Source organism: Manis pentadactyla, chromosome 6 (assembly GCF_030020395.1).
Source record: "Manis pentadactyla isolate mManPen7 chromosome 6, mManPen7.hap1, whole genome shotgun sequence".
Classification (NCBI taxonomy): Eukaryota; Metazoa; Chordata; class Mammalia; order Pholidota; family Manidae; genus Manis; species Manis pentadactyla.
The window spans coordinates 105,131,360-105,203,448 of record NC_080024.1 but is presented as its reverse complement, the minus strand read 5'-3'; the positions used below and the strand labels follow the sequence as shown (position 1 = coordinate 105,203,448).

General features: G+C 39.7%; 1 protein-coding gene across 2 annotated transcripts; it reads left to right on the top strand.

Moving 5' to 3' along the window:
- Positions 1–37,960: 37,960 nt before the first annotated feature.
- On the top strand, positions 37,961–62,511 carry IMPACT (impact RWD domain protein). Of its 2 annotated transcripts, XM_036897248.2 has the most exons (11): positions 37,967–38,088; positions 39,123–39,251; positions 40,219–40,271; positions 41,461–41,523; positions 46,797–46,882; positions 50,869–50,991; positions 52,673–52,770; positions 54,853–54,926; positions 56,845–56,935; positions 58,241–58,375; positions 61,083–62,511. In XM_036897248.2, the coding sequence occupies exons 1-11, from the start codon at positions 38,053–38,055 to the stop codon at positions 61,149–61,151; spliced, it is 957 nt and encodes a 318-aa protein (XP_036753143.2). In that variant the 5' UTR covers positions 37,967–38,052; the 3' UTR covers positions 61,152–62,511. The 2 variants fall into 2 exon arrangements, with proteins under 2 accessions (XP_057359973.1, XP_036753143.2); XM_057503990.1 differs by lacking the exon at positions 40,219–40,271 and having other exon boundaries at positions 37,961–38,088.
- The last annotated feature ends 9,578 nt before the right edge of the window (positions 62,512–72,089 follow it).

The window sequence follows — 72,089 nt, the reverse complement described above, 5'->3', positions numbered from 1 at the left end:
CACTCTTAAGAGAAATTAAAGAGGAAACTAACAAATGGAAACTCATCCCATGCTCTTGGCTAGAAAGAATTAATATTGTCAAAATGGCCATTCTGCCCAAAGCAATCTACATATTTAATCCAATCCCTATCAAATTACCAACAGCATTCTTCAACAAACTGGAACAAATAGTTCAAAAATTCATATGGAACCACCAAAGACCCTGAATAGCCAAAGCAATCCTGAGAAGGAAGAATAAAGTGGGGGGATCTCGCTCCCCAACTTCAAGCTCTACTACAAAGCCACAGTAATCGAGACAATTTGGTACTGGCACAAGAATAGAGCCACAGACCAGTTGAACACAATAGAGTCTCCAGACTTTAACCCAAACATATATGGTCAATTAATATATGATAAAGGAGCCATGGACATACAATGGGGAAATAACAGCCTCTTCAACAGCTGGTGCTGGCAAAACTGGACAGCTACATGTAAGAGAATGAAACTGAATCACTGTCTAACCCCATACAAAAAAGTAAATTCGAAATGGATCAAAGACCTGAATGTAAGCCATGAAACCATAAAACTCTTAGAAAAAAACATAGGCAAAAATCTCCTGGACATTAACATGAGTGACTTCTTCATGAACATATCTCCCCAGGCAAGGGAAACAAAAGCAAAAATGCACAAGTGGGACTATATCAAGCTGAAAAGCATCTGTACAGCAAAGGACACCATCAATAGAACAAAAAGGTATCCTACAGTATGGGAGAATATATTCATAAATGGCAGATCTGATAAAGGGTTGACATTCAAAATATATAAAGAGCTCACGCACCTCAACAAAGAAAAAGTGAACAATCCAATTAAAAAATGGGCAGAGGAGCTGAACAGTTCTCCAAAGTAGAAATTCAGATGGCCAAAGGACACATGAAAAGTTGCTCCACATTGCTAGTCATCAGAGAAATGCAAATTAAAATCACAATGAGATATCACCTCACACCAGTAAGGATCACCACCATCCAAAAGTCAAACAAGAACAAATGTTGGCGAGGTTGTGGAGAAAGGGAAACCTCCTACACTGCTGGTGGGAATGTAAATTAGTTCAACCATTGAGAAAGCAGTATGGAGGTTCCTCAAAAAGCTCAAAATAGAAATACCATTTAAACCAGGAATTCCACTCCTAGGAATTTACCCTAAGAATGCAGCAGCCCAATGTGAAAAAGACAGATGCACCCCTATGTTTATTGCTGCTCTGTTTACAATAGCCAAGATATGGAAGCAACCTAAATGTCCATCAGTAGATGAATGGATAAAGAAGATGTGGTACATATACACAATGGAATATTATTCAGCCATAAGAAGAAAAGAAATCCTACCATTTGCAACAACATGGATAGAGCTAGAGGGTATTATGCTCGGTGATGTAAGCCAGGCAGAGAGAGACAAGTACCAAATTATTTCACTCATATGTTGAAGATAAGAACAAAGAAAAATCTGAAGCAACAAAACAGCAGCAGAATCACAGAACAGAAGAATGGACTAATAGTTACGAAAGGGAAAGGGACTGGGGAGGATGGGTGGGAAGGTAGGTTTAAGGGGGGGGAAGGGGGCCTTACGATTAGCATGTATAATGTGGGGGGAGGCACTGGGAGGGCTGTGCAACACAGAGAAGACAAGTAGTGACTCTACAGCATCTTGCTACACTGATGGACAGTGACTGTAATAGGGTTTGTGGCGACTTGGTGAAGGGGGGAGCCTCGTAAACATAATGTTCCTCATGTAATTGTAGATTAATGATACCGAAAAATATATATATATATGTAGATGTATCTCTAAATAAAAGAAAGATATAAGGAAAAAATTCAATGAACACTGCACCATGTTATCATTCAAAAGTGACTGTATTCTTCTACCTACTTGTCCCGTCTAAACAAGTATCATATCACTTTGTTTCAGGGGAAGAGTGAGGGACCAATGTTTTATAGAAATAACATCTAGATGCTCTGAATTATAGGTGTAAATATTGCTCAAATAATACTTGCAAGAGGAGAAGCCTCTGGAGACATGGATTAATCACCAGAAATTTCAAACAGTGAGATATTTACCAAACGTCATCTGATAAAAAGGCCCTGGCAAAAGTCTACCCTGCGATACAACTGCTTCAGATAAGCTACTCAAATTGAAGACAGCAGTTATCTCCTTTTTTGAATACCATTTGCTGGAAGCTTTGGCAGAGTAGCTCTGCCTGGGAGAACAGAAAAAGATGACAAAAAAAAAGTTACTGACAGTTTTCTCCCTCCCCACCCCTCACTGGTTGTTGGTACAGCTTCTAGTTTAGAACTAGGGATGAAGGTGGATTTTCTAACTCTTCTGTAATGAGTACGGAGATCTTAAAAATTACAGGAATTACAGCTACCACACTGTCTGCAAAAAATTCATTATCAGGGTTAGAACACAAACATTGCTAGCCCTCGAACCAAAAAGTATTTTCCAAATGCTGAATGAAAGGGTTAGGATATTCTGAACTCTATATCCTCAATCTATCAACTACAATGCTAGAGCAGAAATTTGCAGGGAAAACACATCACTGATTTTAAAGCTGATTTTATTATGCTATTCACTATCCACAAAAGCCTAATAGCTAAATTTGCAGCACTTGAGCGGACTCATTTAATTATCACACTGCCAACAGTTCAACTTCACAATAAGGTCTAGGGAAAGGAACGCCTTCGACGACTTATAATATTAACTAAACCAGGATAACTCTTCGACACCTCCCGGCTATCAACAGGGCTACCGGGTAAATGAATCGTTGTTTCGACCGTGCAGCTGCAGTCTCTCACACTGTTTCTCAATCCCTTTAACAGTCTTTCACGCTTGTCGAACTGACCACGCGGTAACTTGTGGGATGGTCACGTGGACAGCTCGTGACTTCCACGGGGAATCGATCCTCCCCATATTAGGAAATGAGTAATGAGGCGCGCAGTAAAGTATTGAGAAAGCATGCAGCTGACGATCTGATAGGGAATGAGTGTGACACATGCACCAAGTCGGAGCACCGCAAGTGCTGGTGTAACAAATGCCAACATCTTACTACTTTTAACAACTAGCTTCCTCACAGCTCTGGAGCAGCCAGGCGCCGCCAGGATGCAGCGCCCGGGCTCGGAGCCCTGGGTCGCCCGGCCACCGCTCCGACCTTCCTCGGAGCCGCGCGGGATGGGCGCGCGCACCCCACCAGGCGCGGACAGACCGCCCCGACTCCGGCTCTTACCGCCGGAGGACTCGCAGCCCCGCGCGGGGACTAGGTTCGGGGTCCCGACGGCGGGAACACTGCGGAATGCGAGGGAAGCGGGCACAGCTCTGAGTGGTGGCACCGCCCCTCCGCGCCGCCAGCCCTACGAGCGCGCGCGCCCGCTTTGTGCACGCCAGGCTCTGCGGCACGTGACCGGCGCGCGGCGCCGGCTCCGCCCCCTGCTCGCTCCGGGCCCGCCCGGACCCCTGACAGGCGCTCCAGTCTTTGCCAACAACTGCCAGGTAGGGCACAGCCTCCGCGACCCGCCCCCCCCGTCACACCCGAGCCGGAGAAGGGGTGGCCCGGGCTCTGAGGACACCGAGGAGCTGTGGCGGGCAGAGGAAGCCTCCCCAGTCGAAGCAAATATAAATACTGTGTTAGTGCTCTGCAAATTTGTTATTAAGCAAATACATCACCCAGCTGTCCAGATTTTTTTCTTTTCTGCTTTGGTTGCGACTTTACCCATGGAAACTTCGCTGGCAGTGTAAATTAGCTACGTCCCTTTTACTTTTCACGGGTCAAAGGATGATCGCAAAATGCCATCCATACAGGTGTAACGGTTACAAGCTAATCATGAGAAATGCTTAGAGATGAGGATTACAAAATTTCCTTCACTTCCTCCCCCCATCAAATCTTTCATAAAGGGTCCACTGTTCAGACTCGATTCACAACAGGTCTAGGAATTAATGCAGTCTGCAATGTGAAGGTTCAAACTCTAGTATTATTACAACCTTAAAAAATATATGCACAACTAAAAAAGACAAAAAAATGAGCACTTGAAAATGTTTTCAACTTTCCTGTATTTTCCAATGTATTTAATGAACATGTTCTTTTGTAATGAAAAATTAATATTTTTAAGGGACCATAGTTTTTCAGTCAATTGACGTCTAGAAAAGTGTATTGAGAACCCACTGTAGAAGGATTGGTCATTGAACCACATCTGACACATCATGTGGCACATGTCTCAGAATGTCTTTGGAGAACATAGAGGGCATTGTTTGTATATCCCAGTCTAGAATCATCTTTTAGTAATAAAAAAGGCTTGATTAGCACATTTCAACTGCAAAATGTGTGGTAACTAAGGCAGTCACATTTGCCTTGCAGAGAAGATATCTCAGGGTTTATTTTCTAAGGATACTAAATTATCTTCAGAGCCAAAATAAAAATTGAAGATTGAAGTAATTTTTCACATGATTCCACAAAAGCCTTCATTCTTACCATGCTGATGTAATTGCCTAAATTCACTACTCTCATTTTTTCAACTCAATGTACTCTCTCCTTGAGTTAGTAAATGAAAATAGATCCTCAAGACTAGGAAAATGAAGGTGATAGCAGGTAATTATTACAATCACCCATAAAAGAAGTTCCAGTCTTGCTAAGATCACTAATTGTACTTCATTTTTACAGGAGTCTCTTTGGTATTTACTTTAAAAATCTTTAGGAAAAGACATCTCTCACATTTTTATTGCCAACTAGTTCAGACAAAAACACAAGGGTGTGATAATTATTGTAGAACACTGCAGTCCACTGGAACTTTCTGCAATGATGGAAATGCTCTATAACTCTATCTTGTCCAATACAGTAGTCACTAGCCACAAGTGACTACCGAGCTCATGAAATTTGACTAGAATGACTAAATAGTTGAATTTTTTATTTTAATTTAAATAGCCACATATGGCTAGCAGCTACCATCTTGAATAGTGTCGTTCTAGAACAACAAAGCAACTACAGTTGATCTTTGAACAACTCTTGAAGATTTGAATTGTATGGGTCCACTGACGTGCAGATTTTTTTCAGTAAATGCAGTGCAGTAAATGTATTTTCTCTGACGATTTCTTTTCTCTAGCTTTATTGTAACAATACAGTATATAATACATACACAAAATATGTGTTAATCAACTGTTTATGTTATTAGTAAGGATTCTGGTCAACAGTAGTCTATTAGTAGATAAGTTTTGGGGGAGTCATAAGTTGTAACTGGATTTTTGACTGTGTGAGGTCAGCACCTCTAACTCCCATGTTGTTCAAGGGTCAGTTGTACCATATTGTCATTAGTCATGTCATACTCTATTTGTTTGACAGTTATAGGACCTCTGGAAACAATATTTTCTCCAAACTTCATGAGCAGCTAGGTATTGTAACTTTGCAGATGGAGCACGTTAAAGCAGCTATGTCATCCCTATATACACTGTAAGTAGGAATAGAAATGGAAGCTCTGGATAGATGGAAAAGGGACTTGTGAGTAACTAACCCTTTGCCCTGCCATTCCTGTGGCAGCCTGACTCAACTGAAAAATTAACTAGGTAATCTAGGACCACAGTGCACTTCATCAGAATTGCCCATTGCCTCATTCAGACTGGATCCACCTAGCATGCTTCTATTTACTTGTTTCAGGAAACTTAGGAGCGCGCAGCCCTCTAACTACAGTTGCCCTCCCCACATCCCAAGGATACCTTCCAGAACATGATTCCCTCCAGATTACAGTACCTGCTGTTTGTATCTGTGCAGTTTCATCTCAGGCCTGAAACATTCCAGAATGCACTTTGTGCATTGCATGTTTTAAAAACACTCCCCTGGTGCCAGTGTGACTTTGAAGTGCTACAGGAGCACACTAAAGGCTTGTTAAATCTTATTAAAAGGAGGGTTTTATGGACTGAGACTTTGGGGAGGCCTTTGGGTAATTACTGCCTGGAATGCTGAAAAGTAGGTCAGATGTCATCAGGCAAATCCAGATAAATTGTTGAGTTGGGGAAAATTAACTATCCCCTACACCTACATATTAATCACTTTGTAGTTATTATTAACTCCAGAGCATAAAGGCTATGAGGTCATTGGGGGTGTTTTCTCTCTTAAAAGCTGTCTAAATTTTGTTTGCCATTTGTGCCATTACACTCAGTTTATTTAATAACTGAAGTAAGTGAGTTGGTATATTTCCAGATATTAACTGATTTTTATCTAGCCTTAATTCTGTGCCTGTCCCTCTTTTGCTAGGGATACGACACACAGACATCTAAGCAACTGCCTTCCACCAATGACTGCTTTTGCTGGATCCCTACACAGAAAAAGTTTAGAAAGGTCTCCTATATCTGTAGTTTCTTGGTTGCAAGCAACAAGCACAGCACTGGCTGACCTAGGCAAGTATGGAATGTATTGCACAGTATCAAAGAAACAGCTGAAAATCTAGCCTGGCAAGGGCAGGACAAAGGCATTTCCAGGGATCTGGGTAGGAAGAGCTAGTCTATAGTTTTTCCAGGGCACTACCACTAGGAAGGAGTAATTTCCAATTATTTTAGTTTCCTGTCCTTTTGGCATTCTTCACAAGAGGCAAAATTGAGAAAGACAGAGAGACAGGCTGACTTTTGGCTTATAGGGCAGGGCACCTTGGCTGACAATCCCACAAGACTACCTTCCATAGGAGAGGTAGCTACCCACCTACCTACAGGCACACACAATATCCTGGTGCAAAGCTATTACCAAAAGAAGAGGCCATGGATAATGGGCACCCACAATCACAAAAATACCCATTAGAGCCTGTTTTTCAATCAAGCCCTTCACTTTCATAGCTTTTCCCTTAAGACATGGGCTTGTTAGGCAACATTTCCAGTTCTCCCTCTAGCCCTTAACTCTGTTTATCATGAATATATATCCTGCTTTTCCATCCATAACTGGCCAAGCAGTGTGCCTAACAATTACACCACCCCTTCTTGGAAGCCTCAGCCCTGCCCAGAGCCCCCTTTTGAGAGCTTCCTCATACGACCTACTATTCTTGGCTCCACAGTGGTCACCTTTCTATTAGGCTCACCAAAGCCCTGTCAGATAGTGTCTGGCCAGCAGAAAAGCTCTCTACTGAGTAGTATTAAAGAACATAGACTCTCTCGGGGCCTATTTGACTGGGAAGTATACAAAGTACAGTCTTTCACCAGGCTTACGGAGGGGAAGTGAAGGCAGAGGAAAACAGAAACCATGAGACAACAAGAAGGAGAGTTGAAAAAAGGTGATGAGGAATAGCAGAATCAAGAGCAGAAAGACTGACTGAGACCCCCGAGGGGGAAAACACTGGAGTAGGGAACAAAGGGTAAGGCTCCCCAGAGGGCGCTAACTGGGAGCTACAGTTTATCTTCACAACCGCGCAGCAGCTCAGGTGTTCCTGCTTGTATCTCTCTGTATTGTTGCAACAAACTCCTACTCTTAACCTGATGTAACCTCAGTGTTTCTCTACTCCTTGAACCCAGAAAGAGCCTGACACACTACTGCCACCCTTTCTTGCTCTCAGCCCTTTTGTTCTTAATCTCCAACAAACAGCCCTGTCCATACTGCCTTTCTGTTCAGTAGCTGCCTGTTCCTGCAGGGTCTCCACTGCTCTTCGCTCTTCTGAGCCTTCTAAAACACATCTGTTTTCCAAAGCCCCAGTAATCTCCACTGTCTGTTCCCAAGTCACCTGTCAACACCTGATACAGCAGATCAAGGCCTGTCTCTTGATGAGTTACCATAGCAAGCGGTATTAGTTCATTTATTGAAGATCTAAGCAAAGGCATTTGATGGACCAGTATTTGGGCCTGAATTGGAAGTAGATCAAATCACAGACTCCTAGATCTTAGATTTGGAAGGGTCATCAGAAGTGTGCATAAAATGAAGGTTTCTGTGGCTAGGATTCTCACCTGGCCCTGGTTGACCAGCTCACTGCACACCTGTGGGCACTGCATGGCTGTTGACTCTATAAAAAGAGCTCTTCCCAGTGGTCTGGGCTTGACACAGTGGCAGGGCTGCAAGGCTGCAGGAGAGCAGAGCAAAGGCTGGAGTGGTGGCAGCGCTGAGGACAGCTGTGCAGGACGACTATGCAGAGAGGCCCGGAGGACAGCTGGGCAGAACGGCTGTGCAGAGAAGCCCAGAGGACAGCTGTGTGGACAGAGGGGCCCAGAGGCAGAGACTGGCTTACTGCATGTAGACTCACTCTGAGTGAATGGGATTCTAGTGACTGACCTGCCACCTGGAAATAAAGTTAGGTATAAACCTTTTACCCCAAGAATGTTTTGCTGTCATTTTCTTTGGTCACACCGAATCCATAGCGAACTTGCTTGGGGCTGAAACCCATTGGCAAGACAATTGGTGAAAGTCAGCAGGGTTCATTGTTGACCAAGGAAAAAGACAGGCTGCCCTTATGGGAGGGGTGCTTCAGCAGGCTGCCCCTGTGAATGGGGAAACAATGGATCATCCCCCAATGGGTATGTGGTCTGAGGTGGCTTGCCTGGGCCCCACCTCAGGACTGGAGGCAAGTGGAGGTGACACCTGAGGCAGTAGGGGTGGCCCTTGGCATAGTAAGCAGATCCTTTGAGAAGCAGAGTGCCCGTGAGGCAGTGGGGATTGTGGGTTGGCTGCTTCTCACAGTATTAAAAAGGTCTACAGAGGAGACCCAAGAAATGGAGGCACGAGAACGCGAGCTGCAATCCTCTGTGAATTCCCTGAGGAAGGAGATGGCCTTCATGCGGGAGGAGGCAGCAAGAGAGCGCTGGCAGCAAGGTGCCATTGGAGACGAGATGGCAGTGCTGCCAGGTGTTCTGAAGGAGGAAGAGGCCATCAAGGAAAAAGATGAACTCCTGAGGGAAGCACAGGCAGAGGTGGCACAAGAACGTCAGCTGCGGAGCGTTGAGCTGAAGGTAAGAGAGCTTCTGAAGACTGAGCTGGCATTGCTGCAAGGCACTGTAGCAGAGGAGGCACTCGGGGGAGTGGAGAGAGGTGCCATCCGCCCCAGAAATGAGAGGAGCTGGAGAAGGATGAAGGGGTGGTGCTGGAGGCACCGGCCCCTCCTGTATTGAAATCATGCCCAGTGGATGCAAAGAAAATAAAGACCCAGCAGCTGAAAGTTCCCCAAAGAGAGGAGCAGCTCCCTCCCCAGGTCATGGAGCACTCTATGGTCCGCCCCTATACTCAGGCTGAGCCGGTGGCTGTGGGACTTAGGGGTGGATGGAATTGTTCTGTCGGGATCAGAGACGGGAAAGCTGTCTTCTCTGACAGTGCAGCCCGCCTTGAGGCAGCAATTACAAAATGCGAGGTGACACATATAGTAGCTGAAGCAACGAGAACCTGGAAAGAAATAAGACCTGTTACTCATAGGAGGAATTTGAGGGGCCCAGCGAGGGTCACGAGGACCCAGATGTGGGTTAACTTGATACGGGCAGGAGTAGATGGAAGGGAATTAGACGGGAAGCCAAATAGGATCTTATTGGAGCTATGGCAACAACTGAAACCAGAGCAGCAGTTCCAGCCATTAGGACCAAAGAGCAGAGGTCAGAGACAGAGCCACAAGTCTGGCCTGTGTGTCTGCAAGACTTTGCTGGAGAGGCTGGAGAACAATGTTCGAGCTTCCTTGCACAGGGACCACTGCAGAGGAGTAAAGGCACCTAGATTAAGAGGAGAGAATCCTGGAGGGGTGGAGTGTGGATAAAATCAGAGTTCCTGGCCCTGGTTGTCTGGCTCACTGTACACCTGTGGGCACTGCATGGCTGTTGACTCTATAAAAAGAGCTCTGCCCAATGCTCTGGGTGTGACATGGTGGCAGGGCTGCAAGGCTGCGGGGGAGCAGAGCAGAGGCTAGAGTGGTGGCAGCACCAAGGACAGAGGCCCACAGGACAGCTGTGCAGAACGACTATGCAGAGAGGCCCAGAGGACGGCTGTGCAGAGGGGCCCAGAGGCAGAGACTGGCTTGCTGCACGCAGACTCGCTTTGAGTGAACGGGATTTTAGTGACTGACCTGCCACTGTGGAAATAAAGTTGGGTGTAACCCTTTCATCCCAAGAACTTTCTACTGTCACTTCTTTGGACACATTGACTCCATAGCGAACTTGCCCAGGGCTGAAAACCATTGGCAAGATACCACCCTACCGCCACCCTCACCATTGTTCCTGTTAAAAGTTTTCTCAGGGAGGCAAGTGCCAGCTCAAACAGAGCTCTCACCTGCTAGTTCTCAACAGAAAGCTGTAAGAGTAAGTTTAATTCCCCTTTCACAGGCCACTTTTGTACCAAGTCAAAGAGAACTAGCTAAACTGCCTTGATTTTTCTTTTCTACGCTTACATTCCCAGTACTCCAACTGGTCACACATTCTGATACACAGTTTCTACTTTTCTCTCTTAAAATGTAGCACCCAGAATTAAGCAAATCACGTCTGTTTCTATGAAGCTAAGGAGAGTAATGTAAGTCCTCCTATATCCGCTTTACTAAACCTGTAGCCTTTTTTCCATCCTTATTCTGTCGAACCTCTCTACTGTCCTCTGGTGGTAGCTAATTTTTTTCTCAACAGAATCAGGAAATAGATTAGAGGAGACTGGGGAGTACAGCTAAAAAGTGATACATTTATATACAAATTCCTGGCCTCAAGAAGTTTTTTATCTAATTTGGGAAGCAAAGTATACAATGAAAACTAAGGAAAAAGGCAAGCCATAATAACAACAGCAATGTGATAAAGTAAATTCTAGAGGATTTGGGAAGACAAGATCAGTGAGTACTAGAGTAGAGGAGACATTTAGAAGTGGTAATATTTACATTGAGCCTCAGCTTTAAATAGGAAACACCAGGAAATGGGAAATGAGTACATTCAACATAGTGAATTTGAGAGATCAGCAGGAAAATGGAAATTTGGGAGTATGTTTTAGGCAAGAGCTGAGGGCTAGAAAAAGATTTACAAGTCACCCATAAACATCCATGACATTGTATAGGCTTACCAGTGGAATGAAGACTAGAATGACAGGTAGACTTACCAGAGCAGAGAATTTGTCCTTCATGCTTGACTGACTCATATATGCTTTAGTCAGTAAATATATATTAACTTAGTAAATGACATGGGTTTGTGAGTGGATACATGTGCAAGGCACTCTTTAAGGTTAAAATGACTCTGATAACAGCCTGGTCTTCAAGAATTTAACAACCTGGCAATGCAGGTGAGGCAACATAAGACTTCTAAAAAAGCAAGTACATTTAAAGGTAGAGAATAATAACCATTAAGAAAGGTTCAGGTTCAACAATTGTGGAAAGCAGTATGGAGGTTCCTCAAAATCTAAAAATAGAAATACCATTTTCCCCAGGAATTCCACTCCTAGAAATTTACCCTGAGAATGCAGCAGCCCAGTTAAAAGACAGATGCACCTCTATGTTTATCGCAGCACTATTTACAATAGCCAAGAAATGGAAGCAACCTAAGTGTCCATCAGTAGATGAATGGATAAAGAGGTGGTACATATACACAATGGAATATTTTTCAGCCATAAGAAGAAAACAAATCCTACCATTTGCAACAACATGGATGGAGCTAGAGGATATTATGCTCAGTGAAATAAGCCAGGTGGAAAAAGACAAATACCAAATGATTTCACTCATCTGTGGAATATAAGAACAAAGAAAAAAACTGAAGGAATAAAAGAGCAGCAGACTCACAGAACCCAAGAATGAACTAATAGTTACCAAAGGGAAAGGGACTGGGGAGAATGGGTGGGAAGGGAGGGATAAGGGGGAAAAGAGGGCATTACTATTAGCACACATAATGTGGGGGGGCACGGGGAGGGCTGTACAACACAGAAGACAAGTAGTGACTCTATAGCATCTTAGTATGCTGATGTACAGTGACTATAATGGGGTATGTGGGGGGGACTTGGTGATGGGGAGAGTCTAGTAAACATAATGTTGCCCATGTAATTGTAGATTACTGATACCAAAATCTGATAAATAAATAAATAAGATATGGTACATATACACAATGGAATAGTTTTCACCCATAAAAATAAAAATCCTGCCATTTGCAAAAAAAATAATAATAAGAGTAAGAAAGAAAAAAAGGTTCAGGTAAGAGGAATAAGGGTGTCTTGCCAATGGGTTTCAGCCATGAGCAAGTTCACTATGGATTCAGTGTAACCAAAGAAATGACAGTACAACGTTCTTGGGGTGAAAGGGTTATTTATACCCAACTTTATTTCCATGGTGGCAGGTCAATCACTAAAATCTCGTTCACTCAGAGTGAGAGTACATGCAGCAAGCTGGTTTCTGCCTCTGGGCCTCTCTGCCCACACAGCTGTCCTCTGGGCCTCTGTCCTCTGTTCTGCTACCACTCCAGCCTCTGCTCTGCTCTCCTGCAGCCTTGCAGCTGTGCCACTGTGTCGCTAGAGCACTGGGCAGAGCTCTTTATAAAGAGTCAATAACAAGGTATTGTCCACACAATAGTGAGCTAGCCAACTAGGGCCAGGTGAGAATCCTGGTCACAGTGATGCCAGGGTTCTTGTTTGCTGAGTCAAAGAATGAACTTAGCAAACAGTCAAGGTAGGGGAGCAAGGGCAGAGGCTTTTATTGAGAGAGACAGTGAGAGGACAGAGCTCCTGGCTCACACCAGGAGGGGACAAGAGAGCCCGGGGTGGTGCATTGTCTAGGGGATTTATAGGCAGTTGAGGATTTTTGGGAACTGAGGGCTTAGGGTGTGGACTTGTACCCTAAGGTGGGCTGGGTTGTTGTCTGTTTGCCAGGGCTGTTTGCAGTGAAGTCACAGGTTATGCTGAGATACCCTTGCAGAACACTCAAAACATTCCAGGCCAAGTTGCCCCTGGCCTTTTGACCTTTAACTGATCTCACTGATGATGTCTATATTCCTAGTCTAGTATCTTTATCCTAGAAAATTAGTGTGACCTTGACTTTGCATAATGCTCAACACAGAGTTTCGATAGGGACCTTACACTGTTACATTGCTCTGACTGTAAATATCTTGCCTTGCTTTTTCTGGAGGCCCTCACCCTACTCTGTCTAAGCCCATGGTCCCTGTCTCAACAGGAACCTTCATTTTATCCACAAAGGGGAAGAAAGTTTTGTTTTCCAGTGGGGGCTATCAGTGAATGCTTTGTAGAAAGGATGGCTTTGTAGAAGTTAAGTCATGAAGAGGGACAGGATTTGAACACCTGGAAGTGTTTGGGGACATGACATGCTAAGCAAACTGCGTGCATAGTGTAGAACACACTGCAAATGCATGAAACTGAGCGCTGGCTGGATTCTCAGCACTGGCCAACGAGCTGCTGTCTAGTTCTGAGCTGAAGCTAGAGGGGTAGGTAGTTGAAAGAGCCTTTGAGATACTCCAGTGTAGGTGACAGGTAGATGATTGAAAGCTCAGAAGTGATGTCTAGACTAATGATACTAATCTGTGATCCTCTGTGTAGAGAGCACTTGAAGCTATGAGTCCTGCAGGAAATGGCCTAGGGAGGAAGAATAGAGGGAGGGTACAAGGGGCTAGACTGAGGGTGGGCTTGTCTTCACTTTCCTCAAAGCCCTCACCCCACCAGCTCCTCTGCACACTCCCAACAGATTACTTTGTTAGGAATGTTAGGTAGAAAGATAGACATGAGTAGCTGGAAAAAGGGAAGATAAGGTAGAAGCCGTGTAGATAAGGTTCAAAGAAAAAGCTGCCCGAACACTGCCCAGGTAGGGGTCCCCTGGGAGACAACAAAGGCTTTTAAGGGAGAAAACTTCCCCTCCAACCAGATACCAATGGACAGAACTAAGAACTGCCCAGAACACACCTCAACGTGGGGAAAGGACATGCGCACTGAGAAGGATGGCTATGTAGAAAGACCTGTAAGTCACATAACCCCACCTTGTCAGTCAAAGAGGTGCCTCCTAAGCAGAATGCAATATGTAAGCCTCCCACCTAACAGATCAAGGCGTTTGTCTACCTTGACTCTGGCCAGCTCCTCCCTTGGAGCGTATTCAAATGAACCGTCACTGCTTTGCTGTTGTGTCCCGACCTTTCAGTTCTTTGTTGCGGAGGAGGCAAGAACCCAGGAGAACGAACTCAACCCCTAACAACTTCACCTCCAACTTTAGCAAGAAAACAAAAGCCAATAGGTGAGAATCCCCCAACTTCTTGCCACAAAACCAGCATGCACTTACCTGCTCCCATACCGTTTCTTACTTTTCTTTTTCTGTGAAAATGAAAGAGGCAGCTTCCTATCCCAGGCCCAGCCTCTGCCGGCGTTCAGGGCAGAGTCCTCCTGCTCGCCTCCTCAGTGCCCCACTGCATCAGCTCTGTCCTAGGTATTCCAGTGCTCCACAAGGCACCTGCTGCACAGTGTCCTCTCATCTCTACCACCTTGCAAGTAAAACCCTCCTGCCAGAGTAGCACTCTTTCCTCCTTCAGAGTTAAACTACTTGAAAGTGGCCTACCCTGGCTTTCTCCATTTCCTCTCCACTCTCCAGTGTCTGCACCTGGGCTTCTGCTTCCCCTGTTTTGCTGGCCTGCTCCTGCTGAGGACACCAAACGCCTCATGATTGCAAAACCCAGTCGACCTGTACAAGTCCTAATTCTATACACGAGCAACCCCGTCCTCCTCCTGGGAATGCTCTCTTCCCTTGGTTTCCCTGAACTCCTTGTCCTTAGCCCTTCCTTGAATGTTTCAGGTTCTGCCTTAAACTCCACGTCTCCTCATACCCCCTGGGGGAGGTCATGAGCTGCCACGGCTTACTACCCCTCCGAGTGCTCAGGCCTCACGCATCTGTGACCCCGGTCCCAACATCACTCCAGAGCTGACTCACACCAATTAGTCAAGCCCAACCCAGTGGAAAGGGCAACCTCTCCTCTCCCCACCCACCCTGCAACCAGCCTCCCTCCTTACAGTCTTTCTCGTGGCAAGCACTCATGTCTGTTTTCCTCCATTCTCTCCATCCTTTCCCCCTGCCTTCCCCCACACACCCAACCCTAATCTAATCTTTACTTTATAGTCAGAGGATGTTTCCAAATTGTTTAAGTCTGATCAGAAAATTCTCTTGCTTAGAATTTTACTCTGCCTTTTAATTGCTTTGGGATGTAATTGCAACTCCTTAGCGTCATAAAACCCTGAAATGTCCAGATTCATCTCTCATCCTTATCACCACGGTATTTCCACTTCAGCAATTACGAACAACTTTCAGTTCCCTGTACTGACAGTCTCTGACACATTAGGACCTCTGCCTGTGTTGTTCTTTTGTGCCTTGAACCCTCTTCCCCAGCTTCCTCGTCCTGCTGAGGCTTGTACTTCATACAGTCTGAGCCTGGACGTCCCTTCTCTCCAAAAGCCTCCCTTTGATGGGTCATGTGCCCCTCCTACAGGCTATCCAATTTGCCTGGGACTCACTCCTATGATAACATTTATCACACTGTGCTACAAAGGCCTCTTTACTTACCAATGTCTTTCATCAGACTAGAAGTGTACTGAAGGTAGGGAATTGTGTGTGCACCAGTTTACTCCCTCTAATACTGTGCATAACACATATTAGAAAATTAATAAATAGTTGTTGAGTTAATGAGTGAACTGGGATCTTAAAGTATGTTTAAGATATTTTATCCAAGGTGGGGGGCAATACAATGAAATGGAATATCCACAAAATTTAGGATCAGAAAGCCAGACTGAATTCCAGCTCTCTGCTATGTAACCGGCCATCTGACCATAAACAATTCACATAACTTGTCTGAAAAGAGAGTCCACCAGATGCCAGGCACTGCATTGGGTGTTGGCAATGCCAAGATAAAGAAGACATGGTAACTGCCATCAAGGAAGCTGAGTCTAAAACACTGTGTAGAGGGAGGGAGGTGAGAGGAAAGAGCATTCTATGCAGAGGGAGTAAAAAAGGAGAAGGACCACAGGTGAGCAGCCCTGTGCCTTGATAAGAAAAGTGAATGTAGTTCAGTGAAGCGAAGACATAAGAGCAAGACAAGCAGCTGGAGAGAGTTGGGATAAAGAGATGAGACTAGAGAGGTCAGTAGGAACCACATCATGAAGGGTCCTCTGCATTGTGTCATAGAGTTTGAGATTCATCCTCAAAGCCATGGAATTAATACCCAAAAGAGTCTTCAGCAGGAGAATCACAGTATTAGATTTCTGTCATAGAAAGAGATAAACCTGGTCGCTAGGTGGAGAATGGTTGAGAGAGAGTGATGTCAGAGGCAAGAGAACCAGTTGGGAGCCTGTGGCATAGGCCAGTCAACAGACAGTGGCTTGAACTTGTCAAGAACTTTGAGGATGGAGAAAAGTAGTAGTAAACTGATTCAAGAAATATTTAGGTGGCAGAACAGAAAGAACTTGGTAACCGATTGTGTAAGAGGGGTGAGGGACAAGGAAGAGTACAGATGGCCCCCAAGGTTCTGGTCCAGGCGCTGGCATATAGGGGTACCTTTACTGAGACAGGGAAGGCAGAAGATGGAAAGGCTTTTAAACAGAAGACTGACATCATCGAAGCAATGCCTTAATAAGACAGTTCTGTTGGCAGGAAGCAGGATGGCTGAAAGGGAAACGTCGAGAGTCAGGAAGATGAGCAGAGAAGGTTCTGCAGTAGTCTAGGGCTGAGAGGAGAGGCCTGAACTGAGGTGAGCAGTGGGGAGAGAAGGGATGGCAGAGGAACAGCAGACAGGGATGGGCAATTACAGTGCGGAGTCCAGGAGGACTGGACACAGAGCCGAGGAGAAAGGGGCAGAGAATGGATTCAGAAGGCAAATGTACACTCCAAAACAACAATCAATCTGGCATCTGAAGCCAAGGAGAGAACTAAAATGGGTGGACAGAGTGGTATAAACCACATCCAGTCCCATCCATAAGATCTCCAGTACAATGCTCTACACTCTGTGCCCTTCTGCAATAACTGTGGAGTCTGTGCATTGATGATGGTGATGTTGACAGTGAAAGGAACCTGGATCTCTGCTTGTTTCTTTACCCTTCTCTGCTCTGTGTCCTGGGAGAACAGCAGTAGTTGGAAGGAGAGAGAAAGTGGGCATATGTACATGAGTAGCTGACACAGAGATTTGCTTGGCATTGTACAAAGATTGTGGTTAATAGAGCTACACAGTGGTGGTGGCAAGAATCACTTCACATAACCAACACAGGTCACAGGAGATGGGAAAGGGAAAAAGTTGGTTTCACATACACATTTACAAGAAGTAGATAAAAGGTCTAGAGTTTTGTTTCTACCACAGCGCAGTTGCTGAAATTTTAGATGGGAGTTCCTCAATGGTAGAAACTGCATCTTACTGATATTCATAAACTTCCACATAGCAAGCAGCAAAAAATACTAAGTTGGATAATGAAACTTCATACCTTTTCTGTATGAAACATTATACAGCTGTTTACTGTAAAATGTTTATTATACTGCTCTGTAAACTCCATGGTAAAAATACAATAACATAATAGCAATATAATATATTGTAATGTAACCTATAATAAAAATATTTATTGAATGTTTACTGTGTGTCAGGCAATATACCAAGCCCTTTAAGTAGATTAGATCATTTAATTTTTGCAATAATCTTATGCAATACCCACTATCATTATCATACCCATTTACAGACAAGAAAACTGAGGCACAGAACTTTAAGTCACACAGCTAGTCATTGGCAAAGTCAGAATTTTTACCTAAGTATCCTGGCTCTGGAGCCCTTCCAAAGTATGTGAAGAAACTATGTGCCAATTGCAGCTTAAATGTGTACCATTTCAACCTCACAAGATGGTGCTAAGCTGTGACATATTAATGTTAATGATTTTGAATCTCATAAGCACAAATTAGGATAATTCAGTATGTTACATGTAGTCGAAAATAAGTCTTATTGAAAGAGACACAGTTATTCCTTTTCCTTTATAGTTTATTAACCTTCTTGAAAATGAATTGCATAGTGCCTTGGACAATATTAAGAAATCTTTATTGAATTCAACTAAACTAGTAACTTTTCAGTAGCTTTGTAAGTATCAAAAGGTATTTAAAAACAAACAATGGTAGTAAAATATGCAAATAGTAGACATAAACATAAATCATCATTATTGCCTATTAGATACAAATTTTTGCCAGCTTTTGGAAAATGGTTCAATGAATATTTTCAAGACTAATGGTCACTAATATTGTTTAAGTCTTTTTTATTATCATAATTCTACAATTACATGAAGAATATTATGTTTACTAGGCACCCCCCTTCACCAAGTCCCCCACACAAACCCCATTACAGTCTCTGTCCATCAGCGTAGTAAGATGCTGTAGAATCACTACTTGTCTTCTCTGTGTTGTACAGCCCTCCCCATGCCCCACCCCCACACTATACATGCCAATCGTAATGCCCCCTTTCTTTTTCCCCGTCTTTATCCCTCTCTTCCCACCCATCCTCCCCAATCCCTTTCCCTTTGGTAACTGTTAATCCATTCTTGGGTTCTGTGAGTCTGCTGCTGTTTTGTTCCTTCAGTTTTTCTTTGTTCTTATACTCCACATATGAGTGAAATCATTTGGTACTTGTCTTTCTTTGCCTGGATTATTTCACTGAGCATAATACCCTCTAGCTCCATTCATGTTGTTGCAAATGGTAGGATTTGTTTTCTTCTTATGGCTGAATAATATTCCATTGTGTGTATGTACCACATCTTCTTTATCCATTTATCTACTGATGGACACTTAGGTTGCTTCCATTTCTTGGCTATTGTAAATAGTGCTGCAATAAACATAGGGGTGCATCTGTCTTTTTCAAATGGGGCTGCTGCATTCTTAGGGTAAATTCCTAGAAGTGTAATAACTGGGTCAAATGGTATTTTTATTTTGAGATTTTTGAGGAACCTCCACACTGCTTTCCACAATGGTTGAACTAATTTACATTCCCATTCGCGGTGTAGGAGGGCTCCCCTTTCTCCACAACCTCGCCAACATTTGTCGATGTTTGTCTTATGGATGGTGGCCATCCTAACTGGTGTGAGGTGATATCTCATTGTGGTTTTAATTTGCATTTCTCTGATGACTAACGATGTGGAGCATCTTTCATTGTGTCCTTTGGCCATCTGAATTTCTTCTTTGGAGAATTGTCTGTTCAGCTCCTGTGCCTATTTTTTAATTGGATTCTTTGCTTTGTGTTTGTTGAGGTGTGAGAGCTCTTTATATGTTTTGGATGTCAACCCCTTATCGGATCTGTCATTTATGAATATATTCTCCCATACTGTAGGGTACTTTTTTGTTCTATTGATGGTGTCCTTTTCTCTACAGAAGCTTTTCAGGTTGGTATAGTCCCAGTTGTTCATTCTTGCTTTTGTTTCTCTTTCCAAGGGAGATATGTTCATGAAGAAGTCACTCATGTTTATGTCCTGGAGATTTTTGCCTATTTTTTTCTAAGAGTTTTATGGTTTCATGACTTATATTCAGGTCTTTGATCCGTTTTGAATTTACTTTTGTGTATGGGGTTAGACAGTGATCCAGTTTCATTCTCTTATATGTAGCTGTCCAGTTTTGCCAGCACCATCTGTTGAAGAGACTGTCATTTCCCCATTGTATGTCCATGGCTCCTTTATCATATATTAATTGACCATATATGTTCGGGTTAATGTCTGGAGTCTCTATTCTGTTCCACTGGTCTGTGGGTCTGTTCTTGTGCCAGTACCAAATTGTCTTGATTACTGTGGCTTTGTAGTAGAGCTTGAAGTTGGGAGCGAGATCCCCCCCACTTTATTCTTCCTTCTCATGATTCCTTTGCCTATTCGGGGTCTTTGGTGGTTCCATATGAATTTTTGAACTATTTGTTCCAGTTCATTGAAGTATGTTGTTGGTAATTTGATAGGGATTGCACCAAATCTGTATATTGCTTTGGGCAGGATGGCCATTTTGACGATATAAATTATTCCTAGCGGTGAGCATGGGATGAGATTCCATTTGTTAGTTTCCTCTTTAATTTCTCTTAAGAGTGTCCTATAGTTTTCAGGGTATAGGTCTTTCACTTCCTTGGTTAGGTTTATTCCTAGGTATTTCATTCTTTTTGATGCAATTGTGAATGGAATCGTTTTCCTGATTTCCCTTTCTATTAGTTCATTGTTAGTGTATAGGAAAGCCATGGATTTCTGTGGTTTAATTTTGTATCCTGCAACTTTGCTGTATTCCGATATCAGTTCTAGTAGTTTTGGAGTGGAGTCTTTAGGGTTTTTTATGTACAATATCATGTCATCTGCAAATAGTGACAGTTTAACTTCTTCTTTACCAATATGACTTCCTTGTATTTCTTAGTTTTGTCCAATTGCCATGGCTAGGACCTCCAGTACTATGTTGAATAACAGTGGGGAGAGTGGGCATCCCTGTCTTGTACCCGATCTCAGAGGAAAAGCTTTCAGCTTCTCGCTGTTCAGTATGATGTTGGCTGTGGGTTTATCATAGATGGCCTTTATTATGTTGAGGTACTTGCCCTCTATACCCATTTTGTGGAGAGCTTTTATCATGAATGGATGTTGAATTTTGTCGAGTGCTTTTTCAGCATCTATGGAGATGATCATGTGGTTTTGTCTTTCTTTTTGTTTATATGGTGGATGATATTTATGGATTTTTGAATGTTGTACCATCCTTGCATCCCTGGGATTAATCCCACTTGGTCTTGGTGTATGATCCTTTTGATGTATTTTTTAATTCGGTTTGCTAATATTTTGTTGAGTATTTTCTCATCTATGTTCATCAGGGATATTGGTCTGTAATTTTCTTTTTTGGTGGAGTCTTTGCCTGGTTTTGATAGTAGGGTGATGTTGGCTTCATAGAATGAGTTTGGGAGTATTCCCTCGTCTTCTATTTTTTGGAAAACTTTAAGGAGAATGGGTATTATATCTTCTCTGTAGGTCTGATAAAATTCCGAGGTAAATCCATTCATCCCGGGAGTTTTGTCCTTGGGTAGTTTTTTGATTACCGCTTCAATGTCTTTGCTGGTAATTGGTTTGTTTGGATTTTCTGTTCTTCCTAAGTCAGTCTTGGAAGGTTGTATTTTTCTAGGAAGTTGTCCATTTCTTCTAGGTTTTCCAGCTTGTTAGCATATAGGTTTTCATAGTATTCTTTAATAATTCTTTGTATTTCTGTGGGGTCTGTCGTGATTTTTCCTTTCTCATTTCTGATTCTGTTGGTGTGTGTTGATTCTCTTTTTCTCTTAATAAGTTTGGCTAGAGGCTTATCTATTTTATTTATTTTCTCAAAGAACCAGCTCTTGGTTTCATTGTTTTTTTCTGTTGTTTTATTCTCAATTTTATTTGTTTATTCTCTGATTTTTATTATGTCCCTCCTTCTGCTGACTTTAGACTTCATTTGTTCTTCTTTTTCCAATTTCAATAATTGTGACTTTAGACTATTCATTTGGGATTGTTCTTCCTTGTTTAAATAGGCCTGGATTGCTATATACTTTCCTCTTAAGACTACTTTCGCTGTGTCCCACAGAAGTTGGGGTTTGTGTTGTTGTTATTTGTTTCCATATATTGCTTGATCTCTATTTTAATTTGGTTGTTGATCCATTGATTATTTAGGAGCATGTTGTTAAGCCTCCATGTGTTTGTGAGCCTTTTTGCTTTCTTTGTACAATTTATTTCTAGTTTTATACCTTTGTGGTCTGAAAAGTTGGTTGGTAGAATTTCAATCTTTTTGAATTTTCTGAGGCTCTTTTTGTGGCCTAGTATGTGGTATATTTTGGAGAATGTTCCATGTGCACTTGAGAAGAATGTGTATCCTGTTGCTTTTGGATGTAGAGTTCTGTATATGTCTGTTAGGTCCATCTGTTCTAGTGTGTTGTTCAGTGCCTCTGTGTCCTTACTTATTTTCTGTCTGGTGGATCTGTCCTTTGGAGTGAGTGGTGTGTTGAAGTCTCCTAAAATGAATGCATTGCATTCTATTTCCTCCTTTAATTCTGTTAGTATTTGTTTCACATATGCTGGTGCTCCTGTATTGGGTGCATACGTATTTATAATGGTTCTATCCTCTTGTGGGACTGAGCCCTTTATCATTATGTAATGTCCTTTTTTATCTCTTGTTACTTTCTTTGTTTTGAAGTCTATTTTGTCTGATACTAGTACTGCAACAGCTGGTTTTTTCTCCTTGTTGTTTGCATGAAATATCTTTTTCCATTCCTTGACTTTTAATCTGTATATGTCTTTGGGTTTGAGGTGAGTCTCTTGTAAGCAGCATATAGATGGGTCTTGCTTTTTTATCCATTCTATTACTCTGTGTCTTTTGATTGGTGCATTCATTCCATTTACATTTAGGGTGACTATTGAAAGATATGTACTTATTGCCATTGCAGGCTTTAGATTCATGGTTACCAAAGGTTCAAGGATAGCTTCTTTAGTATCTTACCATCTAACTTAACTTGCTTATTCAGCTATTATGAACATTGGCTGATGATTCTTTATTTCTCTCCCTTCTTGTTCCTCCTCCTCCATTTTTTATATGTTGGGTGTTTTATTCTGTGCTCTTTTGTGTTTCCTTTGACTGCTTTTGTGGGTAGTTGATTTTATTTTTTGCCTTTAGTTAGTATTTGGTTGCTCTGCTTTCTTTGCTGTGATTTTGTTTTCTCTAGTGACATCTATTTAGCCTTAGGATTGCTCCCATCTAGAGCAGTCCCTCTAAAATACCCTGTAGAGGTTATTTGTGGGAGGCAAATTCCCTCAACTTTTGTTTGTCTGGGAATTATTTAATCCCTCCTTCATATTTAAATGATAATCATGCTGGATATAGTATTCTTGGTTCAAGACCCTTCTGTTTCATTGCATTAAATATATCATGCCATTCTCTTCTGGCCTGTAAGGTTTCTATTGAGAAGTCTGATGATAACCTGATGGGTTTTCCTCTGTAGGTGACCATTTTTCTCTCTCTGGCTGCCTTTAAAACTCTGTTCTTGTCCTTGATCTTTGCCATTTTAATTATTATGTGTGTTAGTGTTGTCCTCCTTGGGTCCCTTCTGTTGGGAGTTCTGTGTACTTCTGTTGTCTGAGCAACTGTTTCCTCCCCTAGTTTTGGGAAGTTTATAGCAATTATTTCTTCAAATACACTTTCTATCCCATTTTCTCTCTCTTCTTCTTCTGGTATCTCTATAATACAGATATTGTTACTTTTGGATTGGTCACACAGTTCTCTTAATATTGTTTCTTTCCTGGAAAAAATAGTTAAAAAATTCATATGGAACCACCAAGGACCCCGAATGGCCAAGGCAATCATAAGAAGGAAGAATAAAGTGGGGGGGATCTCGCTCCCAACTTCAAGCTCTACTACAAAGCCACAGTAATCAAGACAATTTGGTACTGGCACAAGAACAGACCCACAGACCAGTGGAACAGAATAGAGACTCCAGACATTAACCCGAACATATATGGTCAATTAATATATGATAAAGGAGCCATGGACATACAATGGGGGAAATGACAGTCTCTTCAACAGATGGTGCTGGCAAAACTGGACAGCTACATATAAGAGAATGAAACTGGATCACTGTCTAACCCCATACACAAAAGTAAATTCAAAACGGATCAAAGACCTGAATATAAGTCATGAAACCATAAAACTCTTAGAAAAAAACATAGGCAAAAATCTCTTGGACATAAACATGAGTGACTTCTTCATGAACATATCTCCCTGGCAAGGAAAACAAAAGCAAAAATGAACATGTGGGACTATATCAAGCCGAAAAGCTTCTGTTCAGCAAACGACACCATCAATAGAACAAAAAGGTACCCTACAGTATGGGAGAATATATTCATAAATGACAGATCTGATAAAGGTTTGGCATTCAAAATATATAAAGAGCTCATGTACCTCAGCAAACATAAAGCAAATATTGCAATTAAAAGATGGGCACAGGAACTGACCAGACAATTCTCCAAAAAAGAAATTCAGATGGTCAGCAGACACATGAAAAGATGCTCCACATCACTAGTCATCAGAGAAATGCAAATTAAAACCACAGTGAGAGATCACCTCACACCAGTAAGTATGGCTACCATCCAAAAGACAATCAACAACAAATTTTGGCGAGGTTGTGGAGAAAGGGGAACCCTCCTACACTGCTGGTGGGAATGTAAGTTACTTCAACCATTGTGGAAAGCAGTATGGAGGTTCCTCAAAATACTCAAAATAGACTTACCATTTGACCCAGGTATTCCACTTCTAGGAAGTTACCCTAAGAATGCAGCAGCCCAATGATGCACCTCTATGTTTATCACAGCACTATTTACAATAGCCAAGAAATGGAAGCAACCTACATGTCCATCAGTAGACGAATGGATAAGGAAAATGTGGTACATATACACAATGGAATGTTATTCAGCCATAAGAACAAAGAAATCCTACAATTTGCAACAACATGGATGGAGCTAGAGGGTATTATGCTTAGTGAATAAAAGCGAAGTGGAGAAAGACAAATACCACATGATTTCACTCATCTGTGGAGTATAAGAACAAAGGAAAAACTGAAGGAACAAAACAGCAGCAGAATCACAGAGCCGAAGAATGGACTAACATTTACCAAAGGAAAGAGATTGGGGAGAATGGGAGGGTAGAGAGGGATTAGGGTGGGGAAGAAGAAAGGGGGTATTATGATTAGGTTGTATAATGTGGGGGATGGGGGAAAGGGGAGGGCTGAGCAACACAGAGAAGACAAGTAGTGATTCTACAACATCTTGCTATGCTGAAGGACAGTGACTGTAATGGGGTTTGTGGGGATGACTTGGTGTAGGGGAGAGCCTAGTAAACATAATGTTCTTCATGTAATTGTAGATTAATGATAACAAAAAAAGGGGAGGATTACTTCCTGATAGGATAAAATTAACTGCAAATCAACGATTAATGCATGCTTTGCATATCCTTAATTTTGATCTTTTAAAGGGTGTCGGATGATCAGCTGTGGAAGTACATTTTTCTGATAATATTTCTTTCTCTTAAAAAAAAAGCAGTTCCTGTGTAGTGGTCTCCAATAGGTTCTTCACAATGGTATAAATGTCATATCAAAGTGTGGGCAAAGGGTTTGTTTTTGTTTATACAGAGGATCAAAGCCTAATTTGGCTACCCAGAAAACGAATTAAGATACAATATGAAGAAGAACTTCCAACATCAATATCCTCTGGAAGAGTCATTCCAGAAGATGATCATCAAAAAACTTCAACAAAGATCCTGGCGCTGTTGCAGTTGTAGCTGCATTCATCCCGCCAGTTCCTGGACTTGCCGTTGGAATGCAGAAGGAGATATCTAAGCTGGCCTGTGCATACAGTAAAACAACAAATTTGACTGGTTCTATATTGTTGGAACTCAACCAAGAATTAGGAGAAGTGAGAGTTGTAGTGCTTCAAAGTTGTGCTACTATAGACTATCTGTTGTTAAATGAACATATGGGATGTGAACAGTTCCCAGGAATGTGTTGTTTTAATTTGTCTGATTTTTCTCAAACTATTCATATTTGGTTAGACAATATCCATCATATTATTGACAAGTTTTCACAAATGCCTAGGGGGCCTAACTGGTTTTTTGGTTTCACTGTATATGGCTGGTAATTGTAGGTCTGCTTTTGTTATATATCTATCTGTATTTCTAGTCTGTTAATGTGTGTATGCAATTTAATTAGTGGTTTGTTAAAACCTGTACATGCTTATGTTACTCTACAAGAAGTTATGTCAAAGAAATAATCAATCTTCCCATGTTTTCTTCCATCTGCTACTTCTATAGCTTTTCTTCTTCCTTCCTAATTACAGCCTTTTAGTAGAATTCGTGTCTCATATTGAAAATTACCAAGTATCATAATTCTTCCAAGTGGTAAAGATACCTCTAGACAAATACTGGGCATAGAAGCCACAGGGCTTAAATCTGCAAAGAAGTAAAAAGCTAACCTTTTCAAAGAATATTGCTTCTCTCTCACTTACCAACTTAACATTTCCCTGTATGGCCCCGGAAGATGACTGGTTAGCCAGAGAGGGGTAAGATTCCTCAAGGGAGGAACAACCTAAGACAGGCACAGTCGCAGGGGGGCCATCAGGTGAGAAATTGGGGATCAACAGAGGTGAGTCTTAGAAACTCATCCCCCCTGTTTTGAGAGAAATCTTCTGCATCCATGGATGTTTTGTTGCCCTTGTCTAGCTTGGATTAATACTTAGTCTATAGGCACAGACCTGATCATCTACACTTGCCCTGTTACAGCGCTAAATTATGCTTTCTATCTTTATCTTGCATCTACCTACCACTTCAGCATTTTATTTAAAAAAAAATAAGGGAGGAATGTGGGATTCACATATAAATCAAGTACAAAAATCAAATGAAAAATCATATCTGACTGGATTGTTTACAGTTTATGATGCGTGATCAAAACTGAAAGTTTCTGTGATATGACTGCCCTTGCACTCTTCACCATGTGAGAACTTATTCACTATGTAAGAACTTGTTCACCATGTAAGAACTTGTTCATTATGCTTCAGAAGATTGGAGACTGTTGAGAGTTAGGCTTGGAGTTGATTAATGATTGTCCATTGAGTCCCCTATACAGAATTTTATTGTTGTTAACAACCATTTGATCAATAAATAGGAGAGATGCCCTCTCAAAAAAAAAACAAAAAAAAACCAAGACCTGTCTATATGCTGCCTACAGGAGAATCACTTCAAACCCATAGACATCCACAGACTGAAAGTAAAGGGATGCAAGAAGATATTTCATGCAACTACCAGGGAGAAAAAAGCAGGAGTCGCAGTACTTGTATGAGACAAAATAGACTTCAAAGCCAAGAAAGTAACAAGAGACAAAGAAGGACATTACATAATGATCAATCCAACAAGAGGATATAACTATTATAAATATCTATGCACCCAACACAGGATCACCTTTATATGCGAAACAAATACTAACAGAATTAAAGGAGGAAATAGAATGCAATGCATTCATTTTAGGAGACTTCAACACACCACTCACTCCAAAGGACAGATCCACCAGACAGAAAATCAGTAAGGACACAGAGGCACTGAACAAGTATTAGAACAGATGGACCTAACAGACATCTACAGAACACTCCATCAAAAAGCAACAGGATACACATTCTTCTCAAGTGCAGATAGAACATTTTCAAGAATAGATTATATACTAGGCCACAAATAAGAACCTCAGTAAGTTCCAAAAGATTGAAATTCTACCAACCAGCTTCTCAGATGACAAATGTATGAAACTATAAGTAAATTACACAAAGAAAATGAAAAAGCCCACAATCACATGGAGGCTTAATAACATGCTCCTAACTAATTGATGGATCAATGACCAAATAAAAACAGAGATCAGGCAATATATGGAGACAAATGACAACAATAATTCAACACTGCAAAATATGTGGGATGCAGCGAAGGCCGTGCTAAGAGGGAAATATATTGCAATATAGGCCTACCTCAGGAAAGAAGAACAATCCCTAATGAACAGTCTAAACTCACAATTAAGGAAACTAGAAAAGAAAGAACAAATGAGGCCCAAAGTCAGTAGAAGGAGGGACATAATAAAGATTAAAGCAGAATAATAGAAAGAATCAATGAAAGCAGGAGCTGGTTCTTTGAGAAAATAATCAACATAGATAAACCCCTAGCCAGACTTATCAAGAAAAAAAGAGAGTCTACACACATAAACAGAATCAGAAATGAGAAAGAAAAATCGCTACGGACACCACAGAAATAGAAAGAATTATGAGAGAATACTATGAAACATTATATGGTAACAAACTGGATAACCTAAGAGGAATGGACAACTTTCTAGAAAAATACAACCTTCCAAGACTGACCCAGGAAGAAACAGAAAATCTGAATACACTAATTACCAGCACAGAAATAGAATTGGTAATCAAAAAACTACCTAAGAACAAAACTCCTGGACCAGATGGTTTCACTGCTGAATTTTACCAAACATTTAGTGAAGACCTAATATCTTCCTCAAAGTTTTCCAAAAAGTAGATGAGGAGGGAATACTTCTAAACTCATTCTATGAGGCCAACATCACCCTAATGCCAAAACCAGGCCAAGACCCCACAAAAAAAGAAAATTACAGACCAATATCCCTGATGAACATAGATGCAAAAATACTCAACAAAATATTAGCAAACCAAATTCAGAAATACATCAAAAAGATCATCCATAATGATCAAGTAGGATTTATTCCAGGGATGCAAGGATGGTACAACATTCTAAAATCCATCAACATCATCCACCACATCAACAAAAAGAAGCACAAAATCCACATGATCATCTCCATAGATGCTGAAAAAGCATTTGACAAAATTCAACATCCATTCATGACAAAAACTCTCAACAAAATGGGTATAGAGAGCAAGTACCTCAACATAATAAAGGTCATATATGACAAACCCACAGCCAACATCATACTTAACAGCAAGAAGCTAAAAGCTTTTCCTCTAAGATCAGGAACAAGACAAGGATGCCCACTCCCCCCACTTCAATTCAACATAGTTCTAGAGGTCCTAGCCACAGCAATCAGGCAACACAAAGAAATAAAAGCATCCAGATTGGCAAGGAAGTAGTTAAACTGTCCCTGTTTGCAGATGACATGATATTGTACATAAAAAACTCTAAAGACTCCACTCCAAAACTACTAGATCTAATATCAGAATTCAGCAAAGTTGCAGGATACAAAATTAATACACAGAAAGCTGTGGCTTTCCTATAAACTAAGAATGAACTAACAGAAAGAGAAATCAGGAAAACAATTCCATCCACAATTGCATCAAAAAAAATAAAATACCTAGGAATAAACCTAACCAAGGAATTGAAAGACCTATACCCTAAAAACTACAAGACACTCTTAAGAGAAATTAAAGAGGACACTAATAAATGGAAATTCATCCCATGCTCTTGGCTTGGAAGAATTAATATTTTCAAAATGGACATCCTGTCTAAAGCAATCTATAGATTCAATGCAATTCCTATCTAAATACCTACAGCATTCTTCCGTGAACTAGAAGAAATAGTTCAAAAATTCATATGGAATGACAAAAGACCCCAAATAGTCAAAGCAATCCTTAGAAGGAAGAATAAACCAGGGGGAATTATGCTCCCTGACTTCATGCTCTACTATAAAGCCACAGTAATCAAGGTGATTGGTACTGGCACAAGAACAGACCCATAGACCAATGGAATACAATAGAGAGCCCAGATATAAACCCAAGCATAAATGGTCAATTAATATATGATAAAGGAGCCATGTATATACAATAGGGAAATGACAGCCTCTTCAACAGCTGGTGTTGGCAAAACTGGACAGCTACATGTAAGAGAATGAAACTGGATCATCGTCCAACTCTGTACACAAAAGTAAAATCAAAATGGATCAAAGACCTGAATGTAAGTCATGAAACCATAAAAGTCTTAGAAAAAAACATAGGCAAAAATCTCTTGGACATAAACATGAGCATCTTCTCCATGAACATATCTCCCTGGGCAAGGGAAACAGAAGCAAAAATGAACAAGTGGAACTATATCAAACTAAAAAGCTTCTCTGTACAGCAAAGGACACCATCAGTAGAAGAAAAAGACATCCTATAGTATGGGAGAATATATTCATAAATGACATATCTGATAAGGGGTTGACATCCAAATTATATTCAGATCTCACAGACCTCAACAAACAAAAAGCAAGTAAGCCAATTAAAAAATGGGCAGAGTTGCTGAACAGACTGTTCTCCAAAGAAGAAATTCAGATGGCCCAGGCACATGAAAAGATGCTCCACATCACTAAACATCAAAGAAATGCAAACTAAACCACAATGAAATATCACCTCACACCAGTTAGGATGGCCAACATCCAAAAGACAAACAACAACAAATGTTGGCGAGGATGTGGAGAAAGGGGAAACCTCCTACATTGCTGGTGGGAATGTAAACTAGTTCAGCCATTGTGGAAAGCAATGTGGAGGTTCCTCACAAAACTAAAAATAGAAATACCATTTGATCCAGGAATTCCACTCCTAGGAATTTACCCTAAGAATGCAGCAGCCCAGTTTGAAAAAGACAGATGCACCCCTATGTTTATCGCAGCACTATTTACAATAGCCAAGAAATGGAAGCAACCTAAGTGTCTATCAGTAGGTGAATGGATAAAGAAGATGTGGTGCATATACACAATGTAGTATTATTCAGCCATAAGAACAAAACAAATCCTACCATTTGCAACAACATGGATGGAGCTAGAGGATATTATGCTCAGTGAAATAAGCCAGACAGAGAAAGACAAGTATCCAGTGATTTCACTCATCTGTGGAGTACAAGAACAAAGAAAAAATTGAAGGAACAAAACAGCAACAGATTCACAGAACCCAAGAATGGACTACAGTTACCAAAGGGAAAGGGATTGGGGAGGATGGGTGGGAAGGGAGGGATAAGGGGGAAAATGGGCATCACGATTAGTACATGTATTGTAGCCAGGGGAAACACGGTAAAGGCAGAATATACAGAGAAGCCATGTAATGATTCTATAGCATCTTACTATGCTGATTGACAGTGACTGTAATAGGGTACGTGGGGGTGACTTGATAATAGGGGGAGTGTAGTAACCATAACGTTTTTCAAGTAGTTGTACATTAACGATTACCAAAATTAAAAAAAAAACACTCCCAAGAAAGGAGCGTGTGGGCAACCTCAGAGAGGAGGTGCACTTAAGGATTTAGGGTCTGGGGTTTTTACAGGGCTTTTTTGGGTAGGAGTCAGTGTAAGGCATGATGTATACAGGTGATTTATAATTTCTTTTAAGTTTTCCTTTTAAGAATAGGGTTATTTAGGTGACTGTGTTGACCTGCATCTCAGCATTCTTTGTCCACATCGGTATATTTGTACCTTTGAGGTCTGTCTCCTGCCCTGGTTTCAAAGTTACTCGATTAAGGGGCAGGAAGAAGAGGAAAAAATATCATAGGTTAAGTTAAAGAATAAGCTGGGCATTTTTCAGGCTAAGTAGATTTTACAATTGAATCATCTAATTTTTACAATGAAGACACGGGCTGCACTGGGATACTTTTTCTTTACCTGGGGAATATCTGGACATTCTAAATTACTCCAAGCCTTTGGAACTTCAACTGATTAATTCATTAACTCCATGAGTCCTTTCTGGCTCTCTGGTTTTATCTGGTTAACTGAGTCCCTTTTAGTGGGCTTTTTTGCGTTTATTCTCTCTCCACCTGGCTCATGTCTATTTTTCTGACTAACAGTTTAAACTTTGCAAACCAGTAAAATGACCAAACCACCCCTCTCAGCTAACATGAGTGAATGGTTCTTTACCAACTGCAGCTTTAGCCTCACTCTGCTCCTTTTGCCTTTAAATTAAAATTCACCGATATCCATAGAATTACTCCCATTTCCTGACAGCCCCTAATCTAGAGTGAACCCCATTTTCTTGCACACAAGTCCAAACTCCTAACAAGCCCCACTGGAAGACTTTCTTACTGAAATGCCTACTGGGCATATCAGTAAGCCCAATTTTGTTGGATTACAGTGTATTCCTGGTGGTCTTTGATTAATGGGCATCAAGAGGGAAGGGGGAAATTCTTTAGTTAGGATGGTCAGGGAAGTCTTTAATGAAGTAGCATTGTGAATTCACCATCACAATATAGGTAGGTCACAGGGACGGTAGTACAGCATGGAGAATACAATTAAAGAGTCTATAACATCTTACTATGCTGATAGACATTTTGATGGTCGCTGCAATGGAGGGAGTGAGGACTTGGGAATGTGGGTAAATGTTGAACCACTGTGTAATGTATGTGAAACCATAAGATTGCATATCAATGATACTTTAATAAAAAAAAAGTGCTGAGACTGAAAGGTAAGAGGACAGCCATTTGAAGATGGGGAAAGAATATTCCCATTAGAGGGAAAAGCAAATAACTTGTATTTTTATCTAGCATTTAAAAATTTCACATACATCACCTCCTTTGAACATGGATTTTAGGGTATGGGGAGATTTGTTTTCTACGTTCAACTGTGAAAAGTCTTTTAGAGAAAAAGAAATTTGAGGTGTCATGTAAAGAGGTAAGGAAGTAGAATGTAGAGAGACAAGGACTAGGGCAGTTTAAGTGTGTGCAACCCCAAGGAAAGTTTAGCCCCAGGTTTACCCTCTCCCATTCCCATCCAGGATCTCATTCTTTGTTGGCTCTAAATCAATTCTTCCTAAGGTTTTAACAACTAATTAAAAATATAACTGGTAACTATCCTGTTCAGAAGTATATTTATTAAGAAAAGGCTTCTTGAAAATAAAAAAAAATTTAAAAAGTCAAGAGTTAATACTTCTGGCAAGTGGGGACTCAGGTCTTTCTTAATTTTGGACCAGAAATAGATGTAATAGTGAACTTGAACTGCTACCAGGGGAACTTGAAGTATAACGATGCTAATAGGGATACTGCTTACAAAGAGTGTTCCAGTAATTGTACTGCTCCAAGATTTTAGGAAGTGGGAGGGAGGTAAAGATTCCTTAGTCAAATTCTTTACTAAAAGCTGAATACTACTGTCCTCTCTTGGAGATTTATACTGCACATTAGAATATTAAAGGCTCTGAAAAACTGAACAAAAATATCAAAGGCAATTTGTTTAGCACAGTGATAATGAACTTGATTGGCTAGAGAACGCCTCCCTTTGACCACTTTATACTCTGAGGGATTAATTTCTGTGTAATACACATTTGGACACACTGTTGCTGGGAAATCAAGCACTGCCCTAGAGGCCACTGAAGTGGGGTTTCTTATTTTTGAAATGGGAGAGGTGATTGGATCGGGCTGCACAGGATCCTGGTGTAACTCCACAGTTCCACCATAGATGAGCTTTAGCACTATGCATTAGATATCACCCTTTCATTCCCTTCGTATCTTTTTAAGTCAGGAAATTCCTGGCAATGCTTTTACTTTCCTGGATACTGTTTGTACAACTCAAGGCTGAACTTCCAGGCTGCAGTGTTATTTATGGTGGCATTATAATATTCAAGGATTTCCGCTTTTCCCTAATTGCTTGTTAATCTTGACTCTGTCTGTACTTGACTATTTCTTTTACACAGCTTCTCTATAAAACTTAAGGTTTTCGTATCCAGCATGTTAATCTTCCTTTGTATTGCTATCACTTTCCTTGGCCATAATTTATCAAACTGTTGGCAGAACACAAATAAATGATGCAGAGAACCTATAGCCTTGGCATTCTTTGGCCTATAGTTCACCACATTGGCTTTTATTAGCTGGGAGCATAAAATGAACACAGAGAATAGGAGAAAGACTTATTGTTAATAGTGTGCCAACATGGTTTGTTTGTGTTTGTTTCCTAAATATTTTAAGGACATATTTCCTAAGAAAAATATTTCAGAAACATATATTATTACTATAATATGGGGAAAATTCAGTTGTGTTACACTTATCCCAAAGCAGTTTCTGCTGGTCTGGATCCTGGAGAAGAAGTCATCAAAATGAGATTAAATGTGCAAGAAATTTATTGGAGGAAATACCTGTTACAGAAACTAGGAAGGGAGCCTGAAGAGGTTCAGAGAGGCCTCAAACTGAGGCAAATATAACCTGAATGGATATGGAGAGGGGAGGAAGGGGCAGTAATACTAAGGAAAGTTCAGCAAGGCCTTCAGGAAGCCCTGGAGCCTCCCCATCAGAGGAGTGTCTTGTCTCCTAGGAATGGGCCTGTTTGAGTAACTGCCATGTGCCTGGCTGAGAGCAGCCCATGGGAAACACGGTCTCAGTCCAAACAGAGTAATACATCTCAGAGCACACTAGCTGGGGCCTTCAGTTACTCTCCCTGCTCTCTAGGATCTGAGGCACTTTCTCATGGTCCTCACTTATGATACTCAAAATTTATTGTTCATACAAATCACCCCAGAATCTTATTAAAATGCAGACTGGGCAGATGTGTGTGGGGCCTAAATTTACTTCTAACGAGCTCTCACATTCCGTGATGCTGTTGGCTACAGACCTCAATTTGTATGGCAAGGTCCTAGAGCGTACTTGGAGGAATCTTGAGCCATCCAGGGACTATGGAGAACCCTTCACAGCCTTAATTCCTCCTGCCAATGTGCATCATTGTTATAACAGGCATCTCTGCTACAATCAGATGTATACACTTCCAGGTATTTTTTTTTCCATTCAAATAATTCATTCCCCTTTCCTCTAATATCATAGCTGTCACCATCTCTGGTCACACTGCTTTGTCACAACTCAGTAATGGTCATCTTTGTGTTCTCTCTTTATATGCATTCATTTTTGGTACCAAGAGAGGGTTTTTGGCCCTTTGTGGTCTAATAATATCCCTTCTCCTCCCCAGTTATCTGGTTTAGACAGTTGATGTTTCTTAATCTTAAGCAAAAATTTCAGGCACCTCCTTCCAACCATATTGGCCTCTAAAGTCCATCCTACATAGAAATTCTGGTGCAGCCAGTTATATTTCTCTTCTATGTGAGAGTTTGGAGATCTGGCTGATGCATGTCTTCTAGGTCGCCTGAAGACTTCTGCAGCTATCATCCTAATACCATGTGACTCTTCATCTACTGTTAAATCCGTCCATTCCCTTCCTTCACTCTAGTCACTAGCCTTTTTGTATATCTTAACTCCATTCCCTACCCAGTGCCTACTGTGTAAAATAGCAGTTTTCATACTTTTTTAAAAAGCCTTAGAGTTCTTTCATCAGAGAAAGGTTGAATAAAACAGATTGGGTGAAAGAATGGGACATAAAATTAGAGGGGTAGCTAGTGTTTAAGCATTATCATGAAGGCTATGGGAAGCAAGTACAGGATTTCAGGGAAGAAAAGACATGGCCTGACTTGTACATTTGAATGATTACTCTGACAGATGACTTAAGAGAGGGTCCAGATGGAATCAGAGACTAGGAAGGAGGGTTTAGGAACATAAGGGATATGAAGGAATCAGAATGATCAGGACTTGCCATCTGGGTATGAAAGCAATGAGAGAGGAGTATAGGGTGTCTCTCAGGCTTCACGCTTGGGCAATTACTGATGAAGGGGCACCATCACTCCAGTTACTGACATGGGGAAGATGGAAGAACCGTTCAGGGAAAAAGATACTGAGTTCAGTTTTGAACTGAATACAACCATTTGGGTAAATTGATGTGGAAATCAGTGACATCTGGTTTAGAGGCCCCTCTTGTATCCAGTTGTCTATGTTACTATTTGCAGACCATTCTCAGCCTCTGTTTAGGCAACTGCTCAAAGTTCCTATTAGGTAGTCTTTTTCAACTGAATTGCCTATAAAGTCTTGCTTTCTCCCAATATATTCTGCAAAGTAAAGATTTTCTCCACTTTACTTCCAAAATTATTTCTCTCCTCTTTCCAAAGTGCTCTTTGCGTAACTGAGATTGGTGTTCTTTCTACTGGCCACACTCTTAAGCACTCAGAGAATCAAGGAGGGCTTTGTTATCTTTGGCAGGGTCGTTTTCCCTCTAGAATCTGAGCTTTAAAGACTTAAAGGCTCTAACTATGAGCAAACAGGAATTAAAAGAAAAACATGGGTGTACTCTGCAGAAGGTAGGATAGACTGGATTGCTGTTGATATGTGGTAAGAAATGAGGTATCATGTATAATAAACTGGATATATTGTACTTTGTTTGAAAGGTGAAGTTGTACTCTGCATTGCTTTCTGTAACATTTTAACCTGGTAGTTTTCAAATTTGAGTTTAAAATCTTTAGCAGGTCACTGGGAGAGAGGATTGCTGAGTAGTTGGCACTTCAGGCCCACCACCACTGTCTCAGCCAGAACAACCTAATCTATTTTACATAAGCTTTCACTGAAGAAAGGATTCTATGGCTTTTTTAAAGTGTGAAAACCACTATTTTACACAACAGAAGCTGTAAGACATATGACAAGATCATGAAGGAAGAGTTCAGAGTGAAGAAAGGAAGGAAAGCTGTTTAATATTAGATGGACACATAGGCAGTGATTGGATGATAACTGCAGAAAAGTTTCAGGAAACCTGGATGCACGGTGACCAAACTCCCCAGTACTTCCAGGCAATTCCTCACCTAGAAAAGAAATACCGTAATGTACTGGCTGCACCATGGACTTCAGGGCTTAGCTTAGTTGGAAGGTTTGAAACTGTTTTTGCTCAAAATGAAGAAATTTACTGTTCAAACCAAGTAACTGCAGAGAGGGGATATGACTGACATCACAGAGGGCTAAAGCCCTCCAAACCTTGGAATCAGTGAGTGCGCATGTGCAGACTTACAGAGACACCCATACAGGGGTTACACAGCCATGTGACAAGAGGAGGTTAACAGCTGGGATGTCAGAGGCAATGAACTGTAAGATTCTTTAAATGGGCCACAGTATTTATGACAATATTTTTCTTTACATCTGAAACAACTTCTTGCCCCTTCTTCAATTAGCTAACCACTGCGTGTTCTTCTGTAACTCCTTTTAAGAATTCTCTGGAACAAGAAGCCCAAGAAAATTTGGATGGATGGCTCTTCTTTGTGCTACTAACACAAGACATAATTCTATTCTATTTTAATGTTGATTTACTTCTGTTGCTCCACATCTTAGCTCCTTAAAGGAAATTCACGACATCTGAATTTACACCTCCAAAGCATATCTTATAAAGACCTAATAAATGCCTGTTCAATTATTAAATCCACAAGGATTACATTAGAATTGTCAAAGTAATTCAGGCAGAATTCTTTACATGTGCTCATGCAAGTACATCCTTGACTCAGAGAAGAGTTTTATTTTTTCAGAGAAGAGTTTTAAAGGGAAATTAAAACATACCCATGACTAAGGAAGATGGGTGAGAGGAAAGATGTGATATTTTTTGTTTTTGTATGTGTGTGTAAAGGGGCAAGAGGGGATAAAATACCTTGAGTAAGAGAGTACACGGCTTGATTAAGGTATCTCGAATAAGGTGACTGATACAATTTCACAACCAATGTATGGAATGCGTGTCTTGGTGTGGAGGAGAAATGACACAAACTTTAAAAAAATTTGTGGATGCTGCAACAATCACCCTTACGTTGACTGGCATAACTAGTGCCTTTTACAAAAAAAAGCTCCATGGAGTATAAGAACAAAGAAAAACTGAAGGAACAAAACAGCAGCAGAATCACAGAACCCAAGATCGGACTAAAAGTTACCAAAGGGTAAGGGACTGGGGAGGATTGGTGGGAAGGGAGGGATAAGGCGGGGAAAAAGAAAGGGGGCATTACGATTAGCATATATAATATGAGGGGGGCGCACGGGGAGGGCGGTGCAACACAGAGAAGACAAGTAGTGATTCTACTGCATCTTACTACGCTGATGGACAGTGACTGTAATGGGGTATTGGGGGGGGGACTTGGTGAAGGGGGGAGCCTAGTAAACATAATGTTCTTCATGTAATTGTAGAGTAACGATAACAACAACAAAATGTTCACGAACACTGAAGGAAACTATCACAACGACAGTTAGTGGGTGAATATGTTTTTCGGCCCGCTTTCAAAACTGCCGCCTGCCCTCTCCTCGCCTGTTTCTGGTAAATCAATCCCATCCTTGCCCAAACAAGAAAAAGTATATTAAAACACGTAAACAAAACAAAACAAAACCCCCAAACCCGCCTTGAAATGCAAAGACCAGTCTGGGGCTGTGTGCGCTGCCGTCGAGCCCCTCCCGGGACGTGGCCGTAAACCCGACTCCCCAACGTCTCCTGAGGGTTCCGGTGGTACCCAGGCCGCATGGGGCGAGCTGAAGCCCCCAGCCTAGGCGATTTTCCAGGAGACACAGCCGAGAAGGCCTCCTGTCACCCTGCACAGGTCGGCTTCCCCCGAGTGGGGCCAAAAGACAGAGAGAAGGAGGGCGCGAGGGTCGCCGAGCATCCCGGGTAAGGGAGACCCGGTCACCAACTGCCCTGCAACCCGGAAGTAGATGCGGGCTGCGCGATGCGAGCCGGTTGCGATTCCGGGTTGCATCGCGCCGCAATCCGCGCTCCGCCGGGTGCTGTACTGCCACGCCCCCGCGCTCCGGACCTGGGCAAGCAGCGGCCTGCCGGCCGCTCCCGGGGCCACATGGCTGAGGGGGACTCAGGGAGCGACCAGAGGCAGGTGAGGCCCCGGCGGGGCGCCGACCTCCAGGCGCGGCTCGGCCTCGCCTCGCCGCCCCGCGCCGCCTCCACCGAGGACCCTCTGCCCGGGGCCGCCCCAGTTCCCGCCTGCAGTGTCCGGGCCTCCTCCGCGTTGCATTTGCTCGGCGCTGGGTTCTGGCTCTTCTGCTGGCAGACCCCGGGCGTCGGCGGGCTCAGTCTGTCCCCGACCGGACCTCGTCGGCCATCAGCACGCGACTGAGCAGCTCCGGCCCGGAGGTAGAAACCTGGGTTCTGCTCCCCGCCGGCTCACCTTGGTCTGGCCGCTTAAGAGCCCCGGTTTCTGCCTTTGCAAAATGCGCAATAATGACACAACCCCGGGAGTTCCCCGCAGGCTCAGTGATATATATACATAACATTTTAATGAAAATAATTTCTAAAGTACTCCTCTTAGTACTGAGCTTTCTCCAGAGGGTGGTTCACGTGGGCGCTCTTAAGGCTTTCCACCTGGGCTGTGAGGACAAACTGAGATGATAAAAAGTTGCATACTTTGCATCCTATTTTTACCTTTAGGTCTGGTTATTATTTTTTAATCCTAAACCAAAGGAATAATTTCCGAAATGTTTTGAGGGTTTGATTACCAAAAAACCAAAACAACCATCAGCCGCCATGCCCAAATCTAAAACCACACAACGGAGACTCGGTAGGAATGTAGGGCTAGTATGTAGCAAAGCCACTGGGGAGTTGGGGTTACCTGTTAAAAAAAAGAGAGGGTTGGAGCAGAGAAGATAAATTTATCCTTTCATTTGTGAATCTCGCTGCAGAGTATGGGAGTGCTGGTGTATTTTGGCTGGGTAGTGGCCAAAAGTAAGAGTGATGGTTCCAGGACCGTCAGTAGTGTCCTGCAGCCAAATGTTTGGCAGCGTTCCTTCAGGGATCCTTCATCTATGCTAGTAATGTTAAATGCAAATTCTTTCTTATAAAGGAGTAATGAAGACTTGCGGTTTTTAGGGTATGTACATTTGTTGACTTTTTTCCCATATCACCTTCTTTCAGAGTGAGGAAATTGAAGCAATGGCAGCCATCTATGGCGATGAATGGTGTGTCATTGATGACTGTGCCAAAATATTTTGTATTAGAATTAGCGACGATATAGATGACCCCAAGTGGACACTTTGCTTGCAGGTACTTTTCCCCTTCCTTACAGCCATTTTCCAGTTACAACATTGTATGTGGTTGACTACTATTGTATCCCTGTAGTGACTGCTCTTGGGTGACTTTTTCTAAATTGTCTTTTGTTGTTGATTATCTGAACACATGGGTAATTAAATCTCAAATCACTCTTAAGTCAAACTTTGATAGTCTCAATTTTTCCTGTCTCAGCTTAATTATTTAAGTGTTCTTAATGTATCATTGACAGACTTGAGTTTCACTTCCTTTCCTTATCCTGTCCATTTAATAGGAGAGGGTCTAAGTCTAGGATGATGGCTAACATTTAAGAGGAAAAATAGGTTAGTAATTTAGATGGTTCATAGAGTAGATATTTATTTCTTCATTAGTTGAGGATCAGTTGTGGTTAGGATAAATAAATGAAAGGATCAGTAAGGCTCTCTGTTCTAATGCTGTTCTTTGATGACTACCTATAATTTTGACATAAATGGTGCCCAAATAAGATTTTGGAAGTATTTGTTTTTACAATAATTCTGATTTGAAAAGAAAGGTATATGGTTCTCTACTAAATGTTAGTTATATATTTCACAGTAATTAGGTTTTTTTTTTAGCATTTCTTCAGAAAATACTTGGAACATGTTATAAAGCCACTTACTCATTTGTGGTTAGGGCCCAGTGCCCCTATTTCAGTGTTTCTTTTACTTTCATCTTTGTCCTCTCCATCCTTATTTTCTAACTTCCATTGCTTTTCTACTTTCTCTGCAAATAATGAGCTCCTTCTTAAAAAATTGGTATCACTAACAACACATTTACGGTAGAAGTGTAAATATGAGGAGGGAATTCTCTCTTGAGATTTAACAAAGCAATGGTTTTGTTTTTCACTTTGGCAAGTTAGAAATTTGTCCAGTGACTAGCTTTGTAAATATCATTAATTTGAGCCATGGTAAAGCATAAACAGATTTGTTTTTAAACTGCTTTGTAGGTGATGCTACCGAATGAATACCCAGGTACAGCTCCACCTATTTATCAACTGAAGTAAGCTATATTTCTCTGTTTATGTTTTTATAAAAAGATGATACTTTTTGAAAACTTGCTCTACATTGTGTTTACATAAAATATCTTTCTTATCAAAAGGTATATAGAAATGAAAAATACCTTTTTGAACTTGGTATAGAGCATTTAAATAAAAAATGAAATTATATAAAAACACTGAAGTATGTTACTTAGTATAAAAGAGAATCACAGGGTTCATAGGAGTAAAAGAGCTACAGAATTATCTTTAGAGATGGGGAAGGAAGTCTTCCTCTTTGGACAACCTAGTAATATAGAAACCTGGGCCTGTAGAGTTTCCCCTAACCTAATTCTTCCGGCTTAGCCACATTTCTTTGACATGCCTCTGCCTAAGATTGCCTGCCTTCCAGGAATTGCCCATGATGCTTCTGGTGCTTCTCCCAGCCTGTGTTGTTGAGGAACCATCTTCTCAGCATCCCAACCTTATTGAGTCTTGACCTGTTGCTTGCAAGTAACCTTTGATCATCCTTGCTTGCTTGACCTATTAAGATGTATAAACCTGTGTGAACAGATTGTATTAAATCTCAATTACTAAAATTTTTACCTACCAGTGGGATTTCTTGTATGAGTGTTTTCAAACAGCATTAAAATTTACTATTAATGATGGTTCTGTAATTTTTAGTTTTTATTTTATCAAAAATAATAGATAAAATTAATAGAATGCTTGTAAATGTAAATGCTTTTTCAGAAGAAGTTATTTTTTACAGTCATTGTGGCACCCAGCTTATTGGTTAGAGTTGTTTTTGAGACACCAGTTAGAAAAAAAATTGGGAACTCCTGATAGTGTGGCAAATACTGTGAATCTGAAACTTTAGATTCTAGAACCTTTTCTGCCATTTATGTCAACTTGGGCAGGTTTATGATATCCTTTGAACTCAGCCCTGGCTTTTTTCTTTTTTTTTTTTTTTTTACCGTATTTTAACTGAATAATATTGGTGTTGGCTTCATCATGAGTCCCTGCAAAGACTAAATGAGTTAGTGCCAAATGAAAGTATTTTGAAACTATGGATTTATATATATAAGATAACATTTTAATGAAAATAATTTCTGAAAATTAAATAAAACCAATTTGTGATTTAATTAGTGAATTTATGTGTGAAATTAATTGTGTATAAGCACAATCCTCAAATAATCTTGTCTATCTTAATCTTAGTGCTCCGTGGCTTAAAGGGCAAGAACGTGCAGATTTATCGAATAGCCTTGAAGAAATATATATGTAAGTGACAGGTGATTTAAAAAAATTCTACTAGTGATTCTATTATGGACTTCTGTAGGGACTGTGTTGTGTTAGGACCTTTTCTAAACTTTTGCTAAGCTGCCTTTCCATTAACAAAAAGGAGTCTCTTGAAGAGTCCTTGAAAGATTGGTTGTATAACTTTTTAGATACATTTGATACGACTTCTTAGATACACAAGTACGGTACTATGTAGAACTAATAGCTATAAAAACAATTATCTAGTTTGTGAAAGTAAATTCAGAGATACTACTCTTGTTCTGATTATTTTCATAAGCTATGTTGAATGAAACTGGTAACAGCAGAATCCTAAGCATAATTATTTTTTAAACTATATACTTTTAATGGTAGTTTTCTTGTATTAGGCCATGAGATTGAAAGTCTATTAATACACTGTCTTTTGCACTTTTTTATTCATTCACAAATACTAAATGGTCCCTGTTTTCATGGCATTTAGAATTTACTGGTAAGAGATAATATGACTCAATATAAAAAATGAACATGAAACTACAGCTGTGATGTTTTATACAAGATATTAATGTGCAGTACTGATCTAGTTTAAACAGGATCTGAGCTAGTCTAGGAGGTCATGGATGGCTTATTTGACTTAAGAGCTGAGTTACTTAGGTGAAGGTAACTCCAGTGAAATCCCACAGCATGTGCAAAGGCTCTGTGTCAGGGAGCTTGGCACATTTCAAGACAAAGTAATGGTGGTATGAAGTGGGAAGAGAGAGGAGGGGAGAGAAGGAAGCATAGTAGGAAAGTGACCTAGCAAGGTAGGCACAGGAAGTCATCAGAGCCCTGTAGACCTGTTAAGGGTTTCTGTCTTTATCCCAAGACCTTTGGGAAGCAGAGAAGGATTTTAAATGCTGTGGTACCATGATAAGATTTTCATTTTGAAAACACTGTCCTATTTCTGTGTAGAGAACTGATAGAAAGGGAGCAAAACTAGATGTGAGACATTGGTTAGGAGGCTATTTCAGTAGTCCAGAGAAGATATGACCGTGATTTGGATAATTTTAGTGACCTATATTAATTTAGTAAAACAAGCAATGTTTTAGAATATCACTTTTACTCTAATCCAGGAACTGGTCAGTATTGTCTGTGTTCTAGGTGGCCATGCCTTTTGGTGCAGTTAGGAGTACGCTGTTTGTAAACCTTGGGTCTAGGCCAGGTTTTTTTTCCTCCCAAAATATTTAATTAAAAACAGTGTGGGTTCATGCAATTTATTTTGTTTGTTCCTTCCTGGAAAAAGGGTAGTCCTCCTTGATTCCCAGATTTACAGTTGACCCTGTAAGTAATCAAGAACTGGACATTACAATAGAGAGATCCCCATTTAGTGATTCCATCATCCTCAGCATTATAAATATTATTATTATTATTTTTTTTTACCAACTTATCTTTCACCCTTAAAGTAGAATAAGATAAAAATCTGCAAATGTGTTCACCACTGATGTTGTAATTGTATATCTTATGATCATTTTTCAGTTCTTAACCTTATTTGGCCTCTGTACCTTTTGGTGGTGTTGAACACTCCCTCTATCTTGAAAGTCTTTCCGTACTTGGCTTGAATCATATTCATCGGTTAGATTTTTGCCCTACCTGTGCCCAGTGTCGAGCACTCTGAAATGGCTTCCCATCTGTCTTTTCTCCATCCTTTACTAAGAGATACCCTGTAACTTGGACACACTTGCTATTTTCCCTAATTAGCTCATTTGAGCTATTTGAGAATTTGGAAGGATCAGAAATTAAAAGCAGTTTGTTCTAAAGATAGAATGGCTCATACTGTCTTGTTTATTAAAAGTGCTTGAATAACCCCAGTCCGGTGGCATTATGTGGGAACACATGTAGTCTAAATAGAAATATTCTGTTTTTAAAGTTTTGTGGATAACTTTTAATCATGTTTTTCCATGAAATTCCAGCAGGGGCCATCAAAATATTGGCTTTTGAAAATTAAACATATGAGATAATTGTATGACTGTAGGTCTTAATGTTTATAGTTCCATTATGTTTTAGCTGTGACACCGTTGAGATTTTCATATTAATTTAGCATTTTGAATGTATGCTAAGTTTGATTTTTGCCTAGATGAGAAGATGAATTGTAGTTTATTTTCCTCTTATAGAGGGTATTCTGAAAGAAGTCAGTTTTTCCAGTAAACATTGAGTGTTTCCTATATGCTGGCACTCTGTTAGGAGTTTGGAGTTTAAAAATTGAGATACATGTGTATCAGTACAGTATAGTGACATAATTACTGAGAGGTTTGGATCAAGTACTGTAGTAGCATTTTTTAGAGGTTTTAGCAACAAACTGTCTCTGGGCATGTTGTAAAGGAGGGTTGCATAGTGCAGGTGACCTTTGAGTACAGTGTTTGACAGGTAATAAAAGGGTAGAATGTTTTCTGATAGAAAGAATTGCATAAGCAAAGTCATGCAGGTGTGAAGCAGTCTTCAGAGTTCAGCCAAGTAGGTTAGGATGCCAGGTGTATAAACTAAGGTAGGTATAGGAAGAAACCTGTAAGCTGCAGTAAGGAGTTTGGACATTACCTTGTAGGCTGTCGGTGGGTTAGGTGTGGGAGTGATGTAATCAGGTGTGCGGCAGTGTGGAGCATGCGCTGTGAAGAGTTTGAAGGGCCACCAACCCTACAGCAGTCAGCAACTCAGGAGGGAGGGAGTGGAGGCCTTTATTAAGGCAACAAGAATGCAGATGGAGAAGAATGGTCATTTAATGAAATACTTAACAATATAAACTAGGATTTAGTGGTTGTTTAGATGTGGGTTAATTTGCTTATCATACCTTCCTTTTAGTTAAATATTTTATGTATGGATGTTATGAATATATGAAAATATTTTGATAAAACAACAAGTAAACAACAGATTTAAAAATATTTAGAATGTTATACTCCCAGCTTTCGCCTGTTTTAGTTTGTTTTTAATTCTGTGAGAGACTTCATTACAGTGATGGAAAGTCTGAAGATCAGCAAACCCTAGTGGATAGTTAAAAGGATGTGAACAAACTGTCATACAGGAGGAAATACAAATACAGCCTAACAGCACAACAAAAACACATCAGTGATAGAATTTTGGGGTCCAGGGGAAACAGTAATTTTCATTTTCTGCAGGAAGCCTTTCCTACCCATTATAATTTCCTTATGGTAGATTTCAGAACGTCTCGTTAAATACTAGGGAGGAAGCATTTGATAAATGATGTTAAATAGAAGTGCTGTTGTATAATCTGCAGGAAGCCATGGGCCAGAGAAGAGCTGTGGAGTTAAGGTTTAATTTCTTCTTCATTTTTTAGAAAAATCACATGTTGTGAGAATTCCTCAAAACTGTTTTCTACCCCCCACCCGCCAAACAACAACAAAACTGAATGTGAATTATATTCATGGAGGGATGATTTCTGTCTCAAGGGGTGATTAACTGCATTTTCTATCTCTTCTCTGTAGTAGATGTTCAGTAAACATGAGATGTTAGTATTTCTACTTTGGAGGATGATGATATGAAGAAATCAATAGAATAAGATTAGGAGATGGAATGAATTATAAACCCATAAATTTGTAGGGATATTGATGGTTACAAATACTAGGATAAGGGATCCAGTTTTCTCATTCGCTCCCCAGGGCTGCACTAGTATTTGGTGTATAGGCAAGGCCCTTAAAGATTTGTTGAGTCAATTAAGATAGGTCTACTATCTGAAAAGAAACTACTTTGTAAAGTAAGACCAGATGCTCTAAATCTCTGTTTTATAGATGATGAAACTGAGACTCGAGTTCAAGTGGCCTATTTGCTTATGGGCATAGCTGCTTGATAGGGCCACCTGAGCTTTGGAGTAAGTCTGCATTCACCTGGCTCTGAGCTTCTTACTGCTTTAAGACTTTTTTAGACCAGTTAATTAATCTCTCTAGGTCTGTTCTCTCATTTTATCATGGGAAGGTAATACCTACTTTATTAGACAATTATGAGCATTAAATGTGTTGAGATATATGTGTGTGTGTGTGTGTGTGTGTGTGTGTGTATGTATGTATGTGTGTGTGTATATACACACACACATATATATGAATGTACTTGGGCTTCCAAGGCATTAAATGTGTTGAGATATATAGTATGTATGTGTGTGTGTGTGTGTATATACACATATATATGAATGTACTTTGAGCTTAGTATATACATACTGTCCCTATGCCTCTAAAGGTCTTTTATTGAGAAGATAGGATGGAAGTGGGAATTGTTTAAAAGACACTCAACCAACATTCCCAGTTTTTTAAAACCTTTCCAACTGACTTCTCTCTAAAATGACAGCTTACTAAAGAACACAGGACCGCTTTAGTGCTAAGGTCCTGAGATGGGGAGGATTTGAGGGTACAGGACTATTTGAAAACTATTGTTTTCTTCTGTGTGCTTGTTTTGAAAGTTGCCTTTGTTGGGTGCTGATGAGTGGTGATAAAGAGATAATGGTTTGAAAGGGAACATTTAGAGGAAGGAGGTAATGTGTTGTAATGAGAGTGCAGTAATTTCTTTAAACACACATACTAAAATTTAATCTAAAATTTGTGTCATTCCTTGAAGAGTAGACACTTGGACCTTTGTTTTATTGCTGCTGCTCTCATTTAACATAAAACTCAGTGGATGTGAACCATGATACCTTCTTTTTCTCAATGATCTGTTAAGGTGGTCTGAAGCAGCCAGACATTATTTAGGATCAAAATGAATCAATTTGGGCAATAGAATACTTTATCAAAAACAAAATATGAATATAAAGTTGTTGCATCGATTGTCTTCTAAGTCTTGTGTATTGGCTCTCAGAGGGGGGTTCCTCAAATGCTCTGCATTCATCCTTTTTGAAATAAGTATACCAAATGATGTGAACTGAGTAAGTGGTTTGAAATTTCAAAACATTTACAAAAGCAAGCAATGATTAGACATCAATACTGAAACTATGTTCACTGATAGAAACTAAATCACATTTATGTCTGTCTAATTCATCATTTCAAGTTAAATTTTCTTTTTCCTTTTTGGTTGTAATGCTTCTGCCTGTTTTAAGCACTGTTAATTTTGGAGCCAGTTGGAATATTTAATGTTGATATGCACAATTTATATTAAATGCTCAATCTATAAATATCATGTTTTCATAAATATTTTTAAAGACATGGCTAGATTGCATATGATTTCTTAGATTGTAAATATGTCTGTATTTTTTTGAATTTGAGAAAAAAATTTTTAAAGTAACAAAAATTTTCCCCCTGAATTTTGTTTAGACAGAATATTGGTGAAAGTATTCTTTACCTGTGGGTGGAGAAAATAAGAGATGTTCTAATACAAAAATCTCAAATGACAGAACCAGGTAGGTTTGAAAAATATTAGCATTGTTCTTTTAGCCATAATTAAATTTTCATGTAGATATTCTAATTGAAATTTTTAATGACAATTTGTATTTGGTTTTATGGCTTATGTATGATAAAATTTCTCTAGAAAATTCATTTGTTTATGTAATTATGGTTCTTTCTTTCTGTAAGGGTTATTTAGCCGTTTGGTTTCATATTATACTCTAATAGTAGTAGAATTTTTAAGGTTAAAGAACTTGGGTCAAAAATCTCTGCTTTCTTTGACTATTATTAAGGTAGTATGAACCATGGAACATTCTTCATGAATTATTGGAATGTATGAGTTAGACATTGGCTTCAGATGAATGTAGTGTTTATAGAAGAACCTTGGAAGGCACATTAGCTGATACATAAAACTACTTTGAAATTTGTTTTTTTTAAATTGAAATATTATTCATAATTATTTACCCTTAAGAAGTGTATAATTCAGTGGTTTGTATTGTATTCCAAAGTTGTGCAACCATCACCACTAATTTCAGGACATTTGAAAATAAATATTTTGCTCTATTATTCTTCTACTGAATCATTAAATACAAGAAATGGAAATTTCTGATTTTTTCTATTTACTTTGCTAGTCTTTGTTCCACTTAACCACAAAGGTCTTTTAGGGAGGAATATAGCACTATTTAAGTTCCTTTAAAAATAGTTTTGTTGTTACCACCGATAGAATTGTTTTCAGTTTGAAAAAAAGAGGGATTAAAAAAATAATAGTTTACTAATTTTTTAGAAGGTTATTTACTGGGAACCAGTTACTTAGGACTCCTTTAGCAAAATCAGTATGCATTTAAAGTTGATTGTACTCAAGACAAATGCTGGGCATAGAAGCCACAGGGCATTAATATGCAAAGAAGTAAAAAGCTAACCTTTTCAAACAATAAGGCTTCTCTCTCACTTACCAACTTTACATTTCCCTGTATGGCTCCGGAAGATGACTGGTTAGCCAGAGACATAAGATTCCTCAAGGGAGGAACAACCTAAGACAGGCATAGTCGCAGGGGGGCCATCAGGTGAGAAACTGGGGATCAACAGAGGTGAGGCTTAGAACCTCACACCCCCTGTTCTGAGAGAAATCTTCTGCATATGTGGATGTTTTATTGCCCTTGTCTAGCTTGGATTAACACATAGTCTACAGGCACACACCTGATCATCTACATTTGCTCTCTTACAACACTAAACTATGTTTTCTACCTTTATCTTGTATCTACCTACCACTTCAGCATTTTATTAAAAATAATAATAATAAAGAGAGAAATGTGGTATCCACATATAAATCAAGTATAAAAATCAAATGAGTATTCATATTTGAACTGACTGTTTATAGTTCATAATGCATGAGCAAAACCAAAAGTTTCTGTGATGACTGCCCTTGTACTGTTCACCATGTAACTTATTCACTATGTAAGAATTTGTTCTCCATGTAAGAACTTGTTTGTTATGCCTCAGAAGATTGGAGACTGATGAAAATTAGGCTTGGGGTGGATTAATGATTGTGCATTGAGCATTGACTCCCCTATACAGAATTTTATTGTTGTTAACAACCATTTGATCAATAAATATGAGAGATGCCCTCACAAAAAAAAAAAAGAAAAAATGAAGTTGATTGTAGTACTTTTTTTTTTTTAAGTAGAGCATTTTACTCTTTTTATATAGAAGCAACTATTTTTACTGCTTCCATTAAAATGAAAGAGGTAAATGGTCTGAAGATACTCTGTCCATGTGACAATCTTTTTTTAAGTATTTTCCTTAACTTTCTATGATCCATGATGATTTTGCAGCATTTCATGGGATCTCAAGATAAAACTGATTTTTGCTAATCCACCATTCTAGAATGTGGGATAATTGCAGAAATGAAATGTATATCAGTGAAAATTTAGGACTCCAAAAAGTTTGGAATCACTCAAGTTTTGGGAAATTGTGAAAATTACCATCTTAAAAATGATATTTTCCCTTTCCCACTTACATCTATCTGTAATTTAGTTTAGCCACTCTTCAAATTTTAGAATTACTGATTTGTGTTGTACAATTTATACTTTTTATAAGTTTTGCTTGGAGTTTTTAAAATCAAAAATTGTTTTTTTAGACTTCACATTAAAGTGGAAGGATTAATAATTCTGAAGAACTGCAAAGAGTACAAGCTAGAGATCAAGATACTGCATAAGAATTTTCCTATCCTGGGTAGCCACTTAAGAGTTATTTTAATTTTACTATTAATCTTCAGCATAAGTTTATTTTTTATAATTTCATTTTTTTTCTACTATAGACATTAAATTTTAAAAATAATTATCTACAGCTATTTACAATTTTTTGAAATTCTGAAATAATTTTAGATTTACAGAAAAGTTGCAAAAGTAGTATAGAAAGCTCTCTTATATCCCTCACCCTGCTTCCCCTAGTAACATCTTGCATAACCATAGTATAATTATCAAGAACAGGAAACTAACACTGGTATATTAACTAAACTAAGAACGTTGTCAAGTTTTAGTAATTTTTCCACTAATTCCTTCTGATGTTACAGGATACTATCCAAGATTCTATGTTGCATTTAATTGTTATTTCTCCTTACTCTCTTCTAGTCTGTAAACTGTTCCTCAATCTTTCTTTGATTTTTATGACTTTTATGACCTGACACTTTTGAAGAGTACAGATAACTATTTTGTAGAGTGTCCCTCAATTTAGGTTTATCCATTTTCTCACAATTGGAGTGAGATTTGGCTTTTTGCCAAAAATACCACAAAAATGATACTGTGTCCTTCACGGTGCATTATATCAAGGAGCACATGACACCAATTTTTTTTTTTTGGTAATTGATGATGTTTATCTTGGACCAGATGTCTCCACAGTTAAGTTACTGTATTGTTCAAGGTTCTCCAGAGAAACAGAACCAATAGGATGTATGCATATCGTGTGTGTGTGTGTGTGTGTGTGTGTGTGTGTGTGTGTATGTGTATATGTATTTATAGAGTAAGAGGGAAGAAGGAAGAGGAGGGAGAGGGTAAGATTGATTTATTTTAAGGAATTGGCTCACAAGATTGTAGAGGCAGGCAAGTCTGAAATCTGCAGGGTAGGCTGGCAGACAGGAAACTAGGGAAGATTTTATGTTGCAGCTCAAATCTGAAGGCAGTCTGCTGGCAGAATTCCCCCTTCCTCTGTGGAGGTCAGTCCTTTTTCTATTAAGACCTTAACTGGAGGAGGTTCACTCACATTATGAAGGGCAAACTGCTTTACTGAAAGTTAACTTATTTGAATGTGAATTCCATCCAAGAAATGTTTTATAGAAACACCTGGAATAGTGTTTGACCAAATATTTAGGTACCATGGTCCAGCTAAGTTGACATAAAATTAACCATCACAGTTACTGTGTCCTTTTGTAGTTGATAGGTATCTTGGGGGAAATACTTCGAGGCTATGCTAATATCTAATTCTTAGATTTTCACCCACTCATTTTAGGATCTATTAGTGTATCTTGTCAACAGTGTTTACTGTGTGGTATTTGCTTAATGATGATTCTCATTCCCTCTTTCCTTCTACAATTGGAATTCAGTTGTGAGAAAGAGATGTCTGGTTTCCCATTTATTTATTCCATTATTTATTTATATCAATATGAACTTACATATTATTTTATACTGTGGGTTAAATTCCATACTTTCATTTTTTGTTGCTCAAATTGTTCCAGACTTGGCCTTTAGGAGCTCCTTCAGGTAGGAAAAATACTAAAGTTCTTATGTGCTCCCATCTTTTTCTGATCATTTATTTACTCTCTGGAATCATAAGATGTTCCAGGGCTATCTTTTATTTTCCTCATTTCAACTCTGGAATCAATCACTTCTCATAGAAGCCCTAATTCCTTCTATTGAGGAATGGTGTTTAAAGACCAACATCAACAATTTTTTAAGTGAAATTTCTTATTATCTTTGTAGATTGTTCATAATGTCTCATATCCACATAGGCCCGGATGTAAAGAAGAAAACTGAAGAGGAAGATGTTGAATGTGAGGATGATCTCATCTTAGCATATCAACCAGAAAATCCAGTTAAAGCATTGGATTTTGCTATCAGTGAAAATCGAACAGGTATAATGTTACCAACTAGTTTCTTTTGAGGAAAGTGGGATGGCAGTATTATGTATTGTTTTTGGAATGGTCTAGAAATTTAGTATATCCTCACGTGTTAGGAAGTAGTTATTAATTTGCAGAGAATGAGTTGTATTTTTCTGGCCTGCTGGCCATTTTGCTGTTTGCCAGGTCTCTCAGAATAGTGAGGAAAAAAAAATAGAAATTTACCGTTTTTGTTTGTTTGCTACTTTGAATCATGATGGGAGAAATTGAAACTAAGAAACACGTGTTAATGTTTTCAGTTCACATCCTGTTTTTATATTTCATTTTGAAATTCTCATCTGTCTCTTGATGTTTCCAGTTAAATTTTGGTCAATGCTCACAAATTAATTGAAAGTGCAGCTACTGAATTAAAGCTTTTAATAAGTAGATGTGTTAAATCAACTCTATGTTTCTATCAAAGTATGTTCCTTTTCAGTATTTAAAATTTTTGAATGATATGGTCAATTTCCTCAAGTCTCTTAAAAAATATCATAGACCCAAGGGAACATTCATTCTGTTTGAAAGTAAGGAGTTTCCTGTGGCATTATTTAGCTTTGAAACAGTATTACAAAGCTTTAAAGTTCTTGCATGGTATCTCAGGACTAATGGAGGAAACAAAGGGGTAGTAAAAGATTGGGGGAGAAGACCCAGAACTCCCACCCCTGCTTCAATCTGTGTAGCTCCCATTTTATTCATTTATATATTTGCAGATTTGGTGAAAATCACCATCATACTAAATAGTATCCAGTTCATATTGGCTTTACTGTACTAGTACAGTGGTCACAAGCCGTTCAAGAAGAGGACACTATCAGGGGGAAGGTAAAATGTCCTACATAAACCTGGTTTCTCATCCTAGCCCTGCCACAAAGCAGTGCAGTGATTTTTGGCAAGTTATTGAAAGCCCTACAGAAATATTTTCACATGTGTTAGTTGAAGTATTTCATCAATTGTAAGGCAGAATGACTTGGTAAGATGTAACAGATCAGTGACTAGACAGTGGAACCAATTTTGATTCTTTTTTCATGAACAACTTTTCATCCTAAATGAGGCAGGTGGAGCAAACAGCCAGGATGATTGGTAAGTTTCTCAGCAGAGTTAAGGGTAAATTAATGGCTCTTAAACTCGTTTAAGAGGCAGAATAACTAGAAATCATGATACTCTGAATATCAGTTCAGTGTATTACTGATATACTTAATTCAGTTCTGTGAAGTAGGAATAGTTTTATTAGCAGAAGACATTATGTTATAGCTATACAAAATAAAGTCATAGGTTTCCCAACCTAGAGGTCCATAACAAAAGAATGGATAAATAAATTGTGTTCTGTTAGCAGCCATCAATCCTTTTGGTTTCAAGATCCATTTATATTTTTAAAAACTATTTATACTTATACTGCTGTGATAGTCTAGGATTTGAGTCCTGACCTGCCACTTCCACTGGGTGACCTTGGCAGGTAAAAATCAAGTAGTTTTATCTTACTTAATTTGGCAACTTCTTACTTAAAATAATATACAACTATTAATGGCTGTTCAGGTTGACGTGCCATATAGTTTACATCTCTTTCTCAGCTCCACCTTCCCCACAGAACCATTGCCAAATTTTCAGTATTTGAATGTGAGAGTTTTTTAAATAAAAGTAATGTAATTCTTTAAATTTATAGAAATAGAAGAATTACCGCCGATTGATCATGGCATTCCTATTACAGACCGAAGAAGTACTTTTCAGGCACACTTGGCACCAGTAGTTTGTCCCAAACAGGTAAAATTAAACTATGTCCAGCTCACTTTGATGTTGTTTTACCAAAGATACTCAAGTAAATGGTTTTGCAATAATATCCTTATTTTTACTATTATGTTTAATTTTCATATAAGATAAAAATATTTGCTCATTTTCCTACCCCTGAATTACTGTGAATCATGGAAGATTTTAGTTTCTCTTTGTAGCTGCTTTCAAAATTGTATCTAAACTCTGATTAGGGCTTAACCCTTTAATGGATTTTCAAACAAGAAAAACCCATCATGGTGTTAATAGAAAATTATGATGCTTAATTGCTTGTTAAAAAGGATTATTTGTGCTGTTGTGTGGGAGTCTGCACTGCTCCACTGTTGCCCGATTAAGGGGACAGTGGACCCACTGGCAGAGCCCAGTCTTGCTCACCAGAATTCCTTTTCTTTTCTGCTTCCTGATCTTAGGTGACCTGATTTCCACTCAGGGATATCAAGTGGGGGACTTATTAGTGAAAAATTTATTCCTAAAAGATTTTTGTCTTTCTCATTCTATTTTCAGCAGAATCATTTTCTTGCTTGACGGTATAATATATATAACCTAGTTTAAACTTTATTGATGAGAGATAATTTCAGTAATTTCTAAAAGGTTAAATTAACAGCAAAACTGCCTCATTAACTTAGGTTAGGTTTTAAGCATTAGTCTCTTCTCTTTGGGTTCTGCAGTGACTCTAAGTTCTTGGAAAGCCTTGACCCACAGGGATATGGTTCTTGGTACCAGGCTGCCATTTCACTCTCTTTTAGACTCTGAAAGAGGAAGTTCTTTTCTGCCTTGACTTGTGGTCAAGAGAACAGCTTCTGGTGCAGGCTTCTAGGCTTTTTCCTCTGCAACTTGTTGGCCATTGCTTATAATCTTGTAGCCAGGATTCTCCTTCAATATTCTATTTTGACTCTGTTCATCTTGGATCTTCTATTTCTGATTACAGTCACTTAGATTTATAGGATCATAATTTATGAGAGCTGAAGTAAATCTTAGAGGTAAATGTCTACTTTATTCCATTGATCAGGATCTGAGCACCTGAAAGGTTTAAAAAATGATAATAAAAGACTGCACAATTTCTGATCGAAGTTAATCTCCCTGACGCCCCTTCAGTCTTCCTTACCTCCACTTTTTCTTTCACACTCCTTGCCAGTTACCTTTCTGAAATATCTGACCACGTCATTACCCCTCAATTAAACTTTGTTGATTTCTATTGTCTACAAGGAAACATATAACTCATCACACAAGGCCTTTTGTGATATAACCCTAGCTCCGTCATTCCAAAAACATCTCATCTTTTCATTCATACTCTTAAGTTACAGCTACATAAAACTATTGGTCAGTTTATGAACTTTTTTATGTCCCTGCTAGGGTTGACAGATAAAATAGAGGATATTTAGTTAAGTTGGAATTTTAGATAAACATTATTGCATGGGGCACACTTACAATAAAAAATTATTTGTGGTTTATCTGAAATCCTAATTTAACTGAACATCCTTTATTTTCATTTGCTAAATCTGGTACATTCACACATGCTGATTCCTCTGGAAGGGCATCTTCCTGTCCCACCCCCCTCATCCCTTTGGTGCAGAAGAATTGCCACTTATCTTTTAAGAACCTCATATGTTATTACCTCTTTTATGGGCCCTGTGTCACTCTCAGAGTTTAGGTTTATAACATTTGAAGCATGCTATAATTGTACACCTATCACATTGGATATATAAATTAGGTATGTTCTCAGCTCATTTTTAGAAATTCTCATATTTACATTTAAAATTATCTGGCGAAAAATATTTATGTACAAGTGCTTAGACCTGGTGAATGCACAAATATTTGTTGATAATTGGTGCTCAAAAATACTAGGTCTATCATTTTTATACCAATTGAGAGAACCAGTTTCTGCCACTAAAATGAAAAAACTTTGGGAATGGCTTTTTCAGAGTATAGAAGATTCTTAAATAACTATTTTAATACAATAGTATTCAGATCAATATGTTTAAGATATGTTTCTAGCATTTATGTACAGAGCAAATAAACAGTATACGTTAGTGTATTTATATTACTGCTGTTTTTAAGGTGAAAATGATTCTTGCCAGGTTGTATGAGAATAAGAAAATAGCTAGTGCCACCCACAACATCTATGCATACCGGTAAGTGATTATCACAATTTCAGGAATGTACAGTTTATAAAATATAGGGGAAACTGATGCATGATTTTATAAAATAATAAATATTATGTGTTTTTTTCACATAAAGTCATGTGTAGAATATTTGGAAACTACAGAAAATAAAGAATGGAAGGAAAAGCAGCCATTTTCTTCCATTAAATGTAACTGATAATATTTTGATATATCTTCTGTGCAAAGTTTATTTTTTCAGTGCTCTACCCCAGTATCCTATTTTTTTCTGAATTTAACAAAACGTTTTTCCATGTTGCTATTTAAATGGTTGTATAATATTTGAGGTTCCATTTCACATTTTGTTTAACCATTTCTTCTTTGCTTTAGTTTTCATATTTTTAACTATGGTAAAGTAGTCCTGTGAACATATTTGTATACTTTTTAGATTATTTCCTTAGAGGATAGATTCTGGTTGCTTCAGATTATTTTTGAAATGAAATGGTATAATTTAAAGGGAAGATATAATAGATTTATAGAGGTAGAATTATCAAAAAGTATAAACATTTTTGAAACCCTTGAATCATGTTGCCAGATTTTTTACAAAGTTCTTTTTTTAACCAATTTATTTCCCCTTAGCAGTGAATTAAAAGTGATTCTTTTACTACATGCCTTCCAGTTTTCAGTACTAAGGTTTTATGCAAATCTTTGCTGATTTCTTAGTTAAGTGGTGAAAGGTCTATTTTTAAATATGCAAGTTAGCACAGACTTAAAAGAACATAGCTTAGGACTGAAATAAATCACAATAGAGACATAGGGATTTGGTGCAATTTAAAAATGTGATTGAGACTGTAAAATCTAGGCTATCTGAAACTGAAAAGACTAAAAAAAATCGATCACTTTGGATAGGTGAGTTTTAAATATTACTAAGTTATATCCCTTTACGTGCCAAAACTTACAAAAAACTGTTATATAATTCCCTACATACTAGAATATTGCTGTATAGAATTTTGATGTTTTCTTAATGAGTTAGGGTCATCAGTATAAAAATGAGGGATTAGTCTGTGCTTGTAGTTTGTAGTTTTGCATATTAATAGATAGGTTGGTGGAAAGATGAATTTAATGATGCATACATGCATGAATGAATGAATAGGATTACTCTAATAAAATTAAGGTAACTGAGGTATATAGGTAAGGTAGTATCTGGCTTGCTACAGCCACAGCCGGAAAGATACCTTTGCTATTTGCCTAGTCCTGTTGATGGTACCACTTGTAGGGGCCTAAGAAATCCACTAGGTGGCATAACCTTAACTGGCACTGTTTTCTTTTTGTATCTGGCACCTATTTGCCAAGCTTTTTGTACTACATTTTAGCCTACATTATGATTCCAAATGCTAACTTTCTAGATAACGTAAATGGGTAAAAATAACATGATTTATCTCTGACACTGATAACTATCCAGGGGGAAATTACTGAGAAAAATAGATCTTATAATTCTTAACTCAGAATGGGGAAGATAGAGAAATGCTTGATGGCTAGTGTTTCTCTTACAAACAGGAGTATGCTACTTGTTTCTTTTATATAATTTCCTGGTGGCTATTATGTATCATGCTTCTATATAATACATCCTCAATAAATGTTTTCCAGTGACTACTTTTTATCTCATAGTTTTAAGGTTATTAAAGTAGGGAAAGTGTCTGATGTACAAGCATATCTTCTAGTAATTACAGCATGTCTGATTTAAAGGAAGCGTCCTTGATAGCCAGCTCTCCCAAATACAAAAAATTGATACTGGGTAGTAAATCTCAGTGAAAAAATATATAGTTCAATAAGGATTTTTTTAAAGCAAATGTGCTCATTTTAGAAGTAAATTGATTGCAGCAAGTATGAAAGAGTAATTGACTCAATATTTTAAGGTTTCAAAATGTAATGCTGTTATATGTATTTCTAGAATATATTGTGAGGATAAACAGACCTTCTTACAGGACTGTGAGGATGATGGGGAAACAGCAGCTGGTGGACGTCTTCTCCATCTCATGGAGGTAAGTTTAAGTCAAACCCTGTTAATCTTGTTCTGTGAGCCATAAAATTTCTCGCCAAATCAGAGCTCCACATAGGAATAAGTAAATCAGTTAGATTATATAATCATGAGATATATTCAGTTTAATTTAGCAGTTAATTTTTTTACATTGAGAGGAAATTTTAACCACTGGATATGGGCAGAAAGCAAAGACTTAAGAACAAGTGCTGTGCTTTCCAGCTCTTTGAGTCATAGGCAGCAGAAGACTGTCTTCAGCTCTCCCTTTTGTTTTTGACAGTTTCCTCCCCTCTATTTTCTCTCTTCTGTCTCTGTGACACTCCTGTTAGTTGGGTGTTAGACCATCTGGATAGATCCAGAGGTTTCTTTTTTTTATTAAGTTGCCCATCTCATTGCCTTATGTTCTGAGACATTTTCTTGACTATATTCCAGAATTCCTATTGAATTAAAACATTTTTTTAGCAACCATTATTTAATTTTTAAAAGTTCTTTCTTGTTGTCTATTTTTCCTTTTTCATAGTGTGCTATTCTGGTTTTATGGATGCAATATCTTCTAAAATATTCTTAACTGTACTAATTAGTATTTCGCTTTTTAGATGTTCTCTCCCTTAATTGTTCCTGGTCCATTTTAGTTTGTTTATCTTGTCCTTTCTCTTTCATGCTGCTGGATTTTCTTCATCTGTCTGGTGATCATTGATTGTCCATTAATTTTAAGAATGGATTATTTTTTTTCCTAAGGTAGTTGCTTTAGTTTCTTCTGCTATTGTATGTGGAGGTTGTTTTTTCTAACCAGGCCATTCCCTTGATAGGAACTGTGTGTGGGTGAGGTCCCTGGATTGGTGGGTTTTACATAAAGTGCAGCATTTGACAGATGTCAAACTGAGGAAGACCTTACTGGTAGGAACCAGTGGTCATGCAGCCCCAGTTCTCTCTAGTAGTTTGTTTGGAAGCAGGCTTTGTGCTGTTGTTTAGCCCAGGGTAAAAGGCTGCCTAAACAAAGCTATTCTGGCTTAAGTCACAAAGAACTGGGAGCCTACCTGCATGATCTCCCCTTCACTTTGCCTGGTTGTCCCACAGTTTGGAATTGGAGGACACTGTGCAGCACAGTGTTTTCCAAGTTCCCTTCTCATTCTAACATTCCATCCCCTGAGTTATTAGCAGGCTCACTCTGCTCACTCATGTGGTTCTGCCATTAAAGTCATGGGGAAATTTTATGTGCAATTTTACATATGGGTTATTTCATTCTCCTTTAAAATTTACATGTGCATATGTCTATATGTGTATCTAATTATGCTTCTGAAAATAACAGATTCTGAATGTGAGAAATGTCATGGTGGTAGTATCACGCTGGTATGGAGGGATTCTGCTAGGACCAGATCGCTTTAAGCATATCAACAACTGTGCCAGGAACATACTGGTAGAGAAGAACTACACAAATTCACCGGTAAGCTGCAATTACTGATATTATACCTAGAGAGTTTCTCCCATTACCTATGAAATTTAAAAAAAATTAAGTAAGGAAGAAGTAAACTTGTCACTATTTGTAGCTGACATGATACTATGTGTAGAAAACCCTAGAGACTCCACCAAAAACCTATTAGAACTAATAAATTAATTCAGTAAAGTTGCAGGATACAAAATAAATACACAAATCTGTTGTGTTTCTAAATATACTAAAAATGAACTAACAGAAAGAGAATAAGAAAACAGTCTCATTTACAACTGAGTTATTTTAATTGCATAAAGAATAAAAATACCTAGAAATAAATTTAACCAAGGAGGTGAAAGACTATTCTCCAAAAACTATAAGACATTGATGAAAGAAGTTGAAGATGATATAAATGGAAAGACATACTGTGTTCATGGATTGTAACAATTAATACTATGAAAATATCAACATTACCCAAAACAGTCTACAGATTCAGTGCATTCTCCATCAAAATACTAATGGTATTTTTTGCATAACTGCAACAAATAATCCTTAAATTTGTATGGGACCACAAAAGATCCTAAATAGCCGAAACAATTGTGAGAAAGAACAACGTTGGAGGTATCATGGTCCCTGATTACAAACTACTACAGAGCTACATGATCAAAACAGCACAGCACTGACACAAAAATAGACGTACAGATCAACAGGACAGAATAGAGCCCAGAAACAAACCCTTGCTTATGTGGTCAGTTAATCTAGGACAAAGGAGGCAAGAATATACAATGGGAAAAGCCTCTTCAATAAATGGTATTGGAAAAACTGGGCAGCTACATGCAAAAGAATGACTGGACCACTTTGTTATACTATACACACAAATAAACTTGAAAAATGGATCAAAGACCTAGATGTAAGACCTGAAACCTTAAAACTCCCAAAGGGAAACAGACAGTAAGCTCTCAAACATTGGCCTTAGCAGTATTTTTCTGGATACACCTCCCCAGGCAAGAGAAACAAAAGCAAAAATAAAGGAGACTATATCAGACTAAAAAGCTTCTGCGTGGCAAAGGAAACCACCAACAAAATGAAAAGGCAACCTACACAATGGGAGAATGTTTTTGCAAATGATATACCAATAAGGGGCTAGTATCCAAAATGTATAAAGAACTCATACAACTCAACACTAAAAAATAAATAATTAATTAAAAATGAGCAGAGGACCAGAATAGACATTTTTCTAAAGAAGACATACAAATGGCCAATAGGCATCACTAAACCCACGGAAATACAAATCAAAACCACAGTGAGATATCCCTTCACACAAATATGAATGACTAGTATCAAAAGATTAAGAAACACGTGTAGGTAAGGCTGTAGAGAGAAAGGAACCCTCATGAACCACTGGTGGGAGTGTAAACTGGTCTAGCCGTGGGAAGAGTATGGAAGTTCCTCAAAAAATTAGAAATACCATCCAACCCAGTAATTCTACTTTTGGGGTATTTACACAAACCCCAAACACTAATTCACAAGATATATGCGCCCCTGTGTTTATTAGCATTATTTTAAATAGCCAAGATATGATGGCAGCCTAAGTGTCCATTGATAGATGATGGATAAAGAAAATGTAGTGCACATACATCATGGAATATTAGCCATAAAAATGAATGAAAACTTGCATTTACAACAGCACAGATGAACCTAGAGGTCCACTTATTATGCTAAGTGAAGTAAGTTAGAGAAAGATACCATGTGATTTCATTTACATGTGGAACCTAAAATAAAAACTAGAAATAAATATGGAGAACAAACGGGTGGTTAGAAGGGTAGTCAAAATAGGTGAAGATGATCATGAGGTATAGGCTTCCAATATAAAATACATAAGACGGGATAAAAGATACAGCATGGGGAACATAGTAATACTGTACTAACTTGGTATAGTGACTGATGGTAATTACACTTACCTGGTGAGCATTTTATAATGTATATAAATGTCAAATCACTATGTTGTATACCTGAAACTGTTATAATATTATGTCAACTATGCTTCAGTTTAAAATATTTAAAAAAAGAAAAGAAAAAGAAGAATGAATCCTAAAGTGTGTGGTGCATTAGCCAAACCTTTGGATTAGTCACCAAGATTTAAGTTCTGGTCAGAACAATGTGACTGGCCAGTTGTGTGACCTTGGGTAGATCACCTCATCTCTTTGAAGCTTAATTTCATAGAATCCTAGAGTTTTATAAAAATCTTAGAGACCACTTCCTAAAATTGAGATCCAGAGAGGTTGTAGCTAACGGTACAGTAAACTAGATGTTCGTTAAACATGTATAAAATTCTAACATTCTTGTTAGTGTCAGAGCCTCTCCCTTCTCCCTGGTAGGCCTTTTTATGCTTTCTTCCTTCATACTCTGATTTTTTTTTTGTTCCATATTTCTTAAGTACATTCATATCCATTTAAACATTTCTGCCTTATTTTGGAAAATGAAAAATAGTTTAGTACTGAAATAATTCAAGCGTAAATGAGTATTTTCCTTGATTATCCTTGATTACTTTGGAAATATTAAAATGGACTACAAATGAAAGTGCTTTGTAAAACAGAAAGATTTTGGATATGGAAGTAATTACACTTTCATTATACATACTCTGTATGATCACATTTAGGGTTCCTACGCCATCATCTTCATATAAATAGGGAGATACTACAGTGATTTGTGTCTTTTTCAGGAGGAATCATCTAAGGCTTTTGGAAAGAACAAAAAAGTAAGAAAAGACAAGAAGAAGAGTGAGCACTAATACCTGTTACCTTTGAATGGTTATTTTCCCTGTAATTACATGCAGATCTCACAGTCACGAAGGAATACATTGTGCAAGAGGATCCGTTACACTCAAGTCAGCCAGTTCATCGTGGGCACCAGCATACTCTTCTTGGGTTATGATATCTGCCAGAAATAGAGAACTTGTGATATAGTCATGTATTTCAGACTGTTTGGACGAATGAATTAGGATTTATTCACCACTTCATCTAATTTTAGGAGGGTAAAGTTGCCCAGGGCAGTACTTGAATTCACTGTCCATCTCAGTACATGTCAAGTGCCTTTGTTAGGTTGGGAAGAAATGTCTCTAGAGGAATACAGATACCTGATTTCTTGTCATAAGGCTTCTCATTTTGTTAAATGAATATTGTCTTCTTGTCGTTGTGGCTTATTGGAATTGGAGCTCACTGAAGACTGATCTTGGAGAGTTTCTTGTGATTTTAGTTCGTAAGTATATCACCTTTTGTTTTATGGTGTTCATTGCTGAGTGATGGTTCCGTGAAAACCCAGGAGTGTCCATCTGTAGTTATGTGCTGAAGTGGTGATTCATCTAACACATATGTTAGCCTAAATGTATGCCTCAATTTTTTGCAAATACGTAACTGTGAAATTTCAAAAAATGATTTCCTAGTTTCTGCTTTTTTTTGTTAATTCTTATAGAGTGAAACAGAGTCAGTAGTTTCTTTCCTCCTGACTTTGAAATGTGTTGGTGTAATATTCTGGGTTTCTTTTTAACAATCCGAAGTACCTTTCTTGTGATCTTTATTGATAAATTAGAACTGCGGTAAAAGCTCTGCTCTGGTTAATGGGACGTTTACAGAGTGGGGTGGAGGTGGCAGAACAACTGGTGTCACATAGGAGAATGCCCTCTAGTGAGATAAATGTGATGTACACGTTCTGTCTGCACTCCAGCCAGCTTGCGCAAGTCCATGGCTTTGTGGAGAGAAGGAACAAACCTTCTACTTGGAAAAACAAAGACAATCCCTCTTTTTTCCATTCTTACCAAACCTTTCTTTTTATCAGTGTTTATATTCCTTCTTTCATTGACCTCTATGAAAGTTATGCCATTGACTTCTAGGCATCTAGACAATAAATTTTTTCTTGAGATATGACAATAAATCGTCAACAGTTTCCTTTCAAATATGATTGCAAATAATTATCAAAAGATTTTAATTGATAATGGATTTGCCTGAGATTCCCTTCCAAAGGGAGGGAACAGAAATTAGGAGATAATTTGAGATGGTGCTGGATCCGAGAAAAGTGGACACAAGACAGACGTGTTTTTCTGTTCTCTGACGTTTACACTAGGATGGATTCTGAGAAATAAAATCTAAATTATGTTCGTTGTAAGTGTGTTTAATGTTGCCAGTTATCAAGAGTCATCAGAGGATGACCTCTATATATTTAGAACACTTAGTACAGATTCCATGAAAAGTATGTCTTATGTATTAGCTGTTAAACTAAAAAGTTAAAAACCATTAGTTAACATTAAAATAGTCTCACAGTTTTGGCATATGAAACCTGTGAAAGGAGATACAAAACAATTTGTTGCTATAGAGAAATAAATGAGTAAATTTTTCTGCAACACCAGATTTGAATTTTTTGCTGTTTTATCTAACAGTTAATTTAGGTCTTTATGGAAAACCTTTATATCTGTGGTCTTATTTTTCCCTTATTAAAAAAAACCCTTATTTTTGCTTCTTTCAACAAAATTATTCACATTTTCCTGACTCATTGCCTTTGCCCAAAGTTAGGTAACTAGTAAGGAGAGATCCAAAAGTCCAGCTCTGGAATTTGAATTACTTCCTGCTCTACTATTAGACTCCTAACTAATGATAAACTTTTTTCTGTATTTAAAATTTCTCTCAACTAGAGGATTTTCAAATTCTCCAAATAATAATTTTCTATAGCTACATCTATGCTATGGCATATTTTATAGTATATTGTATTAGTTAAAAATACTGTCCATATACCAGTATATAGGAGCAGTTAGCATCTATATTTTAAATGGAAATTGCAATGTTATGAAACAGAGCCTGTTTGAAGATAATTATTGGAACCTAATCATCACCAAGAAAGAATAGCATGAAGCATACTATTCGGAGGATAGGTGAAATTTATTGGGAAAATGTATAACCACCTCTAGTTCTATCTAGAGATAACCATTACTAACATTTGATATGTACATCCTATTTTTTTTCCTATGCATGATTTTGTATATATGGCTATTTTTCTTTCCATAAAAGTGATATTAAACTGTATATACTGTTTTGTATCCTGCATATTTCATATAGAAGTATATTGTTAATGTTTTCCCATGTCAATAAATATTCTTCTATAGCTTAATTTCTTACGGCTACATTGTTTTCTGTCTTTTGGGTATATCATAAAGTAAATTGTGTGCAGGCTTTTATATATATTCCTGATTACTTTCTTAGGAAAATTTCCTGGAAATAGAATTTCTTAGTCAAATATTTGCACCTTACAATAGCTTAATTGGTTTTGCCAAATTGCTTTCTATAAATGTTTTATCAGTCATATCCCCCCATTAACATTTTGTTAGAATATTAGAATACCAGTCAAAGATAAAAAATAGGCAGTTGGAAGGTAAAACTACCAATATCTTTTTTTAATTGAGCCTTTTTATTTTCAAATAATTATATATAGACTTACAAGTAAAAATACTCAGCTTTCCCTAGTAGTATATAACTATAGCATATTTATCAAAACCAAGAAATATTCTGGATACAAGTTTTTTGTTAGGTATGTGATTAAGCAGATATCTTCTCCCAGTTTGTAGCTTGTCTTTTCATTCTCTTAACTAGTTTTTGCAGACTAAAAACATTTACTTTTGATGAGGTGTAATTTATCTTTTTTTATCATGTTTTTGTGTCATGTCTTAAAACTCTTGCCTAGCCGACTCCAGGTTGTGAAGATTTTTTTCAGTTCTCTAAAGTTTTAAGGTTTTATGTATTTCATTTAGATCTATCCATTTTTAGTTAACTTCTGTATAAGAATTTCTTAGTCAAATATTTTAAGTTCACTTTTTTTGCATATGATGTCTAGTTATGAAGATGACTGATTTTTAAAAATAGAACTTTTTACTAATTTTCACAAAATAAACACAGTTACGTAACCAGCACTTAGATTGAACAAAAGCTCAATACCAGCCCTCCACACTCCCTTTTGTTCCAGAATTTTGTGAGCTTCATCTGGGTTGCATGTGGCAGTTTTTTCATTCTTATGGCATAGTATTTCCATTAAATGAGCACGACAGTTTATCAGTTCTATTTATTGGTATTTGGGATCCTAATTTGAAGCTATTACAATTAGTGCTGCTTTTAACATTCTTGTCATGGGGGCTAAGTGGAAGTTTTCACCCAGAATTTCCCACCTCTTCTTAGTCCATTTACATACCAATGGGTGCTTACCATGGCAGAGCCCCTGGTAGATCTGGGGCAAGGGGTAGAGAGAAAACAGCCATTTCCTCCTCCTCTGTTCCTGGTACCTAACTGGTCTGGTGCCAGCCAGTCACCAGGGACCCGCCCATGGAGTTCCTGCTGGAAGAGACAGTCAGTGGCCTTTGGAGGGGACAGAGCTGGTTTGCTAGCAGGGGTGGAGAGGAAGGACTGGGGAGCATGCCAGAGGAAGCCAAGCAAGATACTGAGCTGTGAGCAGTAAAAACCCTGCCTCCCAACCTGCTCTTCCCCTTGTCATTTGGTGTTAGTGGATTCATAAGGAGCTTGCCCCAGGCAGGGAGCCCTTTTACTCCCAGAGCTACACATGGCTTTTGGTCCAAATATGACACATTTCTAAAGCTTATATACCTAGAAGTGGATTTGCCTAGCTAGTCATGGGATGTGTATATGTGGAGTTTTAGTGTATACTTACTGGTGAATTTTGAACAACTCACTCTGGAGTCAGTGCTGATTTATAATGTTTGCCAGTCCCTGTGGTGTAAATACTCCCACTCTATCCAATTTTAAGCTACCAGTGTGAACTCAATCAGCTTACAGAATTCCTGCAAATGTAGCATGGCTTCTTGTGAGCTCCAGCACCCATATCTCATACTGCCAGTTTTCCAAAATAGTTACAGCACTTTCCAATCCTGCCAGTAGCAATGAGAGTTCTAATTGCTATGCATCCACATCGGTATTACCTTTTTCATTTAATTATGCTATGTGGTGTGTAGCGGCATCACTTTGTTATTTTATTTTGTTTTTTTCCCTGATGACTAATGAAATAGAACACCTTTCACTACTACATTTTTATACCTCAAGTGACAGTAATATTCTAAATGACACATTTCTCCCCCTGCCCACCCCCCATCTTACAGGAATGGAAATATGGGGACTTGTTAATAAAGTTTTGTTCAGATATGAAAAATAAGTTTACAGTTTTGCGTATCTGAGCACCTGGTATGTACCTTTCTACACTCCATCACCATCCCACTGTTATACTAAGTCTGAATTTATCAGGAACCATAATCTTTTTTTTGCTGTTAGTTTCCTAATTTATCAAAATAGGATTATGATTCCTCCTTATCTGGGATATTATGGGTGTTAAAGGAGATGCCTTCCATGGTGTTTAGTGTGTGATAGAATCCAATAAAGCCACTAAATTGTATTCTCTTCACTATTTAGGGGAGAACTGTCCTACAAGCAATACCTCTTATGTAAGGTAGGCAATTTCTGAGGATTTTAACAGTATCTAGAATTTCCAGTTGACATTGAGGTTACTGATTTCTTAGGCTCCCCTAGGGAGGCAATATAATGTAGTAGCTTAGAGCTGGGCCTCTTGAGTCTCCAATTTGAATCCTATGTGTGCTTTTTGCTAGCGTTGTGAGCTTGGGCAAGTTATCTAATTTCTCTGCATTCAGTTTTGGAAAGCTTACAAAGAGCTAAATAGGCCATGGGCTGATACTGAAAAACTGCTTAGTTAGGAAGATGTAATGGAGAAGTCTGAATCTGGTCAAGGAATATAGACCAAGAGTTGACTTTTTCTGTAAATAGCCAACTACTATATGTTTTACATTCTGTGAGCCATCTCTGTCACAGCTACTTGATTTTGTTGTAGTGTGAAAGTAACCATAGATAATTTGTACACTAACAATCACATGACTATGTTCCAGTAAAACTATGGGTACTGAAATTTCAATTTAATAAAATTTTCATGTGTCATGAAATATTCTTTTGATTTTTTTCAACTGTGTAAACGTGTAAAGGAAAACTCACTTCCTGTGTGTAAGGCTGGAGGCACCGGAGGGAGGGGTGAGCACGTCGGATGAGCTCAGCCCTCACTAAATAAGGAAAGGGGGCAGCAAAGCTCCCAACCCAAGCCTAGTATGTGCCAAAATCCCTGGCTGCTGCCCCCTCCCAACCTGGAAAAGGAGTAGTAACTTTCTAGTCCTTTGTCTACTGTAATGGCCAATGAAAAACCTACACGTGCCTTAGGCTAGCCTCGCGCCACTGTAGACCTATGCTCTCCCTCCCCCTCACTTTTTTATAAACTCACTGCCTGCCCTGCTGGGTGCGACTTCTCCGGCCTGTGAGTAACCAGACCAGTGAACAGTGCCCAGGATTGCGCCCCATTAAACTTTTGGCTCGTTTGTTGCCTCCTCGCCTGGTCATTTCGGCTCGATTTTACCTTACATCTGGTGCCGAAACCCGGGAAGGAGATAAGGTGTGGGGCTCTGGCCGGCCACTGGTAGCTCCCACCCCTCCTTCCCCGATCTGGGACCTCTGCCTACTCCCAGCACCTCGGACAGTGATTTGGTGAGTCCGTCCTTTCCTCCAGTCTGTTTTCCCAGTCCTGTCTCCACCTGGTTCGGTTAACTTCAAAATCGTAGCTATGTCCAGGTTCTCCAGGCATTACGCCTGTCCTGGTCCCAAGATAGAGGAGACGTCCTCGTCTGGGCTCCCAGATCTCCGGGGAAGAGTACAATACTTCCCTGTCTCCTCCTAACCTGAGCAAGTTTGGGACGCTGGGCTCGCCAGTTTAGGGGCTCCTGGAAACGGGTAACAGACATGGGGAACCAGTTCTCTAAATAGAAGGCTCAGACCCCTCTGCGCTGTCTCATATCCAATCTGGCGACCCTAGATATAGTGGAGGAGATCCGTAAACAGAAACTGGTCCTACTCTGTTCTCAGACTTGGCCCCAGTATCCTCTGGACAATCAATCTCACTGGTCCTCAGAGGGAACATTTGATTTTAGCCTCCTTACTGACCTAACTAACTTCTGTCACCAAACTGGGAAGTGGTCTGAAGTCCCATATGTCCAGGCCTTTTGCGCTTCCATCCTGACCTTTATGTTAAGTGTTCAATGACCCACGTTCTCCTCCAGGCCCAATCTCCAGTTAAGGATTGTCAGCCTCTTACTCTGCCCAGTCCTTCCTCCTTTTCAGATCCGCTGGAGAACCTCAGTTGCCCACCTCCCTCAGCCCGCGATCTCCTCCCCATCTCTTTGCCACCATCTTTAGGTCCTTTGTCCTCAGTCATGCTGTCTTCCTGCTCCTCTCCTCTTCTGGTGTCCACACCATCCCCTCCCCCTCTCCTTCCACCTTCACTGCCCTCTTTTCCCACTGAAACAGGCTCCTCCCACCCTCCGGTTCTGGAAGCCATGGACAAGACTCCTCCCAGCACAGACCCACCTCCTTTCCCGACCCTACGCTCCTCCCCACACCTGCCGTTCCCCGTTTGCATCCTTCTCTTCCAGCATTGCCACCATCTTGTCCTTCACTTCCTGTTCCCACCCTGTTGCCATCTTATGTGCCCGTGCCGCCCTTAGCACCCAGTTGTTCTAGCCCTCTGGTCACCAGATCCAAGGCCCAGTGGCTGCCCCAAAGGCCCAACTAGTAGCCCCTCTCCTAGAGGTTGCGGGGGCAGAAAGGGTTGTCCGGGTTCACATCCCTTTTTCCCTAGGAGATTTATCCCAGATTGAGAAATGCCTGGGCTCTTTTTCCTCTAACCCCAGTTTATACCAAAGAGTTTGACTACCTAACTCGGACCTACAAACTTACCTGGCATGATATACATGTTATCCTAACCTCCACTCTTACATCTGAAGAATATGACCATGTTACCTCCACCACACAACATTGTGCAAATGAGGCACATAACACGGATCAGGCTGAGCCAATTGGGACGGAGGTGGTTCCTCTCACAGACCCCCAATGGGACTATAATACCCAAGACAGGGAAATTCAGCAGGACTGAATGCTCTAGTATTTACTGGCAGGTATGAATAAGACAGCTCAAAAGGCCATTAATTATGATAAGCTGAGAGAGATTATTCAGAGACCTGATGAAAACCCAGCCTGTTTTCTTAACTGGCTCACCAAGGCTCTCTCCATACATACCCGCCTCAACCCCAACTCATCATTGGGGTCCATGGTGTTGGCTACTCATTTTATTACCCAGTCAGCCCCAGACATAAGATGTAAGTTAAAAAAGGCAGAGGAGGGACCTCAGACTCCACTCCATGACCTGGCAACCATGGCCTTTAAAGTCTTTAATACCCATGATGAAGAACATGAGAGGAGGATAGCATCCTGAACCCGAGCCTTCTCAGCGGCCCTACGGCCGTCAGGACAGGGGTCTCATCACACCAAAGACCGGTCCAGAGCTCATGAGCCTCTGGGATCTTGCTTCCGGTGTGGGCAGGAAGGCCACTGGGCAAAGAGATGCCCAAACCCTACCAATAAGCTGACTAAACCCTGCCCAGTTTGCGGTAAGAGAGGTCATTGGAAGGTAGAGTGCCTGGCTGGGGAACGTCGTGCAGCCATGACAGAGTCTCGTGGGAGGCAGGTCCCCCTGAGGGACTGCCCTCTGGACCTGCTAGGCCTACTCGAAGACTGAAGCTGCCTGAACTTGAACACCCCTATCACCCTTGCTGAGACCAGGGCCACACTGTGGGTAGCGGGTAAGTCCATCTCCTTTTTGGTGGACATGGGGGCTACCTACTCTGTTTTACCTTCCTTTCATGGGCATTTACATCCTTCCCAGGTCTCAGTTGTGGGTGTCACGGGATCCCCTCTAAGCCTCTAGAGACAGGTCCAGTAGCCTGCATGTTTGAGGGCCATCCTCTTACCCACTCTCTACTTAATTCCACAAACCCCAGTCTAGCCAAAGACTGCTGGCTGTGTTTGAGATCCAGTCCCACTTGGGCCTCAGTGGTTCCCATTACCTGGAATTGGACACCTCCTACACAGCCTGCACAATGCTTATTGTCCCCCCACCCCCTGTCCTGCCATTTCTTTACCCTTTGACTCTCCTGCAGCCCAATGCATCACACGAAATGACTCCCTAGGGGTAGGATGGGGCCTCCACAGGTCTGCTCCAGGACCCTGGTGATTTCCGGTAATCAGAACCTCTGCCCTCCATTAAATGGGATGGCCTTCCAATGTGGAGCCACCATCTACCCGGCCTTGCCCCTGGGATGGTCTGGATCCTGTGCCCTGGTGATTCTACTTCCTTCCATCTCGATAGCACCCAGAAATCAGAGCCTGCCAACCCCCCTGATTGGTTCCTCTATTACACAGATGAAGAGGGCAATTGAACTCATACCATTGATGGTTGGGCTAGGCATCACTGTGGCAGTAGGGACAGGGGCAGCAGGACTGGGTTTCTCACTTCATTTTTATAAACAACTATCATCACAACTAATAGAAGACATACAACAAGTGGCAGACACGGTCTTAGATTTACAGACACAACTAGACTCCCTTGCCAACATGGCCCTCCAAAATCAGAGAGGCCTAGATTTACTAACAGCCGGGGAAGGGGGAATATGCCTGTTCCTAAAAGAAGAGTGTTGATTTTATGCCAACAGGTCAGGCACAGTCAAAGACAGGATCAAACAACCACAAGAAAATCTTCAAAAACGCAGAGAAGACCTAGCTAAAAACCCATTCTCTAGATGGTGGCAGTCTCAACTCCTACCTTGGCTCCTCCCTGTTATAACCCCACTAATTATTGTATTCTTCTGCCAGCAACTCCTTGTATTTTTAAGTTCCTACAACAATGCCTGGCTGAACTATCTCTCATCGCGGTAAACCAAATGCTGGTACATCAGTACTCGCCCCTTCCCTCGAAGCTTTCTCCAGCCTCCCACCAGCCCTAACACTGCCCGCACCGCCCCTCCTCAGCCAGAAGTAGCCAGATCAAGTTGGCGCCCATTATAACCAAAAGGCTGGAGGCACTGGAGGGAGGAGTGAGCACGTAGGACGAGCTCAGCCCTCACTAAATAAGGAAAGGGGGCAGCAAAGCCCCCAACCCCAGCCTAGTACGTGCCAAAATCCCTTGCTGCTGTCCCCTCCCAACCTGGAAAAGGAGTAGTAACTTTCTAGTCCTTTGTCTACTGTAAAGGTCAATGAAAAACCTACACGTGCCTTAGGCTAGCCAATCTTCAAGCCACTGCAGACCTATGCTCTCCCTCTCCCTAACATCTTTATAAACTCACTGCCTGCCCTGCTGGGCGTGACTTCTCCAGCCTGTGACTAACTAGACCAGTGAACATTGCCCAGGATTGTGCCCTATTAAATTTTTGGCTCCTTTGTTGCCTCCTTGCCTGGTCATTTCGGCTTGATTTTACCTTATACTTTGTGTTTCTTCTACTCTCAAAAATTCTACTAAAAAAATACTTGACTTCTGAGATTTTCCACACATATTCCACACAAGTAATTCTGCAACATCAGCTCAGTGTCCTAAAATTCAATTCAGTTCTGACACTATCTACCTGGAAATAGCATCAGTTCCTAGAACAAGGGCTCTGTCTCAGAAGATTCATGCAGCACTGACCTTTCATATGCCAGTCACAAGTCCAGGATGTTACCTGTGATTCTAACCAAGCTGGTATAACTCAGAGCTTCCCATGACTCCCTGTGGTTGGATTAATTTGCTAAAGTGGCTCACAGAACTCAGGAAAACATTTTACTTACTAGTTTACTGGTTGTTTGTAAAAGGATATAACTCAGAAACAGTCGTATGGAAGAGAGGCATAGGGCAAAGTATGGGGGAAAGAGCATGGAGCTTCTAAGCTATCTTTGGGTGTGCCACCCTCCCTGTTACTTCCATGTGTTCATCAACCTGGAAGCTCTTTGAGCCCCACCTGTATGGATTTTTATAGAGCTTCCATTATTGTAGGCATGGTTAGATTAAATGATTGACCACTGATTGATTTGACCTCCAGCAACCCCCTCCCCTCTCAACCTATATGGGGGAGAGTTCTTGACTCTGAATGAGAAATAATTCTCTAGCAGGTCAGATGAGTGTAAGTAAGGAAGGCATTCATTAAAGTGAAACTCTCAGGGAATTGCAGCTGCCTTGCAGGCAGCAGAGAGCAGGGAAGAGCAAACAGAGGAAAGGGAAGCTCATTAAACTCCTGCTGGTCATGGGGGAAATCCCTTGCTAACTCCTAAAGCTAGGGTCACCTGGCATCCAGTGTCTACTTGAATCTGCACAGTGTTTGAACTAAATCCCCACCACCCCAGGATTTGGGGGAGCTGCTGAGCACTGAATGGAGTGAGATTATGTTCTGAGAACTTCCCAAAGGCAAAGGAGATTTTCAGGCAGGCTACTAAAGAGCATGATCATACAGCTGCAGTCCTGTCCAGGTCACCCAAGCAACAGGAACTTGCAAGCCCAAATCAGAGCTCTCAGTAGCTCCTCCCTACTTGTCTGAAGCAGGGCAGAGAGAGTGAAGACTTGTGCTTAAGTTCAGAAAACTGAAATAGCAAAGTAACAGAGATGCCACTGAAAGCGCAGAGACAAGACGCAATAATTTGAACAATGAGACGTCTTTATTTAAGGCCAAAAGTACACACTTGAAAGGGGAGTGTGGGCAACCTCAGAGAAGAGGCACACTTAAGGGCTTAGGATTCTTTTAAGACTTCAAGAATGGGGCAAAAGGCAGGGTGTG

Excerpts from the sequence above, each read along its gene's own strand:
- IMPACT (XM_036897248.2), top strand. The coding sequence starts at position 38,053 with ATGGCTGAGGGGGACTCAGGGAGCGACCAGAGGCAG. Across the intron at positions 52,771-54,852 it reads CAGTAGTTTGTCCCAAACAG|GTGAAAATGATTCTTGCCAG; the intron begins GTAAAATTAAAC and ends GCTGTTTTTAAG. Across the intron at positions 54,927-56,844 it reads CACAACATCTATGCATACCG|AATATATTGTGAGGATAAAC; the intron begins GTAAGTGATTAT and ends ATGTATTTCTAG.